Raw genomic sequence first — 66437 nt, 5'->3', positions numbered from 1 at the left:
TTCCTTTCAGTGCCCGACAAGTGTTTATTGTCAGGACAAGCTAGACAGGTGTTTCCAAGACACAGGAAATGGCTAACCCACCCTCAGGTTCTTGCCTGAAGTGCCAGAAACCACCCAGGATGTAACAACACCCTCTATTTGATTCCATGTCTCTAGTATAATGATGTCCATGTTGGACACTACTAGAAGCTTTCTGTACAATCCACAATTCTTTCACTTACACAATGCCTTCCTCTCCCCTGCTCTCAATCAAGTTCAGTTTTCATCTCTTTTTTTTTTCCTCCAGCAAGGCTTCTTTGACAAGTTTCGATACCTGCTTCACCAAACTTTGCATTTCCTGCATCAGTGAGAAAGAAATTGCATTCCTGGACTCACAATCTCTGAGGATTTCTGCCACAGATGGTGAAGTGTCAGGAGAGAATGCTTCTAGAATGTGGCCATGCAGTCCGAAAAACCTACAACAACCCAGTCATTCCTGTTGTACTTCTTTCTGAGAATGAATGGGTTTGCTCACAATTCCAGTCTGTAGCCACCTACTGGTTCTGTAATTTGAGATGAAACATTTCATTTTCATTGACTTTTTGCTCAGTTTCTACTCTGCCTACTGAGTAAGGTGAACTTCAGCTACACATGTCCAAAGAAGTCCCTTTGTTTCAAAAGACTTTTATATAATGTTGGAGCTGAGGCGGCACAATGGGGTTAAACCCTTCTGTTGGCAGAACAGCTGACCTGAAGGTTGGCAGTTCAAATCTGTGAGACGGGGTGAACTCCCATCTGTCAGCTACACCTTCCCATGTGGGGACATGAGAGACCTTCCACAGGATGGTAAAACATCCAGGCCTCCCCTGGGTAACGTCTCTGCAGACAGTCAATTCTCTCACACAAGAAGTGACTTGCAGTTTCTCAAGTCACTTCTGACATGATAAATAAATACTTGTGTGGAATCAATGAATTAATGTTACAGTGAAATAAGAAAAAGAGTTCCGTGGCACTGTCAAGATGAAACAATTTATTAAATAATATGCTTTGGGGGGCGGTCAGCCTATTTCTACAAAGCATGAAGTGTGGTCTTGATGCTTCAGAATCTAGGCAGTGAGGTGAATATAAATGCAGAATATTTAGCAGTGGCATCATCAGAAACTTCCAGGTACTTGGTACCATGATAAGAATCTGTGATCTAATACTGGACTATGAGGATTTGGGCACTATATGTTGGGTCCCATTGCTGACCTTTGTGATTGTCACCAGAGTTTTTGATTGATATAGACATTGGATTTTTCAGTCATAAAACACATGGCCTTCCATCATGGATGGGTAGTCTGCAGCGTACCAAATATTGCTAAAGTGCAGATCCCAGCATTTGTCACCTTGCATAGGTCTGATGGGAATTTCAATCTGATTATAGTAACATTATGACTCTTGCGTTACTTATCCAAATGCAAGAACATTTGAACCCCTTTCTGAATTGGGGCTGGTAGGCTACACTTTCACTAAACATTCAAATGTTAATGTATCATATTTATGAAGGTATGCTGTAGCCCCCACCCAGTGTCAGAACTTTAGCCATGCTAACTGGGGGATTCCTGAAGATGTATCCGAAAAAGTAAGTTTTAATCTCGGGTCCATTCTATGTGCATTCCAGTGTACAGAATCATAGATTGATAGGACTAGAAGGGGCCTTCCTCATGGCCCATTGAGTCTAGTCTCTTGTTTAATGTAGGAGGTCCAGGTAACGCATCACAAACATGTAGCAGTCCAGCCTCTTTCTGAAGATGTCCAGAGAAGGAGAAGCACTATTTTAATTTACTCACAGGGTAAAAGGCAGCAAAATATTACTTTAACACCTGAACTTACAGGAGATGGACATATCCTGCTTTCATAAGCTGTGCTCACTTTCAACCCTGCTTCCATCCACCTACACACTCAGAGGATGCAACCACATGGACAAGCCCAACTCTATCTGTATTTCACACAAAACTGGTCCTGGCCATGTGGTTGAGCCAATTAAATGTCCCAGCCCTGTGGGACAAAACCACTTCCATGTGTCTTCTAAAATATTCAGCACATTCTTACTGATTATCTTTGGTTGGGTTCTTTTGTTGGGTTCCCGTCAAAACCTGTTCCTAAAATCATGTGGCTCTTCTCCATAGATTGGAGAAATGAAACCTGTGAGTCCTTGAATCAGTAGGAACTAACTATTTAAAATCAATTAAGATGTGTTAAGAAAAAAGGGTGACCTATTTAACTCCATACTAATTATCTTATTAATTAAATGGAAGAAGATGCTAAAGAGCCAGCAAAGGCTGACACCCTGTAATTGATGTACATGACTTGAATACTGGTGGTATATCTCATCTGTGGGTAATACAAACATTGAAAGAGTTAAAAGATTTTCCATTTCTAACCCGAACCATACCACATGAGTTATAAAATGTGCTAGTTAGGCTTTCAGAGTGGGATAGACTGGAAATAGACACAAGCCCAGTCATTCATGTTGAAATGCATCTAGACTGGGGTAATCATGTTTTGTAGTACTTTACTACTGGCATAAAATCACGTGGCAACATGAAAATAGAATGATCATTTTAGTTTAGAAGGCACTATGTTTTCATTTTCTCATCATGGTGCAACCCAGATATTTTGGACTACAGATCCATAAGCTTTAGCCAGTCCGGCCTGTTATCATGGCTGATGGGACATGAGGTCATATACATCTGGAGATCAACACATTTACAAGGCTGTTCTAGCTTCTAGGTTATGTGCCTATCCAAAATTACATGCATAATCCATGCTTGATAGAATTGTAAATGTGCATTTCTTGACATGCCTGCTCAGAAAAAAAACTTCCTTCACTTCAAGGGTCTTAATTCCAGGGTGGGCTCCATAGGGTTACATCTCAAGAAGATATGTCTTACCACAATGGAGATTAGCTGCCAATATATTATTTCTATAATATTTTTTTGTTTATTTAAAACATGTATGTCCCACTCTTCAGCAAGACTGGCTCATTGGAACAAAAGTCATTAAAAAGAAGGCCTAATAAGCCTGATCTCATCTTGGAAATAAGTGGACAATACTCTCCCTATTAAGTGGACATAGGATTACATGTCTAATTTTCCACTGCAATAGTAAACCTGTGTTTGGCTTTTAGTACTTCATACTGCATTCAAATGATAGAATGATGTTACATGGACAGAAAATAAAACTAAAGCAAAGCATGCACAGAGAACCCTAGCATGTCAGGTGTTTCTCCTTGATCTCTTGACGTTTTTATTCATTTTACTTATGTATTTATGTAGGAGCTTTCAAAGGCATCCAGTCGACAGAGTCCTGTGTCTTCACTACCACCTACTGGCTGCATGAACATTTACACCCAGCAAACTCCCAAGTTTTTCTTAACTCGCATGCCCTCTCCCACTGCTGCAAAACAAGTATGAGAATCAGAGGAGTAGTGCCTGAGTTACTCCCAGAGGCTTTGCTACTACAGGTGAGTATATCATCAGCCCATAATGCAGAATATTTTCTCTGCACACCTTTGGTTGTGGAGGTAACAGTCCCACAGTTTCCTGTAATAAAACATGAGTTTGTGTATGTGGTGCTCTCGCTTAGCACATTTGAGAAGTGTGTGTGTATGCATAGGGGAGCCATATTCAGACAAAAAAGTTTTGTTTTGGGCCTTTTGTTGTTGTATGTCATCATAGACTTATGGCGATCCTAAGGCGAATCCTACTGGGGCTTTCTTGGTTTGAGTGTGTATGACTCACCCAAAATCACCCAGTGGCTTTTAGTGGCTGGGCAGGGCATTAAACTCTAATCTCTAAAGTTGTAGTCTAACACACACACCAATACACCATGCTGGCTCTTCATATAAGGTCTTACAGATAGCTAATTCCCTCCACCATTTGGGGACATGTATCCTTATTGACATATGACACAGAATACAAAAACTGGAAGGAATCTTAAAGGTCATGTAGTCTAACCCCCTGCAGGAATCCAAAGCTTTCAAATATTTATATATTTATATATTATTATAGATAATAATACTTTATTTATATTCCACTCTATTCCCCGGAGGGACTCGGGGCAGATTTCAGACATAAAAAGGCAAGCATTCAATGCCAAAATACAATAATAATACATCCATAGTAACAAGTTTTAAAAACCCAACATATAAACATGAATTATGACTTAACAACTTTTTTAAAAAAATGCAGCCTGTTATAACAGACATAAGACAAAACATCTAACAGAATCAACAATTTCCCAGTTCCTTGGGGCAAATAGATTGATCATTGCTCAAAATATCTATTGAGCTAGTGGGGCGAGCAGGGCACGGATATGGGTGGTAGATATTAATCAAAGGTATAATGGCAGTATTACCAACTACTACTCTTCCTTGTTAACCATTGAGCAAGGGTAGTTCTTCATCTGTTTATTTAAAGCAGTGAGGGAGGAGGCCAACTTTAACTTCTTAGGAAAGGAGTTCCAGAGTTGGGGGGCAGCCACGGAGAAGGCCCTTTCTCCCGTTCCCACCAGCTATGCTTGGGACTGGGGTGGAACTGAGAGGAAGGCCTCTGATGACTGCAGTGTCCAAGTTGGTCTATAGTGGGAAATGCGGTTTCTCAAATAGTCTGGACTCAAGCCATTTAGGGCTTTAAAGGTAAGAACCAGCACTGTGTATTTAGCTCGGAAGCAGACTGGCAACCAGTGGAGCAACCGCAGCATGGGAGTGGTTCTCTCCTTGAACAGTGCTCCAGTTAGTAACATGGCTGCTGATCTCTAGATCATTTGAAGCTAATGACCATCTAACCACTGTTTATGACTTCCAAAGAAAAAGAGACCACCAGGAGATTCTCCTCCACTGTTGAAAAGCTCTCGTCATCAGGAAAATGTTCCCAGTATTTACCTGAAATCTCTTTTCTCATAATTTGAACCCACTGGTTCAGGTCCTGTTATCTGGAACAAGGTAAAAAAGAGCTGCTCTGTTTTCTAGATAGATTAAAGTAGTAATTGATACTGATAATAAACCTAGTAATTTAAATTGGTAATAAACAACATATTGTGCCTCTAGTACTGTAGTACATGATGAGTAAAGTGACCCAGAAAAGGGTAACATAAATAGGTCTGGAAGCCCAGTCCTATGAGGAGAGGCTTAGGGATCTGGGTATGTTTAGCCTGCAGAAGGGAAGGTTGAGAGGAGACATGATCGCTATATATAAATATTTGAAAGGATGTCACTTTGAGGAAGGGGCAAGCTTGCTTTCTGCTGCTCTGGACACTAGGTCACAGAGGAAAAAAGATTCCACCTAAATATTAGGAAGAACTTCCTGATAGAGCTGTTCAGAAGTGGAATATGCTGCTTTGGACTGTTGTGGAGCCTACTCTGGAAGTTTGTAAACAGAGGGTGGATGACCACCTGTTAGGAGTGCTTTGATAATGTATTCTGCATGGCAGAGGGTTGGACTAGAAGAGCCTTGTAGTCACTTCTGACTCTATGTTTTATGATTCACTATGTGTTGCCACTACAACACAAAAGCAAATTTTGTTTAAAAAGTACTGCATTAGATATTTGGTTAAGTTTCCACTAGGTGGCATGAGCTTTCTAATTTTCCTTCAGCTCAGAAACAAAGCTCTCCATTCCCACAGATTCTGGATGCTTATATTCATCAATCCTTGGCTTGAAAAGATTTTTTAAAACTCCATGTAACGAAATATCTAATTATAATGTAAATTTAGAATGTGTTTATTACTGTTAGTATATGGCAAGTGCAGGACACCCTTAACTACAGCAATAACAACTCCTGTGCCACCTTAAAACATGATATGACATTGAGGGTAAAAGTCTGCATGACAAGAAGAGCTGCAACAATATGCTTTACGTATGAGAGTTATCTCCATATTTGTATGAGACAGCCAGTGTAAATGAATGAGTGCTAACACCCTGAAGGCACCAGATCCTACCTAATTTTGAAAGCCAAGCAGAGTCAGACTGGTTATTGGTTCATGGGATTTGAGTTATATTTCAGATGAAGTCAATAGCAACCCATTGCTTAGGATTCCCTTCTTAAGGAAATCTGATGAAATTCATGGGGTCACTGCAATTTGACATGTGACTTCAAGGCACATATGCACAGATAGTAAATAAAAACCTGCTAATACTGGTGGCTGGTAATTTGCTGGAGAATTTTACTTGGTTTGTATTTTTAAGTGAAACTATGTGATTTGCAATTCCTAGACTAATATGTGGCTAACAAGGGGGGGGGGGGAGACTGGAAATAGCCACAAATTTAATCATTCCATTTTGAAAATGAAATTAAGGTATTCTTTACACCTTTGAATTCTGAGATACGCTTCTCTACTCAATAACTGTAGAATAGAATACTATACAGAGCAAAATGCCTTGTGTGAAGAAGTGACAAGTCCTTCCATTCTTCAAATTAACTCGATTCCCTTTCCATTGAAGCGAATCAGTCAATGGAGGTGCATTGGTGGGGGTGGTGAAGCACAGCAATATGGCAAGAGCCCCGAAGAAGAGCACAAAATGGGCAGTGAAAGGCCTCTGGGTCAGGAGTGGAGTCCTGTTCAGGGGAGACCATGGACTGAAGTGAAATCCTAAGCTTAAAAAGTTATCTTATATAGATGTAAAATAAATTAGCCATAGGCTGGCAGGATTTATTATTGCTGGGATGCTAGTGGTGGCATATGCTTGTGTAACTTGAGGTTAAGCAAATGTATGAGCTTGTAAACATTTTGCATAAGGAAGCATTCAGTACCCCCTTACACAATGCTTCCCCTCAAATGCAAGGCAGCTACACAGTGTAGAATCACATCAGTTTGAAAGAATAATGCCCAAATATAACTGGGTTTTTGATAATATGGAGGGAAAGTGTAATCCTCCTGATTCTGCAATGCACTTGCTCCAGGAACTCGTCAGAGAGAGAGAGAGAGAGAGAGAGAGATACCCAGTGACTCAGGAAAAGCAACTGTTTCTTTCTCTGTCTCATGGATTCTGATTGCTAACTCACAGTAAGTGAATTACAGCTTCCAGGATTGCATGGTATCTACATATTAATCTTTAACATAAGGGCCTTGATGTTACAACAGTTTGTACCTTCCTTCTCTTGACGTGTATTCGGTATAATAGAGCAAAGGAGAAATCTCTTTCCAAATGAAAACATGTCATTAGGAGGTTGCAGTGCTGGAATGGGAATGTGTGTGTGTGTTCTGAGGAATACTCCTTCAGGATCTGTACTACTTGGTACTGGATCTGAAGAAGTAGGTTGATATCTAGAAATGGTCATGTGAAAACAAAAAACAGCTAACAAGACTTTAAAAAGTTTTATTATTTTGTGTGATAGATTATCACTGTGGATAAAGACAGAGGAAAATAACCAGTCTGAGGCTAGTAACTTCTTTCCTTTTCTTTAATGGGTTTCCGGTTTCACTTCACTAGAAGTTCAAAGGGTTAGCACTTGGTTGCAAGTTTGTTTTCCTTTCTAATGGAAACTTAAAGGTTTTCAGGTGTCTGAAAGATCAGCTGGACAAAGATCTTCTGTTGAAGTTCACATTTGAACCTATGCAATCAGGGGCAGGTACTCCTAAACTTAATTGAGCTTATACCTCCACACTTCCCAAAAAACCTACATGCAAGATTACAGACATAACTTGTAGTTTTAATGGTGACATTTTATTACTTATTTATCTATTTTTGATTTTTTGGATTTTTAGAGTTTAAACCAGAGTCTTCGCTGATTTGAATATCAGTACATACATAGGAATAAAATATAAATATTAAATACTCCCACTCATCTCAAAATGAGGGCATGATTCTCCTGGGAGGCAGGACTATGTAAGCTGTCATGCAGTAAATGGAAAAGTTAAAAGCAACTTTTCCTAGCTGTGTGCAAGAGTTAACATAGCCATACCTATGTGATTAACTTCCAGAATGCCTTAGGACTCCATTTTTTTTCCACTACACTATTGGAAGTCTCAGTCCAGATAAGGACCACTTACTGTGATAATTAGGATTCAGAAGATATATTTCATATTGACTTGTGCTGTATGTTTTGTCAGCATTGTATTAGTAATAAAAATGCAAAGTGGCCTTTAGCTTCTGTAGGAGGGTTGGAGAGCCTGAAGCTGTTTCACTACATGTGGCTCTTGGCCTAGTTTCAAAAGATCTTGCAAGAGATTTGTTCAAACCTCTGGCAAGGTACAATCATAAACATAATGTAATTGAGTTGTAGCTTATATGTGAGAGTGAGACTTCAAGTCACATATCAACTCACAAATTCCATGGGATTTTCTCAGGCAAGGAATGCTCAGTGGTTTTGCCTTCAGCTCTTGCTAATCAGTGGTGGTCTCCCATTCAAATACTAACCCTGTTAAGTTTCGATGGTTGGACAGATTTAGTGCCTTTAGGACAGTGGTTCCCAACTTGTGGGTTCCCAGATATTTTGGCCTTCAGCTCCCAGAAATCCTAATAGCTGGTAAACTGGCTGGGTTTTCTGGGAGTTGTAGGCCAAAACAACTGGGGACCCACAGGTTGGGAACCACTGCTTTAGGGTAAAGGTAAAAGTTTCCTCTGACGTTAAGTCTAGTTGTGTCTGACTGGGTGGTGGTGCTCATCTACATTTCTAAGCCAAAGAGCCGGCATTGTCTGTAGACACTTCCAAGGTCATGTGGCTGCATGGACTGCATGGAGTGCTGTTACCTTCCCGCAGAAGTGGTACCTACGGATCTACTCACACTTGCATGTTTTCAAACTGCTAGGTTGGCAGATGTTCTGTGGCGCGCTGGGCCTGTAACAGCTGTACTTTTCTATAGGACGTATACTTTAAGCCCAGCGGGAAGCCAGGGGGCCTCAAAGAGAGGTTCTCAGGGATTTTTCTGAAGTAATGGTTTTTAGAGTCAAGCAACACTTCAAGGCTTTCTTAGTCTAGTCCTCAATGGACTGGTACCTGACTTTGATTAACTAAACTTTCTCTGTAGGAAAAACCCCTTTTAGCCTCTCCCAGGCTGCTTTCTATCTATGCCTCATCGATGTGGGTGCTACTACCGATTCCAAATGCATCTAGTCATCGAGTAGACCTACCAGCCAAGGGTACCTTTCTCCTGGAATTTCTGCTTCTATATCCCTGGACATTATTGAGAAAGGAAGCTTTTCTACGGGACGAGCTGGCCTACGTCCTATAGCTTAGCTACCTTGTGTGTGACTGGCCAAAAATGGCTCCTTTTCCTCCAAGAACCCAGAACAATGGACAGAACCAAAGCTTAATTATGATGGACAGGAGCCCTGCCCTATGATTGCAAACTTTAACAGAAAGAAAATAAAGTTGGAGCTCCTGGTACAGCACAGCAGAAGTTTAGCCTAACAGCGGGAACTCACCCCGTTCCCTGGATTTGAACCGCCGACCTTTTGGTTAGCAAGTTCAGCAGCTCAGCGGTTTAACCCACTGTGCAACCAGGGTGCCCTGCTTTAAGGTATTTAGGTTTATTACTTAGTAGCTGAAAAGCAGGACTCATTACAATTAACTTTGCTTATTTGTACTTATTTTCAAGCTCTGAAAAAGGGATGTCCTCACACACTTTTGGCTCTGTTCCTATTCATCACTAGTGTAGCTCTGCTCAGCACCAGGATGTGACCTCAACTGATAATTTTCCTTAAAGGGATGTGATCCAGGCGATAAAAGTTTCTCAGTCTTATTTTATTTTAACTTTCGATTTTCTTGACACCAGCAGATGGCACTAGATGGCTACTAAGCAGATGGGTTTTATTACTAGATTCAGAATGACCTGTGAAGATTCTGTGTAGTTTTTTCTCACTTTTGAACTTCAAGGCACATCTGATTTTCTGTGTCTTCTCTAATTTACCATGATCAGTCTGTTCTACAGGTGAGAATCTAAAGATCTTTGCAGCCATTTGTGTACATGTTACCTGCCAACTGGAGTACTGATTTCAACACTGGAAATAGAAGAGAAACAATGGGATGTCTCTGAACCTTTCCTAAAACCTTAAAACAAAAGAAAACCTTTCTTTGCAATCACATACTGAAAGCCCCATCCTGCAAATCTCAATGAAGTGCATTATAGGCATTTTGAACATCTAGATTCTGGCTCGTGGGAGAAAATGGCATTACTTGCTTCAAGAATCAATACTTCTCTGGAGTTTTACATTCCCGATTCAGTGGATACCACCAAAAAAGTACTCATGTTTAGTTCAAATGTTCATATAATACCTTCTATGCCCCATAGAAATGCACTGGGTTAACCTGTCATAGGGAACTGGCACAGAATGTCAGATTCTTGGCAATGCCAGTAAAGTTTCCATTGCCTGGTAAGGAGGAAAGAAACACTCGATCATTTGGATAATATCCACACATAGTATCTGCTCCCAATCACATCTAAAAATTCTGTTTACACTGCAGTGTCTACATAAAGTAGTTGTTAGGTGTTCTCATGTACTCAATCCAATATACTAAATTCAGCATTGGTTAGCTGCTCCAGTGTATTAAGTCCTAAATCCAATTGTTAGTTTCAACTAGAGTGAACTCATCAAATGAATGGAATTTACATAAGTGTTGACTTGCCAAATTCTCATTAATACTAACAACTGGATTTATGTCCATGTGTGTAAAACATGCCCCAGTTCTTTTACTTGGGGATCACAGGGTGAAGCGGTAACCTTTGTGGATGTATACACAAGAAACACTGTCTTGGTTACATAAACATCTTTTGGCATTAGATACTCCCCTTCCCCCCTTTTTTAATGGAAACTATGTGGTCTGTGTGAAGCTGTCTAACATTTAATGAGTTGGTCATGAGCATTCCCACCAAATGAATGCTTTGAGTAATGTATAACAGTGACTGGTAGTTTCCCTGTCAGCTAGGTGGAATATCTGCTCTGGGTTTTACTCTAAATTTTAAAATATGTATCTAGAGTGTGGAATTATGTTCCCATAATAGGTTTACCACTTTGGATTTTAAGTTTATACTAAAATTCAGAGTCAATATACTACTTAATTGACATAAGAGCTACTGGCTCCCATGAATAATAATAATAATAATAATAATAATAATAATAATAATAATAACAACAACTACTACTACTACTACTTCTACTACTTTATTTTTATACCCCGCCATCATCTCCCCGAAGGGACTCAGGGCAGCTTACAAAGGGACAAACCCAAAAGTACAGATTAAAATAAACACAATGAAATAAAATCAACAACAACACATCAGAAAAAACATTTCACAGTCACAACAACATTTTAAAAACAGTATTATGGCTAAACGATTAAGTGCTGAATGGGGAGGGCTCAGGGTATGTGTGATGGTTCCTAAATAGAGCCAAGGGAAAGTGCAAGATTCAATTCAAATTCAATAAGGTCCAGCTAGGAGGGTAATGTCCTTAGCCATTTAAAATGCCAGGATTACAGGAGGGAGGGACAACTAAAGTGCAGGAGCTATGGTGAGACTGAAATATGTGCACATAGCATGGGAAGTATCTGTGGAAGTACACATTCACACAGATGCTCAAGTATCCTTTGTTTGTTTCATTCACAATGCAACTTAACTTATTTTAAGTATATGCCAATCACAACTGAAAGGATGTGGCCAATTAGTATTATTAGGTATGGAAAAGAGGAGAAGTGAAGTGTAAAGCTAATGACATACTAAAGATGCAGTCCCATAGAACTGGGGCATCAACAGACTAAGTTTAGTGGTTTCCAAATGGGAAATAATAGTATTCTATTTGTTTGGAAATCCAAATAAAACACCAGTGCAGAGAAGAATGGAGCAGTGCAAGGAGTTATGGCTTTTTCTGTTTCATCAGTCATGCTACCCCTCTATTCCGCTTTGGTTAGACCACACCTGGAATATTGTGTCCAATTCTGGGCACCACAATTCAAGAGAGATATTGACAAGCTGGAATGTGTCCAGAGGAGGGCGTCTAAAATGATCAAGGGCCCGGAGAACAAGCCCTATGAGGAGTGGCTTAAGGAGCTGGGCATGTTTAGCCTGAAGAAGAGAAGGCTGAGAGGAGATATGATAGCCATGTATAAATATGTAAGAGGAAGCCACAGGGAGGAGGGAGCAAGCTTGTTTTCTGCTTCCTTGGAGACTAGGACGCGGAACAATAGCTTCAAACTACAAGAGAGGAGATTCCATCTGAACATGAGGAAGAACTTTCTGACTGTGAGAGCCGTTCAGCAGTGGAACTCTCTGCCCCGGAGTGTGGTGGAGGCTCCTTCTTTGGAAGCTTTGAAACAGAGGCTGGATGGCCATCTGTCAGGGGTGATTTGAATGCAATATTCCTGCTTCTTGGCAGGGGGTTGGACTGGATGGCCCATGACAAGCCCGTAGCCAGGATTTCGTTTCGGGGGGGGGGCTGAATTTTTTTCAGGGGGGGTTTCAGCGGCGGGCTGAGTTTCGGGAGGGGGGGCTGAGTCTGAGTGAAAGAGGGTCTAGCCTAGCAAACCTTTTGTATCATTACCCCAATACCCCCATGCATATGGGATATATTGAGTATGGTGATCAGATCATGATATGAATAAACATAACAGTTTAAATAATGTAGCAGTAAGGCCTTTTCGCGAACCACCATGAGAATTTTGGGGGGGGGGGGCTGAAGCCCCTCAAGCCCCCCCCCCCCCCGGCTACATGCCTGGCCCATGTGGTCTCTTCCAACTCTTTGATTTTTTGATTCTATGATTCTAGCAATCAAAGAGTACTACTGTGTACTGTGTGCTACCTTTTTTGAATATCAGTCTTGTAGGAAAAAAGGGCCGACCAAGGGCAAAATGGATGGATGTTGTTATCCTTGAAGTGATTGACTTGATCTTGAAGGAGCTGGGGGTGGGATCTCTGGCGTGGGCTGGTCCATGAGGTCCTGAAGAGTTGGAAGCGACTGAATGAATAAACATTCAGTCGCTTGTAGGGCAATGATTTCTATAGATTTTAGTTCAGAGATATTTTGCTAAATGAGTCAAAGAGGAGATTGTTCTTTTGCATATGGGAAATAGCAGTGACGCCTTCTATACTGGTCATATATGAAAAGCTTTTGGAATACGGAGCAACACCTGAGTTTAAGAAATGTGGAATGTAATGGGACAGGCCAAGAAGAGGCAATGTAGGGTTTCTCTTGGCTGGCAGTACTCAAGTGCTCTTTACACAAGGAAATATAGTAGTATAGTAGTTTAGGGAAAGCTGCATGGCACGCAGGGCTGTGTGGAGGTTTGAGAGGAATGCCAACGCTCTGAATAGTTGTGCCAGTGCCTCTGCAGCCCTTCCCCAGTTTCTGCTCCCTGAAATAGCTTCCCCCTTTGATTTATGGTAGAGGCAGCCCTGCTTCATGTGCCAGTTTTTCCCCAGTAGCACTTGCAGCCCTACAGCATTACACTTGGTTGTCTGTTTACTAGAAAGCCCTGAAGAAATGTTTTACTGAATGTGTCTAGCGGGTTGGGGTCATGTTGATGTAAGGCTGCCATGTCTCCAGAGACTGAGGAGGTATCTATACTTCCATTTGACATCACTTTAACTACCATGGCTCAATGCTATGGAGAGTTTAGTTTTTGATTAGGAACTAGCACTCTTGACAGAAAAGGCGAAGGACCTTGTAAAACTAGACTCCATAACTCCACAGTATTGAGCCATGTCAGTTAAAGTGGTGTCAAACTAAGTTACTTCTACGGTGTGAATGCACCCTTACTTTTCAAACCAAAAGGCAAACCTGTATTTGGTTATGCTAGTTCAATGTTCTTTTCTCATCTAAACGAGGCCATAAATATACGTTCAGCCTTGCAAATAAATCCAGGAAAGTTACTAGTGGACCACATTTTCCACCTGATCCACCTGTCAATGCATGCAAATGTAAATTATTAGTGGGATTTTAATAGTTGTAAGAAAGCATGTTTTCTCCTAATTCAAGTATTGAAAAGATCCCAGTCTGCTCACCTAGAGGCACATCTTACCCGCCACAACAAGTAGTTAAAGGGGTATTTACAATATTGTAGCAGCTCAAGCCAGAGAAATAAATACCATTTGCACTTCTGGGTGAGTGGTTCCTATTGCTAACAAATTACCAATATCGCTCTTGTACTGTAGGTGGATTTGCAATTGTCTTTTTTGTGCTATTGTAGATATTGCATGGTTTATTCATATCTATCTTGCTACTTTCTAGCCAGTCTAGTCAATATGGGATAACTGCTATGGGAGAAAGCCATTTAAAATATATATCTTCAAGTTTTTTTTTGTTAAGCCAATATTTATTTAGTACTGATTGCCTATTTCTTTAAGCACCATTGCCCATTACAGCCCATTACTGGCAAAATACAAGCATTTAACGTTAAATTTGAACTGAAAACATAAGTAGCCAAATAAGAATGGAGTGGTGATGCCAAATTGATGATGATTAGAAAGGCCTTTTCTTTTACAATAGTATGAACAAATAAGTTCAATCAATAGATTTTAATTTAACAATATTTTAAAGGGCACATTCAAGTCTTCTCAAAACAACTTAATTAGCTACTATGTTGTCTTGAAGGCTGTGTCCAATTTACAGGGTGAATTTTTACCCACCCTTTTCCAACATGTGTAAATGGGTAAAGGAAAAGTTCATGGATTGATTAAAGTGCTGAAACTATTATGATACACTCTCTCTCACACACACACACAAGTAGGAATTTGAAGCTTCCTGTGAATTGGGTTGCTGTGAGTTTTCCAAGCTATATGACCATGTTCCAGAAGCATTCTCTCTTGATGTTTCACCCACATTTATGGCAGACATCCTCAGAGGTTGTGAGGTCTGTTGGAAACTAGGCAAGTGGGGTTTATATATCTGTGGAATGTCCAAAGTGAGAGAAAGAGCCCTTGTCTGTTGGGAGCAAGTGTGAATGTTTCAATTGGCCAGCTTGATTAGCATTTAATGGCCTTACAGCTTCAAAATCTGACTGGTTGCTGCCTGGGGAAAATCCTTTGTTAGGTGTTAGCTGGCCCTGATTGTTTCTTGTATGGAATTCCCCTGTTTTCTGAGTGTTGTTCTTTATTTACTGTGAATTTTGTAAATTTCTCCCTGAAATTGTAGCTGCCATTTAGAACTTCTTCAAGGCCAAGAAACACATGTGAAATTAAAAAAACACACACAAAGAGACCTAAGATGACACATTTAAGATGAACAACTATTATTGTGGTAGAAGCGATTGTGGAATTTAGCCTGTTTCACAATAAGTCTGTGTTGATGATTGGAAGCCATTATGCATTGGTCTGACTCTCCCACTCAACCATGGAAACTCACGGAGTGATCTTGGACAAGTCACATATTCTCATCTGCAGAAAAACATAACCTTAACATTATGAAAATTTGGAAAAAACTTAAAGCCCAATAGCAACAAGAATAACAACAACAACAACAACACTGTTGTTCCTTTCTTCCAGTGCAGAATTGTGGAGACTCATTATGACAACCATCATAGCTATTCAGTTAAGGAGAATAAATAGTTCCCTTTCCTCCAAGAGTTTATAGCAAATTAGTAGATTGCTAGATAAACTGAACTTTTAATTATTTATACTCAAATGATCTAAAATAACAACAGTAAAATCTCTATCCGAAAACAATAAAATATCTGAAACAAGCAAACTGCAGAGTATGTATTGTTAGTCCCAGTTAGAGGAGGCCCATTGAGCCAAAACAGCTTGTTAAGGTACATTTGTATAAATTTCATTGATTCAATGACTTAGTTTTATCAGGATTATCCATTAGATTTTTGACATGGGCTTTAATGCTAGTCATTGAATTCACTGGTCTTTACTTCTTATTGGATAGTTTAGCATGTAAAATACACAGCAGTTTTGACAAAAAACCTTCAGTCAACTCAAATGCAAAACTTAAGCTTTTAATTAGAAATGGAAGGAGTCCTACAGAGAGGAATTGTCATTGAAATGGCCAATGTGAAAAAAGAAAAGCAGAACTTGAAATATTCATTAAATCAGGTGTAAAAGAATGACAAAATCTCAGGATATGTGAAACATTTTTGTCAAGTAATGTCAACATCTTGTCGAAGGCTTTCATGGTTGGAATCACTGAGTTGTTGTAGGTTATAGAACATGGCCATATAGCCTGAAAAAAACCCTACAATAACCTAATGTCAACATGTTTCATCCTGGAATATTTATTTTTCATCAGAGAGGGTTAAAATATACAGGTAGAGAAGGTGGAGCCGTGATGAAATAATCATGAAATAATCATGTATGAGCTTGTATGCCATACATGTATGCAAACTTTATGGAAAACACATCCATTCAGAAATGTTTTATTAAACAGGACAAAATGTAATACATATAAAACAATATTTGCAAAACCATTTGAAAATTGCCCTACAGGAATTTCAAAAAGAAGGTCTCCTTCCATAGCTTATACCTGGCAATTGAAAATTCTTAAAGAAACCATTTTAATGTTCCACGCCCAGATCCACAGGGATGCATTCCAAAACTATCTGTGGATAACTGAAACTGTGAATAATGGAGAAATATTTCTAAGTATTGCATACCATCCAACAGCCCCCGGTGGTGCAATGGGTTAAATCCTTGTGTTGGCAGGACTGCTGACCAAAAGGTCGGTGGTCCTAATCTCGGGAGCGAGGTGAGCGCTCGCCTGTCAGCTCCAGCTTCTCATGTGGGGACATGAGGGAATCCTCCCACAGGATTGTAAAACATCTGGGCATCCTCTGGCAATGTCCTTGCAGACAACCAATTCTCTCACACCAGAAGTGATTTGCAGTTTCTCAAGTGACTCCTGACACGAAAAAAAAATCTGAATGGGCAAGAATCCCTGATTAATCCCTTGTCATCCCAGTTTCACAGTTGTTTTTAAATTCCCAGTTTCTCTCTCTTAGGGCCCTTCTACATTGCCCTTATATTTCAGGATCTTATCCCAGATTATTTGTTTATCCCAGGTTATCTAGTAGTGGGGACTCGTATATTCCAGTTTAAAGCAGATCATCTGGGATCAGATTCTGGGATAAAGGGCAGTGTGGAAGGGCTCTTAGTCCCATTTTCCCCTTTTATCCTCAGTTACTTTATCTATTCCACAAAACTAGTTAGTGCTCCATTTACTCAGCGAGAGGATAGGAGGGAGCTGAATCTTGTGCTTCCCATTAATTTCAAGCTTGTAGAAAATTAGAGGTCATGTTGCCAGCATTTTTCTCAAAAGTAACATTTTTACGAAAACAAATTGATTAATGAGTAAAATATTCCAAGCCCTAGGAAGAAAACCTTGCATCAGTTCAGAAATATAGCACATTCCTCTCTAGACTCTCATTAGACTGAAGCTTATATATTCTCAGTAGATTAGATTCTGAATGCATTTTGTGTAGTCCATATTCTTCACAGTCTATTCACAAAACACACCATTAATGAGTTGGATTCTGAACCTGTTTGTTTTCCATAGTTCTGCTCCAATGGGATGCTGGCCTCTTGCCCATTTGGAAGCAGCTTTAGTCTTGACATTAAATGAAGATAATCAGTGGTTCACAAATGCCACCTATGGAATAAATTCCCAGCTTTGTCCCACAAATTTCATATCTTTTCAGTTTCTGGAACAAATAGGTTCTTCTTTTACCAATACAAGAGACCATGGATAATTCCCCTTTGGACATCACACCTAAAATTATGCTGAAATGGTTTAAATAATAGCATCCTATTAGAAGATAAAAACTTTTTCCATCTGTAACTGCAGGTCAATACAGTTCCTCTCTAAACAGCAGAAGCCATATGCTGTGGGGATCATGCAGAATTGCAGTGACATTGAAGCAATGGCAGTGGACCACAGGTAATTATGCAAAGCTATGTGTATTTCCTAAAGAAATTCACTGTGCATGAGAAGCTTGTTGGCATAAATGTTTATGTCGGCATTACAACTGGGATTTAGTAAGTATCATTGTTTTTCGTTCTACTGTTCAAAATTAGAAGAGGACTCTTGAGAAAGGGGACTGGGGACAAGTAGAAGTATCTTAGCAATACTAGTCATTCTGGTAGATAATAATGCCTTTTTCAGCAATTGTGCAACTAAGTATGAAGCTTGCTTGTTGACGTAAAGTGCTCAAAAGGTAAAGAAGAAGATGCTTCCATAGGGAACTTCAAAATTACAACTCAAGAACTATACTTATGTGAAATAGAAGTGATAGTCCTACTGGGTGTATACTATAAAATAATGAAAAATTGTTAAAATTGAAATAACAACCACACATTGCACGCATTAAAATAATATCTAAGTAAACAATTGTGCAAACAAATAAGAAGCAATACTCACAAGGTGTTGTTGTTTAGTCATTCAGTTGCTTCTGACTCTTCGTGACCTCATGGACCAGCCCAGGCCAGAGCTCCCTGTTGGTCATTGCCACCCCCAGCTCTTTCGAGATCAAGACAGTCACTTCAAGGATACCGTTTATCCATCTTGCCCTTGGTTGGCCCCTTTTCCTTTTTCCTTCTATTTTCCCCAGCATCATTATCTTCTCCAAGCTTTCCTGTCTTTTCATTATGTGGTCAAAGTACTTTATCTTTGCCTCTAATATCCTTCCTTCCAATGAGCAGCCGGGCATTAGTTCCTGAAGTATGGACAGGTTTGATTTTCTTGCAGTCCAAGGCACTCTCAGAATTTTCCTCCAACACCACAGTTTGCTCAGCCTTCATTATGAACCAGCTCTCACATCCATAGGTTACTTTGGGGAATACTATTGTTTTAACTTGGATCTTTGTTGCCACTGTGATGTCTCTACTCTTCACTAAAAACATCCAGGTGTCCCCTGGGCAATGTCCTTGCAGACGACCAATTCGCTCATACCAGAAGCAACTTGCAGTTTCTCAAATTGCTCCTGACATGAAAAAACAAAAAAACAAAACCCCCTATTTTATCAAGATTGCTCATTGCTCTCCTCCCAAGAAGTAAATGTCTTCTGATTTCCTGGCTGCAGTCTGCATCTACAGTTATCTTTTCCACTAGAAATACAAAGTCTGTCACTGCCTCCATTTTTTCTCCTTCACAAGGTATCGTTATCAGTTAACAAGCTAATGGTTGTTCCCAAACAGATGTGTCCCAAAAAGTCATTGTGTTGTTCTTTGACATTACCTTATTAATTTTCTGTGGTAATGGAAAAAGTGCTGGAGGCATAGGAGATGAAAAAGGATTACAAATCTATATAAATAAAAATGTAATGTTTGTTTGTGGGATTAACAGAACTCAGAAACCACTGGACGAATTGACACCAAATTTGGACACAATACACCTCTCAGGCCAATGAGTGACCATCACTCATAAAAACACTGAAAAACACAGCGGAAGAAACTTAAAAAACCAATAAATAAAAAACTACATTACAACACATACACAAAACCATATGTATAATAATAATAATAATAATAATAATAATAATAATAATAATCTACTTTATTTATACCCTTCCACCATTTCCCCAACGGGGACTTGGGGCAGCTTACATGAGGCCAAACCCAGACAACATATTACAGCAAAATAAAACCAAAACAGAAGCAACAAGCAACAACATCATAATTACATAAAAACATATGAATACATAAACAATATAACATTACAATAAACACAATCACAGTGATAGTGGGCGGGCCACATGTGCAGGATAAAATGTTAAAAAACAAACACACATATATATACATATATATATACACATATACACACACACAACACATACACACCGACTGGGCCACAGCAACACGTGGCAGAGGACGCCTAGTGAAGGATATAAACGTTTGAATCCCAACCCAGTATAGCATGGATGGATGGATCATATGTTCTCTATTTCTGCACTGCTATTAACCCAAGAGGAAACAGGGGGTGTTTTGACCACTGCTTCTTAAACAGTGGGCTTGGACCCCAATGGGGTCCCTTTAGCTCAATGTTGGAGTTATGAAAAATTTGGCAACAGATAAAGGTTTCACCAAGTGGCTGTTTTAGACATTTACACAAATCTGTTGTGCAATGTTGACAATGGACTCTGCAGAAGGTACTTCAGCTGTACTTCATAGAAAGGGAAATCGGCTAGTTTAGCAAGTCTTGATTTTTATGCCTATATTATATACCTATATACCTAGGGTCACATAAAAGTTTATTGGACCGGAAGAGGTTGTGAATGGAAAAGTTTAAGAAGCCCTAGTTTCTTAAACACAAAAAGAAATCTCCACACAATTGTGCACACAATTGTGTGTAGAATTCTCAGAACTTGTGTTGCAACACAGTGAGATGTCAACTAATACAAGCTTGTTTTTTTAAAATCAAAATGAAATATTACAATCCCCACCCCCATATAATGAATTGAGAGAAATTCTCCCACACTTTGAACCTCTCCTAAAACTAAATGTGTTCTATGAACTGATGAACAGAAAGATATAATTCAAAATAGCAGCCATTTGAAGATCAGTTGTGTAAGGACTTCACTGTGTTTAGTAAAGTGCTTGTTTAAGCCTTAATGTTTTGGCATCAAATATTACACTAATATTCATTGTGTGATGGAAAGGAGAAGAAATGAACAATTTGGAAATCAAGTTTAATTACACTGAAGAAGTAAAAGGGAAGAGAGACTTTGATTTTTATGCACTGGCTTTTCTTTTCCAGTTTGCACCACTATGAAGATCTCAGTCTTTGACTAATCCTGCATGTTGCAGGTAAGAAATATCACTGTGGATTATCCCCCCCCCCCCCACAAAGGGCCACAATTTGTTTTAAAAAGGGAAAGGAAAAGCCTACAAATCACACGTGTTTACAAATGAAAGGCTGGACTCCAACTAGGCTAAGGTCAGGCAGGACCTTTCATTTAAATGTTCTGTGGAGCTGCAACAGGATCCAAAGGCCATGTTGTTTGACAAACTTAAAAGCTAGAGCAAAGTTCAATCAAATATCAGATATACACAGTTGGCAGCAACTGGACACAGAAATCTGTCAGTGTGTTCCAGTGATGATTGCCTGAGAAAAACATTACGAAGTACGAAGCACTGACCTACAGAAAAACAGGTTGCTTCTGATGATCTTCCACTTGCTCAGGCATTCCTGGACGTTCCTGGCCCCTGTGGACCAATTATATTAAACTTTGCTTATCATTGTCCAAACATTAAACATCATAAAGGTTGCACTAACAAGTTGTCCTTTGGAGTCTAACTCCCGCCCACCCAAGATGCCAGTGAGTCTTCCAGAGAGTTATGATCTAAACAGGTCTGGGATCCTTAGTGTCTGTTACAGAAATATGTGCATGAATTAGTAAAATTAATGAGTAGATATCAAAATAGAAAGAGGGCACACAAAAGAAAACATGTATTCATGATACATAAATCTCAATAATAAGTCTACACACTGAACTAAAATCAAACCAAATGATAACAAGAGCAGTCCAATTAAATATTAATCACTAGGCAATCTGATGACAAATTCAGCAACATTGGTGTGGCTTAATTTGTCAGCAGAATTGTTGTTCACAGCCATGCATTTATTTCCACTGTGAAGTAACCAATTCTGCAATTCGGTCTCTGTATCCATAGGGGATTTGTTCCTGAACTTATAGTACAAACAGGAAACTGTGGATAATAGCAATGGAGGACCTAGAAAGTCATAGGTTACATGGATACAGAGGTTATATTGTGTATTTTAATACTAGTTATGATAATGATGACAATGAGTATAAAAATGTTGTGATAAGTGGCATCAATCCCAGTGGGTTTAGATGGTGTCTGCACATTCTTACCGGAGTTAATGTGCTTTTCTCCCAAACAGCAAGAGGGTGTTATGTGATTTCAGCTCCGCTAAATCACAGATTCAGGGGGCCCTAGTGTCTAGCTTCTCAGAAGGCCAAATGAGACACAAATGGGTTGAAGGCAAAATCAGAGGCTTTCTTCTCAATGAACAGAGAGAATGACAGAAGAGATAGCCCTCCAAAGAACTGACATACTGCAATTGCAAAAACAGAGCATGTGTATTTCATTTGACAGCTATTCAAGAAACCTGTGCCAATTCCTGATTGGTCCAAAAACTGACCAGCTAGGATCCACATCCTGAGTAGCTCAGGACTTGAGTCACCTTTGGGTTCATGAAAAGCGGGATAGAAATATTGTAAATAATAAATAAATAGAGTCTTGTGGGTCAAAACACTGTTGTTTGGTAAACTGGTGGAATCAGGGATTCAAAGAGAAAGGGACTCTTGCTGCAGCAATTGGCATGTACAAGAATCTATTTCCTCATCTTCTCTGGATGGGCTGGGAAAAAGGGGGAAATGTAGTGGTACCTTTAAGATTAACTAGTTTTTATTTTAGCATGAGCTTTTGTGAATACAAATCCACTTCTTTAGATGGGTTGCATCTGAAGAACTGGATTTATATCCAGAAAAGCTCATGTTAATATGTATCTCTATACCTCTATATCTCTATCTCTATATCTACCAGTCTTAATTGTTTTTGCTTTCCTCCCCTTCTCCCTCCCTTCTTCCTTTTCATGCTGCAAGGGACAAACACGGCTACTTCTTGAAAATGCTCTTTCCTTTCTCTAGATGTGTGGAGAGATTATCACACTTTGTGGACTTTGGAGATGGGGTAAGCTTTCAATGCAATTCATCATCTTCTTATCACTACTTATACTTTCTCTCAGCCATTGATATCTTTCTGTTGCTTCCTCCATCTATTTCCATAAGAAAAACCCTAATTAAAACTAAACCGAGGTTCTAGAATGCACAAATGATGAAATCAGCATGAGGTCTAAGTCTATTTAAACATCAAAGGGATGGAGATCTAGCAAAATTGTGACAATCATTAATTGTGTCAGTACACTAGGGTGGCCAGTTCTGCATAACAACACAAAGAAAAAGAAAGATATTTCTCACCACAAAGAGGACAAAAGGAGAAACAGATTTGTACATGTTAATTCATATATGTGGGTGCAAATTTAGAGCAGCTATAATATAATTACAAATGCAACATTTCTAATTGATTTTTGAAATCTTCTGTGGAAGTTGTCTTCTCGGTCTTGGCTGCTCCCAGGCTCTGGCACTCCCTTCCCAAAGAAGTTATATTGACATCCTTCTTTGATATTTGGTCTTGGCTTTGTGCTTTAGCTGGCTATTGAAGACTGCTCGGGGAAAACAAGACATGAATATCATGCTGGCTTGTCTATTTCTTGTTTTCTTTTTAATTGCTAATGTTTTATAACTCTTTAATTACTTCACTGCAGCAGCAAGTAATTGCTTGGCTTCTAGTTGCAACCAACATTTGCTGTTAAAAGTTCTTTTTAAATTTTTGGATATTTTAGGTATATTTTTGTATGTATGCTGTGATCTTTTTGTTTTAACTCTTGTAAGCTGCTTGAATCTTAAAATGGGTAAAAGGTGGTATGTCTGTATGTGTGTCTATGTACCTATCAAACAAATTACAACATGTCTCTTTGCAGAAAACTGAAACTAGGTGAACTGTGGCCTTCTCCGGTTAGTTGTCTTTTTGAAAGGCAACTTCCAAAGAATCAATCTCTCACTGTTCTAACTCTATTTCTTTAAGTTGGAGATGTACTGACGGCCGTACAGCTAGAAGCCTGTACATAATGGCACATGCTTACTTGATAGGGAAGAGAGCTTTTTTGGAAATGTGTTTGACATAGAGGTGGTGATCATAGGGTCGTCCATATGTTATGGGCTGCAGGATTTCTTGACATTGGCCACTGGCTTGCCCTGCTGGGAGCTGTAGTCCAATTACATCTGGAGGATTAAATGATCCTCATCCTTATATTTGCACAATAACATGCCCCAAAGTAATGAGTTATTAGTAACACTTGCTAGTAGCAAGTTACTTGGGGGGGGGGGGTGAGGGCATAACAAAACTACATGCCACAAATAGTATTGTGCGTAAAGAACATTGTTTCATTGATATAGCAAAAATATGTTTAAAGGGCCTTTTTGCTGGTATTTTGCTGGAATGTTTCAAGTTTCAAGCCACTTTCTCATCAACCAATCAGAAATGCAAGAGAAGTAAACTAAAAAGCAATGAGCAGTTCAACAAGCAATGCAACAATGACATTGTTTTTGTTGTTTTAATGTGCAATTGTTAATCTGAGTATTATACTGAATTGTCGAAGGCTTTCATAGCCAGAATCACTGGGTTGCTGTGAGTTTTTCGGGCTGTATGGCCATGTTTCAGTAGCATTCCCTTCTGATGTTTCACCTGCACCCGTGGCTGGCATCTTCATAGGCATCTTCTGAAGATGGCAGCCACAGGTTCAGGTGAAACGTTAGGAGAGAATGCTCCTGGAACATGGCTATACAGTCTGAACAACTCACAACAACCCACTCTACCGAATTGCTTGTTAACAGTAACTAAGTAAATCCATGTAATCTAATGCTTTTGTAATTTTAAAAATGGTTGAAAAAATTAGATGGCATAGGCTTAATTAGGACATTCTCTGTCAGACTGGGACATCTATGTGAGAGTAGCAACCCTGCCTCTACCACTGAAGTCCCTCTGGCCTTGATCAGGTACAGTCCTGCTTTGAAACCATGAGGCTGCTGCATTCAGTGCCCACACTGACCTAATTCCTTTTGTCGGAAATGACTGTAACAATTTGAAGGTAACATACAAAAACACAGTAAGACAAAATTAGCTTCCTTTAATTTGGTGCTCTCGAGATGGTGTTTAACTCCTCTGGGAGTTGTCTTCAACTTCTCTGGGATGGTGATGCCAGATAAACAAAGGGAATGGGATTATGCCTTCTCTGCCCCTGGTCCAGAATAATCCCATATCTAGTGGGGATTCTAAGACTAATAGTCCAACATTATTATCTCTCCAAGTTGTCCTTGATGTCTTGCATCTTGTTGGTCCCACACATGGAACTCCATATATAGTTAATGTCCAGAATTGTGGGGCCGTATTCAGTGAATACCTCTCTACTCTGGCCCTGTAAATCTGGAGGCAACTCCTGAATGGGGCTTCTGAAACCATTCGAAAAGAATAAACCTGGAACAAATCAAAGATGCATTTTTCCTAGGAAGGGAGAGAAGAGTTGCTTTCAGTTTGTGTAAGTTGTGAAGATTTCTTTGGGAAAAGGGCTAATTTAAAAAGACAGCATGGAGTTCTGAATGAATCCAACCCTGGAGATTCCCACAAGAGCTGTGGATACCCTTATGCCCTAAGATATACTGTAGAGTCTATGAGCACATTTGGGTTACTGGTTTTGTGGCATCTGAGGACATTATCCAAGATACAGACACACAACAGATCATTCCTCAATGCTTCACCCGCCTCTATGTGCTTAGTTGGCACCATGTCCATGATACCTTTCAGGACCTGCCCTGGGATGAACCACAACAAAGTAGGCCTATTGTGCACCTTATGAGTATGTATGAGAGCATGAGGACGTGTGTGTGATCTGAAAGGGAAGCTGAGTCCAAGACATTATCTCCCATGGGGCTTTGTGGACCCCATCACTAATAATATCAGGGTGTCCTGCCAAGTTTTCTCCAATGAACCTGTGACATTATCCAAAATGACAAGGGGGACTGATTTATTCTACCAAAAAGGCCGCATTAAACAAACATGACCTGAGAGAATCCCAGCCCTACAATTCTAGGCCTGTTTGGGCCCTCGGAGGGAGATGAAAGCCTTCCCTATAATTCCTCAGTTTGACCCGGAATCCCCCCGACTTGATCTGCCAAAGCCTTTGGCTGCTGTAGATCCCTCCATTTGATTGCCTTGACAGAAGCGGCTTATTAATTGCGCTAATGAGGGGCTCAGCAATAAGGAAAAGGCAGAATGATGGAGAGAGTCCAGTGTGGCTAATAAAACGTTGAAAACCCGGCAGAGCACAAGGTCACTCTGTTGCCAGGCTACTAGCTTAACTGTGTGTCTCCCTAAATTGAGAACCAGTAGGTAATTTCTGAGGGAAAAATACAATTTCTCATAACTTGCATTGCTAATGTGATGAGTGACATTTTATTTTCTCAAAGTGGATGTACAGTAGAGCTCCTAGGGCTGACATGAGCCTGGCTTTTATCTCTAGTCTCTGAGTAGGGATGATCTCCTCACTGGAAAATGGTTTGGACTCCATTTGACATATTGCCAATCTAATTACGCTAGTCTCCTTCCTAAAGTCTAAAGCTTTGCTAGTAAAAGGAGCAAATAAACATACATACAGATTTTCAGAACTGGCCCAACTATTAGTTAAAGTGATTGATTTTTAAAGAAACCAATGTGAGCTTTGGCTGGCTCCCTCTGCTCTCTTTCCATTGTCAGGGAAAGACCTTTATATTGGGGTAGGCATTTGGTCCTTTAAACTCATGTGACAGGTATTCTTTGTTTTTAGTAAGATACGCTGTGCTTTGACCTTTTAAAATTACATTTTAAATGTGTGTTCAATTATTTTAATTATGCACTTTATTGCACAAACCCGCTATTCCATTATAGCAACATTATTATTGATAGCGGATACACACTGACATGAACATCTTCAACATTGTATCTCTGTTCAATAGAGCAATTGTGCTCATTTGTCAATTCATAACCCTGAAAATGTACTTCTGCACATCTTCATAACCCGGCCTGCCCACACTATCACTGTTCCATAATGTTTTATTTTTATTTTTTAGCACAACCACACAATTCCTACATTAAAAACAAAAAGGCAAATGTAACTATAATATAAAAGGAAAATGATCAGCTTGAACATAGTAAGAGTGACTGGGAGGAGGCTGGGAGTCCCACTCCCTGATGTCACTGTACTGCTCTAGACACTAGTCATGTGCATTCGAGGTAAACCTTGATCCATTTTGTGTCCTGGCTTTTGGTCAGGGCCCCAATCCATTTCGATTGAGCCTCCAGAAACCGGGAGGTCAGGTATTTGCTTTCTGTTTTCAGTGCCAAAAGATCAATTTTCTTTCGGCCCATTATTTGGGGGGGGGGGGTTAATCCGTAGCCCCAAAGCACCCGGGACCTATGTGCCCAGGCCTGGCAGGGCCTGCAGCTGAGCCCCAAGTAAGGAATGCTCCTTACTTGTTGCTTGGCTGCAGGCCCTGCTAGGTGCAGGCGTGTAGGTCCAAAGCCTGCTCCCATAGGCCCAAAGCACAGGAGTGCTTGTAGTCCAAAGTCTGCACCTGTAGACGCAAAGCACGGGGGTTCCTGTAACTGAGCGCCAAGTAAGGAGTGTTCCTTATTTGGCGCTTGGCTGTAGGCCCTGACAGGCCCAGGTGTGTAGGCCCAAAGCATGGACCTGTAAGTCTGGCCACTTTGGGCCTACGGGGGCACACACTTTTGTCCTAGGCACCTGTTCCCAACAGCCGAGCACCAAGTAAGGAGTGCTCCTTACAGAGAACTCAGCGGCAGGCCCTGCCAGGTCCGGATGCCTAGACCCAAAGCGCTGGGGTGCCTACAGCCAAGCACCGAATAAAGAGGGCTCCTTACTTGGCACTCAGTTGCAGACCCTGCCAGGCCCCGACACTTTGGGCCTATGCATGGGCAAAAAGCAGGCTTGGAACTGGTGCCTGCTCTCGCCTGCCTTTCATATCAATTTTATTTTTATTCCAAAAGGGGCCTTCCTGTTTTGGGGCATCTGAATGGATGGAATGAAATGGAAACACGAATCAAATGGATGAGACAGATTTCAGGCCCATGACTAGTAGACATGGAAATGAAAGGTGCAATTGCACCAAAATGACAGGAACATTGCAGAATTGAACACTATTGGTGAATTTTACCTATTAATAGCTAAGGACTGGAAAATCACAAGTAGATAAACTGGAAGTAAGGTGAATATGGTGTCATACAATTGGGACCCTCACCAAAGGTCTGCCTCAAGCAATAAAATCTGATGACTTTTTTGAAATAGGGTTGTTTTCTTCATTGTTATTTATGACTTATTTAAGATTTTAGCTAAACTGTGTTTTAAATTGTTGTAAACTACTGTACCAGTAGAAAGGTGGGATTAAAATAAAATTAAATTAAATCTATGCTTCCAGTAGCAGGAAGAAGGAGATGTGGGATTTATGAGATTATTGAGTTCAGGGGCCAAAGTAATTTGCCGACCTTGAACACTGTTATAAGCAAATTACATGGAGGCATTAGCACCTTTTGCTGCTTTGCTTTAGGAAGAAAATCTTAGATTGATCTCAAAATTTCCATTGTTTGAGTAGTGGAGGTCCATTCTCTGTGTTCTGGTGAGATGTACAACTACATAAGCATTTCCCTTCTAAAACAAAAAAGGTAAATTCTATAAACTGGTACTAGGAGAAGCGGTCTGACACACTGTTCTAGTTAATGTTGTCCAAATCACATTATGAAAAATCTTGCTGTATGAGTCTTGGTGGGAAAAGGGCACAATTCCTACAATTTTGGGAATTCTGAGAGCCATGTTTAAAAAGTAACATTTCTGAGGTTTCTTTCCGCTAACAATACTCAGAACACCTTTGTAAATTAAAAATAATATGTTGCTTTCTTTTCCTTTTAAAAAATAAGGTGGTGGATAAATATTTGATTAAAGGAAGGATTTCAAACATGAAAGAAATAGACTGTCCATCTATCACATGGGGCAAAAACAAGAATAATGATGTGATGGTATGCAGTTTGGCTACCTGTCTTTTAGGGAGGAGTAGAAAGACTCACAGGGAAACTCCCTAAAGAGATACCAGTCTATGTTGTTATTAATGTTTAAAAGTTATTTAGAGAAGTGAAAAAAAGATGGAAGAATGTGTTGTCACATATTTAAAATACATTTAAGCAGAAATGGACCCTTAGATGGAGTTGTGTTATTACTAGTCTTTGCATAAATGAACCAAAAAAAGGTTTAATGAATTTGCTGTTTTGATCTTGTTTTTAATGTATTTGTAAGGTAGTATTTTCACAATAAAATATTTAAAAGGTTGGCTTGTTTTTAATGACATATTGGTGAGTCTAATCTGAAGTAGACAGTGGTAGCTGAGCCTTATGGTAGTAGTATACTGCTTGTAAAATGCTGTCTTGAATATCATAATCATCATCCTCATTTACTTATATAGCACTACCACTGTAAATGGCACTTTAAAAGTAAAAGAAGAACAAAACAGCTGGAAAAACTGATCACTTGGCATTTATTCTTTTATTTTGTGGTGATTCAGTCCAATCCTTGGACTGTAGGGAAGGATATTAGAGCCAAAGATGAAGTACTTTGGCCACATAATGAGAAGACAGGAAAGCTTAGAGAAGACAATGATGCTGGGGAAAATTGAAGGAAAAATAAAGAGGGGCCTACCAAGGGCAAGATGGATGAATGGTATCCTTGAAGTGACTGGCTTGACTCTGAAGGAGCTGGGGGTGGTGATGGCTGACAGGGAACTCTGGCATGGTCCATGAGGCCACAAAGAGTCGGAAGCGACTGAATGAATAAACAACAACCTTTCATTTTGGCCACATTGTTTGATACTGCTACCCTCTTGCTATCTTAATTTCTTATTATTGTCTTGTGCTGTATTTTATTGTTTTATTCATAAGCTCTCTCTGTTAATAGTGTCATGTAAATTTTTCAAACATGAAGCAGAACTTATTTATTTGATATGATACAAATTGTTTCAATTAGAATGGCATCATGTTGCCTGTCCCATTAGCTCACAGGGACAAATGCCAAATGTGGAGATTGCCGGTCCAGTGATATCAGTATCAGCTGAAATTTCTCCCTGCCTCCCCCACAGACATAAAAAAAATATGGCTGGTGTTCATAAGCGCCCAGATCTTGCCCCTGGTGCATCATGGTGACACCAGCATCCATGAGACAGAAGAGATCTGCTATATCTGGATGCTAAATGGCATCAACCAATACAAACCAACTTTTAAAAGATTAATGTTAGAAGATTAATAATTTAAAGAATGACCTACTTTTTTCAGAGACTCTCTCACAGAGTCAGTAGACATCAACCATACTCTGGAAAGAATCCTGATGCAGTGTTGCCTTTTACAGTGATTTTATGTATAAGACTCTGTGGACAAACTCTTTAAGGATGAGATACTAACATTTGTAAGAAAATAACTGAAGTGATCAACTAATTTCCATCAGCTATAGCCAGTTAGGTCTATGGCAGTGGTTCCCAACCTTTTTTTTTTTTTTTTACCAGGGACCACTTGACCAGGTACCATTTTGACCAGGGGCCACTTGATCACTTGACCAGGGGCCACTTTGATCAGGGACCACTCTCCAACATTAGTCCCAATAGGGTTACAAATCAGTTTTTGGTCAACTTTAGATTTGGTTTGGGGTTAGGGTTAGGGGTGCTGATTCAGAAAATTGCATTGGATAGACCACATCAGCTGATACAGAACATATACTATGGTCAGCGACAGGGAAGGAATGGCAGGCTGCACGAAAGGAGAGGAAATAAAACAAATCAAATAAATCAATATATAAAGAAGAAGGAGGCTCGTAGACCAGATTTTCGACCTCACGGCCCACTGATGCTCCACGGCCCACAGGTTAAGAACCTCTGGTCTGTGGTAAAGAATTGTTTAAGTTGCAATCCATGATTATCTTTGCCCATATTTGAATTATTATTATTATTAGTAGTAGTTGTAGTATTAGTAGAATAGGATACCTGTGTGTCTGAACCAAACCACAGGGAAGAATGGGCAAAGTCTGGAAAAAACAACCATGGACAAAGAAATTGTTTCACGATCTAGAACCGATCAATGACAGCTTGCATGCTGCAATACTCTTGCATTACACAGATGGAGCTAGTAGTGTTCAAACAATTGTCTTCTTTGCATAACACATACTGTAGTTTAAAATATGTGTGTCTTTGTGTGTATATTGAATTGCCTTTCCTTATCTTGCCCTTCAAAGCTCTTGCTGTTCTTTCCAGGGCATTGTTCCCAGCCCTTTGGTCCCTCTCCGAAAAACATCTCACCCTTAATATTTACCTTATACAGACAGATCTCAAATCAGATGTTAAGGAACAGCAGTGTTTGCTTTGTCATTTAGATGATAGTGAAAAAAACACACTACAAGTTTTCCACACAATGCACATGTAATTCCTTGTCTTACTATTGTCTTCAGTTGTCTAACTCTTGGTGCCACTGTTAATGGTTACCAGCTTACCTTGCTGATACGCAGTAGATTAAGTTCCACTGTAAAGTACTGTCCAAGACAGTGCCTTGAGAAATTAGATGCATTCTCCAGGACCCTTCCACACAAACATATAACCCAGAATATCAAGGCAGAAAATCCCTCAATATCTGTTTAGAACTGGGTTATCTAAGTACACACTGCCATATATTCCAGTTCAAAGCATGAAGGAGTCTCAGTGCTTTCCTATGAAGAGCCCCTAAAGAGCTGCGTATGTTTAGCCTCAGAAGAGAAGGTTGAGAGGAGACATAATATCCATGTATAAATATTTGAAAGGATGCCATAAGGAAAAGGGAGCAAGCTTGTTTTTTGCTGTCCTGCAGACTACGACCCAGAGCAGTAGGTTCAAATTACAGGAAAGGAGATTCAACCTGAACATTAGAAGAACTTCCTGACCATAAGAGCTGTCCAAAAGTGGAATTTTCTGCCTTATAGTATAGTGGAGGTTCATTTGGAAGCTTTAAAACAGAGACTGGATGGCCATCTGTCGGAGATGTTTTGGCAGGGGATTGGACTAAATGGCCCATGTGGTCTCTTCCAACTCTATTATTGGATGATTCCACAATCACGCATAGGAGAGTAGATAAAAATGCACAATATTGAAGAAACCAATCTATTTTGCATTCAGACTTATGTCTCAATTTTCATGGAGATATCATATTAAGTTGTCTTCAACCTTTATCCCGGGGAATTGAAAGGGTATTGTGAGTGACTTTCCTATGAATTGTTAGAGAATGCCCACCCCAGGTGGTTTTCAATCTGTGGATCTCCAGATGTTTTGGCCTTCAACTCTCAGAAATCCTAACAGTTGGAAAACAGGCTGCGATTTCTTGGAATTGTAGGCCAAAACACCTGGGGACCCATATGTTGAGAACCACTGTTCTAGATGTTGCACACAGGGCTTTTTTCACCCTGTATTTCCATTTATTTATGGGGCCTGCCAAGTGTCATTAGATGATGCTGGCTTGGCCCTGCCCACATTCCTCCCAAAGTGGAGGGGAAGCGTTGCAAGATCCTTCCTCTTCCATGACACAGAGAAAAGTGTTTTTCAGTTAGCTCTGACAGAACTACCTGCACTTTCCTCTCCAAATCCCCATATGATGGGGGAAAGAGCAGTGGGACAATACGCGTTGCCACCCTTTCTCCCATATGATGTGGACAGGGAGAGTCTCCACCATTTGATGGGGAAGGAGGGAAGACATGTGGAGTGTCATGAGCTGCCCCATGCACCATGCCAGCAAAACAGCATACAAATGTCAGCAAAATGACACGGCCCCAGGGGTTGTGCGAAGAGGTCCCTAGATCGTATTTAAGTGTTCTAACTGTGCTCCTGAGAAGAGATAATCAGTTGCTACCACTACTAAATTAATGACCAGTAGGACACTTGCATATCTATCTATCTATCTATCTATCTATCTATCTATCTATCTAAGTTACATGAGATAATGTTTCTCAAAACAGTAGATGTACGTTAGCAAAAGATGCAGTATGGAATCCATCAAATATCACTTTGTCTATTGATCTCATCATATGGGGCTACATTTGGCAGCAAATGCCAATCTTGCCCCAGTTACCCACAGAGCCAGCCAGTTCTCATCAAACAATGTCGTGCCAGCTTTGTGGGTGCAGAAAGGTGGAACTGGCAAGCCACTGCCACTCTGGCAACATAGGAAGCTTCCCATGTTGCCCATCTATGGCGGGAAAGATGTTTCCCCGAATCCTGTGTATAATGCACATTTGGGTGGAGGGGAAGAAATTGTTTGTATGTGCTTGTTACACCTAGTGAAACTGTCCTCAATGAACTATTTGAGTGCTTCCCCCTATTTTGTATACTTCTGTAAAACCTAGAGTTCCTCAGAACCTACTGATACATCCCTCTTGTGGGTCAAGCCCTACAAAAATCACAATCTGACCTTTGGAGACTGAATGATAGGACTAATGATGGACATTCGAAGATCAACAGACCACCATTACAACTTGGGTTTTTTGACCACACTTATCCTACTATTTTTCTGCTTTATATGTACTCTGTCCAAATATTGCAAGAATGTTTTGATAGATAGGAAGGGAATTTGAATTGGATTTGACTTGATAAAGGTTTAGTTTTCTTTATAACCTTCAAAGGGTCATTTCAGGTTATTTGGATGGGTGAAATAACAACTTATGTATCAGAATATTTCCATCCCACCCTACATCCCAGGTTGGTGAATAGGTAAAGCAATAACAACTATCCAAAGAAACATCTTAAATACCTTAACAAGTTGAAACAGACTTAATAGAGTAAGACAGTTTTTAAACCCTGTGATAGAAAAATGGGGTGTAAAGAAAACTGTATAACAGAAACTATTCTTTCCTCACCTTATTATATTAATGACGGTGGGGCAAGTCAGATATACAATCAGAAGTAGTACAAATACCTATACTTAGAAGTCTTTAATTCTCCATGTGCATTTTTCTGTTAGCGTTCTGGAATTCTAGTTAGAAGATGAAGCCTCACAAACAAAGGCAATAACACAACACTGAAATCTTCCTATCCCATTGTAGTCACACGCACAAAGCAAAAATTTCCCAGGACCGTTATTCTGAATATCTCTGGAAATATTAAGTGGTCATGAAATGATGACTTTGGTTAGGGAACAGACAACAGAGTAAACTGAATGAAATGGCTGAAATGCCACATAGGGGGTACTTCACACAGCAGTGTTTTGCTGCAGACCCCACTTGTCTCTTGCATCATGAATTCAAGTGAATTTAGCAAGCATTTTCAGTTCCTTCAGAATAATGGTTTGGTTCTGGGGACAGTATTCAGTCAATGGACTAACCCTAACCTCTCAACAAAGGATTCTCCCAGGCAGTAACAAGCCACACCTACAAACTGTCAGGCCATCAAGGTGGCCAGTTTAAATATACACAGCTAGCTCCAACAGACAAGAGTTATTTCTTCCACCTTGGACTTTCCACAGATATATAAACCCAATTTTCCTAGTTTCCAACAGACCTCACAACCTCTGAGGATGCCTGCCATAGATGCAGGCGAAACGTCAGGAGATAATGCTTCTAGAACATGACCATATAGCCCGAAAAACCTTCAACAACCCAAAGGGGCTATTCTTATTTTCATATAGTCTTGTGGGGTTTATTGTCCCTAAAAGGGGAGAGGGTGAGCTTCATTTTCAAACTCCAACAGACAAGGTGAGCAGTTCTCTCCTCTAATTATCAGAAGTGAAAGGGAGCAGGAAACTGAATTCTCTGGGAGGTTTGAATGACTTCCATCATCCCAGGAATTAGGATGTCAGCCTCAGAGACTGGGCCATAAAGGGAAATTAGTTCCTAAGCTATAATGAAAAGGCGTGAGACTTTGATTACACAGGAAAAAGCTCTGTGTATTATCACACTTACATTCTGGCTTGTGCAAAGGCTGCTAGTATTGAGAGAGAGACATAGTGTTTTTTCTTGACTTTGTTTGCAAAACTGGAAATGAGCTTCTCCGGAGTTGTGACAATTCACACCTTATTTTATCAATACAGTTTGCAGCAAAAACACGTTGGATGGTTTCCTTGTTGTTTCTGGTCTTGGTGACCTTTTAGTCTCAGGTGAAAATGCAACTATTTTGGAAGGAATTTTCAGAGGGTGGACCAGGTGGTTTAAGCATTTTGGCACTAATTAATGGTTTATGGTTGCTTCTATGCTTTGTTCTTTGGAGTTTTTATTGCAACAATGCTAAAAACATCATGCTGTTTATGGCAGATAACATGGTTTAACATTGCCTCTTCCGCCTATTCATCTGAATAGTAAAAGCTTGTAAGCAATCATAGTCCTGAGATAACAAAGCAAAGGGAAAAGAGAACTCTGTTAATCTACAACAGGAGTAGGAATAATTCAGCCTTTTGGATATGGTTGGGCTGAGCTTTCAACATGCTTTTCCATTTGTGTGTTGGCTAGAGTTGGTGGAGTTTACAGTCCAGTAATGTTTAGGTGGCTGAATGATTCCAATCCCTTATTAACAGAAAAATATTCCCCTGACCTATTTTGAATATACTTTGTGAAATATGTAATGTATTTTTACATCTCATCACCAGACCTAAATCAATTCTTGCTTGTGTGCATATAGGCACATGACGGATTTGTGTCTTGAACATGGCATGCAGAGAGTGGAGGAAAGTCTTCCCCTGCATTGCTGCTCCCACCTTTGTTGAGCCACAGTTACAAAAGTTACAAAATGCCAAAGTTACAAAATGCCAAAGCTACTTGAGGCTCTGGGATGGACCTAGCAACAGCAGTACCCTAAACTTTATCAAACCTAACCCTTTAATAAAACGTATTAATTTGATGATTTATGTGTAACTTGTATCATTTATGTATTGTGTCAATACTTAGATATGTAAACTGTATCAAATGTATATATCAAACTATATCTTGAAGGCAACTATCTTTCTGAGCCCTCAGTTGCATAATCCCCTGGGAAAGGAGATTATCCCTACACTAGCCTGCCTCCCATTGTTTCCTATGTGGCCAAATCTCATGTAAACTGCCTCACAATGCCAGATGTTGGGATTGTCTCTGGAACCTTCTTATATGTCTACCTGCGAACCTAGTAGGAGGGGCAAGAGAGAAAACAGAAAGAATAACTGTGTCAAAGAAGAATTTCCATGAAATGGCTCCTCACAACTGTACACAAGCAAGAGCTAAAGGTATACACAGCATTAGAAACGTACAGCAAGGTTGAATACATAAAGGACTTTCATATGACTCCCGTGTGATACACTAGATTTACTAATTAAAACTGAAGTTTAACTATGCTTTAGCTGATTAAATGATTAGCATAGAATTAATTTTGGGCAAGTGCCTCTCACTGTGGTCATGCAAACCCTGTATATCACCAGAAGCTCTTACACAATTTTTGATGACAAATTCTCTACCCTTCATTCAGTGATTGATCTTGGTTGCAAGCAACCCATTTTTCTATACTTGTAAATCTTATTCACCATTAGCAGAAGGAAGCAAGGGAAGAAAGATGTAGGTGAATGACAAACTGAATAGCAGAGATTGTAAGATTAGATTCCATACTTTAGAAAGTCTCCAAACATCAAGTGTTAACAATAACAGATAACAATGCTATTGTATTCCAGGTGAGGGGAGAAAGCCAGGTCGGGGATAGGCAACTATAAGAGGACCAGAAACCAGAGAAGCTCTTCAGAAAAAGCATTCCCCAAAGGTACTTCTTTAATGTGACAAGTTCCATACCATTCTCTGTAAATCTTATGGGTTGACCCCAAACTGATGACTCAGTCAAGATAACTAATAACATCTCAGCTATGTTTAATATTATTGAATTCATTTTCAAATCTAATGTTTGGAACTTGGGGGAAGGAAGCTCTAGAACACAGACTGTATAAAGTCACTTGAAGCTAAGCTTAAATCTAGCAGGAGACAGTCTTTTGACAGCAGTTGCAGGGCATCCGCTGTTTTGCACCATATGGTGTAGTAACAAAGGCATTTGGTATGGGCAGCCTGTTTAATAGGAGGATGGTTGGGGTGGGGGCAACTGAAAGCTGCTTTAAGTATTGTTTGTAAGTAGCATCAAGGTATTATAAGGATTAGCATGTGTTTCCAGTACAGTTTCTAAGGTCCTGTTGTATCAATACAAGAATTACATTCAATACAAGAATTGCACTCAATTTAAATGTAATTCATTGATATGAATTAAGGGAGAATAAGGGGAAATATTACTACTTGGATGCAGAATTGCTAAGCAATACTGAGTGCTACATGCTATATTTCAGAAGAAGACAATGACAAACTAACTCTCGTATTCTCTGCCTAAGAAAACCCTATGAAATTTGTGGTGTCACCATAGGCTCACAAATTACTGGAATCAGTGTATCCATGAAATAAAGGCAAGATATACTGAAGGATGTGATTCCCATGATTCTCCCCATTGAAAGCAGAGAACAGTCTGATTGAGACTGGAGGACCTTCTGCGAGTTTCTAAATGGGTGCTGGGGAGGGGAGAATGTGCTGGATCTCAGCAAGACCTATAAAAGAGGTTGTATCTTCCCGATAACACTCCTGCCCTTGCAGTTCCAGTATACTACCACAGGAATGTCTCACTTTAACTGTTTTTTGAGAAACAGCCAATATTTCTGCTGGAATCTAGTTCTTCTTGCAATTCTGGCTGGGTTGTATGTGATGAATTGCTGACAGGTGCTGGCATACTTTTTGTTAGTGGAATTTTGTTCATATTTCATATTTTCCGGATATTAAAAGGAAAACAGAATTTTGGCATTCTCTAGTGATACTGAGAACAGAAGGCTGTGTTCTACATTCCCTATCTGGAGTAAAAATGTTGCTGAACAGGTTGGAAACATAATGATCAGATGGGAGGGCAAGTGATAAATGAATCCATCTTTTATTTTTTTGAACTGACCCCTACTAGGAATTCATCCTATCTTTATTAAATAGTTGTAATGGGTAAATGTTTGATATGATTTTATTAAATCTTGTACTTTCATGAAAAGTGCAGTTATCTAGTAATTAGTTATGCTAAATCCTGGTCTTCTTCCAGTGAGTCTTTTATTGTATGATAACCGTGGATCATGGATGGAATTTTTCAGTTGTTCAACACACTATTTGCTTTCATTTGTAAACCCTGTGCTTCCAGTTTTTGTAAAAGAAACAAAACTTCATGAAGGAGGGTGAGGTGGCTTTTGACTGGTTGCACTATGTGATGTCATCTTGAAATTGTAATTAGTAGAATAAACAATTGGCACTATGTCCACGGTTGTTAGGAAAGTTTAAAGATGTTCAAAGCAAAAGGAAATTAAACACTAAGATGAATCAGTATAACTTAAGAGCACAGTGGCATGATTCCATAAATGGTGACTGAGAAATAGAGACTTGCCCCTTTATTGGCCATATATATTCCTGGCCATGCATACATCCATTACTGCTCTTTCCAGCAGTTTATTAGGAAGGGCATGTGAGAATATAACACTACTTACACCCTATTAGCTATTTTATATAGGCATGAAAGTAAATATTACCTTACATTATAAAATGTACTGTGTTTAAAGCCTTTGGACAGTAAACTCAGTGCAATAAGTGATATGGAAGAAGCGCAATTATGACTGGAATGGCTCCTGGATTAGGATTTTGGATTGTGCGATTTTAATAATTGCTTTTAATGGTTATATGTTTTTAATTGTATGGTTTTTAATGTATATGTTTATTTTATTGCATGCTTGTATATGCGGCATTGAATTGTTGCCTACTTATAAGCAGCTCTGAGTCCCCTTTGGGGTGAGAAAGGCGGGGTATAAATACAGTAAATAATCATCATCATCATAATAATGCTTGTTTGTTGATGGACAGGGAGGAGAACCAAATGAGACTTTTTGCAAGAAGAAAGGGCAAAATTTGGGGGAACAGTTTTTGGACTGTCCACCATTCAGGGGGCTATGCCTTGAATGGCTTGAAGTAAATTCCAAACTCTAAAAGGTGGTGGCAGTGACATTTTTCAGATTCCTCCTTTCCCTGCAATCACAGCACATTTTATGCACTATATTTCTACAGCAGATTTTCTAGAGAGTCTAATTAATGAGAATCAGTAAAAATTACATTTTGGTCACATGATAATCCAGTTCACACCTCCAAATCCAACCCAAAGTGTTTTTCCAGAGGGAACAAAAAATCTAGCTTTCACATTTTCCTGCCTTAATCCAGATTTCAAAGATAGACTACTTTTAAGTACAATGTAGGATCTATATGTCTGCATCTTTAGCAAGACATTGACTAAATTTTGTGACCAATATATAATGTGTGCCCAAAGAAGAAAAAGGATATAATAAGAACAAAGTATCATCCTTTCTTTGATGGCTCGAAATCTTTATGGTTTAATAGTCAACTGTTCTAACTGACAGAAAACGTGGACTGGCATAAAATAGGCAAGGTTAAACTGGCAGTTGAATGTTTTAGTGCCCTGTTTTATTTGTTTGATACATTACTTTGTACATTTTGTTTAGCTCATCCAGAGCATAGCATGACACACAACTTTGTTTACTAAGTAATTGTGATGGCTCTGTCCTGAAAACACCCTAAAATGTGAAGGAAATTAGTCTGCCTTGAAACTGTCTTTTCCTCAAGGGACAACCACAAGAAGAATGATGTGAGCCGTATTAAAGCTGTGACTCTGCTCCATAATCAAAACATTGTGTTTTCCAAGTAAATATCCTTCCCTGAACATACTCCATCAATACAGCCACAACAACAGCTCCCCCACTTTTCTTAAGATGTTAACCTTAACAAACAGAAGGCACCTTGAAAGTCCATACCAAAGAAGCAAAGCTTCAAGCTACAGCTCTTCTTAACAACACACAGCAAATGATCGGGTCTAGACTTCATCTCATCCATGAGGTGTTCTATGCTCTAGATTAAAGTATACTCTGGTTCATATGTACTCCCCTTTCATCTTTCCTTCCAACTGATAAGCACATCAAACAAGAAGAAAAGTCCGATAATATCTGCACAAAGAAGCTCCCACCCCCAAGTTCCCAAGATCTCCGGAGGAATTTTAGGAAAGACCTTTGTATAAAGTTCTGGAGAGACATTTTCAGCCATTATTGATGGTACTGAAATTTATTAATCAAAAGCTTGGTTCAGGACAAGACAATACATCCTGTGATTCAAATTCAAGTGTGGGTATCACAAGCCTTCCATATGTTATTAGACTATAAGGTTCAGTTATTCCAGCTGGCATAACCAATAATGAGGAATGCTGGGAGTTTCAGTCCAACAACATTTGAAAAAGTTGTATGATTCTAATTTCTTTTCCTTTAAAAAACATTTTTCATTTAATGCAATTTACATATAGGAAAAATTAAACATAGATGTAATAAAAGTAAATTTAAACTACAGACTAAAAACTACAAAAATTTCATACACATTTATCACTCCACGTATACATGGGAGTGTGCAACATTCCAGAAGTCATTTTGGATTTTGGATAATTTTGGAGATTTGGGGATACAAACCGCCAAAATACAAAGCAGGAAGGGCTCTCTGAAGCATTAACAAATCAAAACACAAGCCACCAAATAAATTTGAAAAATATTTGTTGATTTGGACTTCTTTTTTCATCGTAACATTCAGCTGCCCCGGGGATGGGGACTGGCCTCTGGCATGATTGACAAAGGCTGTTGCATGCAGTTTTTTTTCTTGTCAGCCAATCAGAAGAAGAACACAGATCATGTGATTTCGGCAAAGCTGGTCTATTGCTGTGGATGTCATGCCATTGGAGAGAGAACATGTCCTTAGCTAATATCTCTGGTTTCTTTTCCTACAGCACCTGTTTTGGGAGCACTACTCTAGCTAGCTTTTTGAGAATTCTTTTTCCTTCGACATCTATCTTCCTTATTCAACTTTTGTTTTCCAAATGCTGCTAGGGAGGTGTGGGTTGGTGTGTGTTTTGGGGAGTAGGGTGGGTTTTAAAGGACATTTTAAATGTGTTTATTTTATTTTAACCTGCTAAAAACACTACTAGGTTTTTATTTGTAACTTTTGATTTTTAAACTTGACTAATTGAGGGGTAGATATTGTTACTTAACCGCAGTGAGTCCCCATGAAAAGAAAGGTGAGGTATTATTTATTTGTAGAAACTTAAAAAAAATACTAAAAATAAGCGGACAACCAAAATGTTCTGAAACTTGGCAGGCTTACAGTTGCAAATGTGTTTTATAAGTGTGGCAAATCCAAGTAGCCATAAAAATGGCAGTAAGGCGAGCCTCGTAAGTTTCCCCATTGATGCTAATGGACCGAATCTTACCGAAACAATAACAAAACTCTGGATTTCAAATTACAAATCGAAACAACCCCCCCTCTGAATCTTCCTGAAACAAAATGGGGAGGTGGATCCGAAATTTGAAACAAAACCAAAACGGATTTCTGCCCAGTATTATTAATTTAATATTTTTAATAATTTTTTTTTACAAAACCAACATTTTTATTATTGTGATAATTCATACCAATCCACCTTGTCTATTGTGATTCTTGTCATTTCTCTGTTGTTCAGAATGTCCCCCATAGATTGCTGTAGTCATTGGTAGCATGTCAACTGCAGATCTCTGGAAAAGAACCGCAAGATGACATTTTAATTTTGTGGATGGACTCTGACAGTTCCATTATCTTTGGAATCCTTCCTGTGAATCTTTTCCTTAAATAAAATTTTGACAGAAGACTCAATAAGAATTTTTCCTGAAAGAAGCCTGAAAAAAGACACAAAAAAAGTGAAGAAAGGAGCCTGAATAAGACACATAAGAAGTAAGGTATAATTGAAGATGGGAAAAATCATGGGTAACCTGTCTGATTCAGAGAAAGCTTGTGTGGTGTAGTTGTGTGAGCAGTGGAATAAGACTCTGGCCTTGGGCAAGTCATATCCTTTTAGCCTCAGAGGAAGGCAAAGATTGTGCCAAGAAAACCCCAAAACAGGTTTGCCTTAGGGTTGCTGTAAGAAATGACTTGAAGGCAAACAGCAATGAGATATCAGATCAAAATCAATAAACCCCACAGTGACTAAATAATATTTTATAACTGAAAGAGATAACAAATGTAGAGTGTAATGAAATGTTCTCCAACCAATTTAGGAAACACAGGATGATGTCAGAAGAACACAAGATACTGTTACTGTATAAAACGGTCTCTCCATCAGAGATAGTTTACATTACTTGTTAGCACTGATGTGGTACTTCTGCTATTAAATTCCACGGAAATAGATTCTTCAACATAATTTTAAAGTTATCCTGTCTTACAAATAGAATGTCCGTATGACTCATTGACTGCAGATGCAAAGTGTTCATAATTTTAAAGTGGTGCACAAAAAGTGTTTTTCTCAATTTGGGTGGGGGGCACTTCTCTAGTGTTGACTGCTCTAGCCCAGTCTGATGAATACTGGAATTGCTTAAAATTTCTGGTAGTATAACACTGTCACGAAAGGCAGCATGGATTAAGGCAATGTTTCTCAACCTTCCTAATGCTGTGCCCCTTAATACTGTTCCTCATGTTGTGGTGACCCCCAAGCATAAAATTTTTTTCGTTGCTACTTCCAAACTGTAATTTTTCTGCTGTAATAAATTATAATGTAAACATCTGATATGCAGGGAATATTTCATTCACTGGACCAAATTTGGCACAAATACCTGATACACCCAAATTTGAATATTTGTGGGGTTGGGGGGGATTGATTTTGCCATTTTGCCAGTTGTAGTTGCTGAATTTATAGTTAACCTACAATCAAAGAGCATTCTGAACTCCACCGATGGAATCATACCAAACTTAGCACACAGAACTCCCATGACCAACAGAAAATACTGGAAGGGTTTGTTGGCCTTCACCTTGAGTTTTGGAGTTGTAGTTTACCTACATCCAGAGAGCACTCAAACAATGTGGGCTCAAGCAATGATGGATCTGGACCAAACTTGGTACAAATACTCAGTATTTCCAAATATGAACACTGGTGGAGTTTGGGGAAACTAGACCTTGACATTTGGGAGTTGTAGTTGCAGGGATTTATAGTTCACCTACAACCAATAAGCATTCTGAACCCCACCAATGATAGAATTGGGCCAAACTTCCCACACAGAACCCCCATGACCAACAGAAAATACTGGAAGGGTTTGTTGGCCTTCACCTTGAGTTTTGGAATTGTAGTTTACCTACATCCAGAGAGCACTCAAACAATGTGGGCTCAAGCAATGATGGATCTGGACCAAACTTGGTACAAATACTCAGTATTTCCAAATATGAACACTGGTGGAGTTTGGGGAAACTAGACCTTGACATTTGGGAGTTGTAGTTGCAGGGATTTATAGTTCACCTACAACCAATAAGCATTCTGAACCCCACCAATGATAGAATTGGGCCAAACTTCCCACACAGAACCCCCATGACCAACAGAAAATACTGTGTTTTCTTATGGTCTTTGGCAACCCCTCAGACACATCCCCATGACTCCCCCCCCCCCCAGAAGTCCCAACCCCCAGGTTGAGAAACACTGGCCTAAGAAAACACTGGTGTTTTCTGCTGGTCTTTGGCGACCCTGCAGACACCCCCCTCGTGACACCCCCCAGGGGTCCCAACGTTGGTTCAGGGGTTTGACCTTAGAATTTCTCTGGACTGTGGGTTTTGAAATACCAATCAGCCCTGAACATCCTTTGATTTGACCTTGTGCAAGGTATCGGAAAAAGCCAATGATGATCCCCCCCACTCCGAACAAAGCTTAACGAACTACGTCATAGGTTTGTTTTAAGGTCTCCATGAGTCAGATACAACTTGAAGGCACACAGCAGCATTCTATAGTTACAGCGAATCTGTTCCAGTATTAACTTTGAAAGTGGCTTACATAGGTTGCTACTGGTTTTAATATTGCATGTAGAAGATATCTAGCTCATCAGCCCTGACATATACATTATGTCTCTGGAGCCTCAGGCCGTGCATTACTAAGACACTAGTCTGGTGGCTGTATTCCCACTACACATGACACTTTATTAATTCTTATTCATGCCATGCTTCTGGGAATCAGGATGTCCCAAAAGCACCAAGAAATATCAGATTTCTCCTGGCTTCAGCAGACCACTGACCTCATGTCAGGAAATCCCAACTCCCTGTTGCACAAAACACCAGCTGTTAAGCATACTTTACAAAAGCTGTCCAACTGCATCCAGGCAAATAAACAAATGTCTCTACTTTAGGGCAAAGTATGTGCTCAGTTTATTTAAGAGATCATAAATTTGATGCTAGGAACTAATGAAAAATACATTTTCCTACAGGTAAAACAGAAACATTTATGAGTATCCAAGTCTAACTATAAGTTCAGTTGTTTAGTTATGGAATGGAGAAACTCTGTATTATTAGCTCAAATGTTTAAAAGACCCAAATAGACTACACAATTTGAATTCTGTCATCCCTGTGGCTTTTGGCAATTTGCTCTACTTCATTCTGTTGCTTAATTCCCATGGTATGAGGCTGCACCAGATCTTACTGGGATGGGCAAAATACTACCCCTCCTTCTCCCTCCCTCCCACCATTAATTAATCGACCACAAACTACATTTGCACATTGAATTCAGTTTGCAACCATGGAAATAAACTGAAGACAAAGTGGGAGGGGGAGAGAAAAAGTGGGACAGGTTAAAAGCAGTGGCTGAATGGAATAACAGAGGACTAGTTGGGATTGTCCCTACCAAATTGGAATAGTTGTAGGGTATGTTTTCTGCACATTTCAAATAACACATCCATGGCAATAATATCTTCAGGAAATATTTGGAATTATCTTCCATATTTTCTCCCATATTTGGAAATATCTTCAGTCACGCTACACAAAAAGCTTCACAGAAAAAATGTTAACGTATTTGTTGTGTGATTTTTTTCTGTGTAAGGAGCAACTTGAGAAACTGCAAGTTGCTTCTGGTGTGAGAGAATGAGCCGTCTGCAAGGATATTGCCCAGAGGATGCCCGAAAATTTTGATACTTTACCATATTTGTGGGAGGCTTCTCCCATGTCCCTGTATATGGAGCTGGACCTGACAGAGGGAGCTCATCCGCACTCAAATTTCTGACCTGTCAGTCTTCAGTCCTGCCAGGGGCCCCTATGTGATATATGGAAGATAAATATTTTTACCATTTTCAGGTAGGCTTCAACTTAGCAACCTGAGCTTCAGGAACCAATGGATTGAAATATTTCACTTTATGAATGTTTACCTAATAGCATGAACGTCATTGACACCTCACATGGTAAGATCTTCAGAGTAAAAAATGTGAAATGGGAAATGTGTGTATCTCTTCTTTTGTTATTCATAACTTGAAAACAATGATATTTACAAAGCTGCAAAATATTCGTTGTTAGACAAGCAGCTATTGTTTTTAATAAACAAATGGGTCTTTGTAGTTTAACAACCACGTGCATTAGAAGCAGTAGACCTTGGGCTCATGCACTTTCTCATTCCCAGTCCTTCTCTGGTGTCACTGCAAGGAGTCTGGAAGTCTTTGCTTCTGATTTACAACCAAGGGGAATGCTTTGTTATATCTCAAATGGGGCAAATTCTGATGGCAGGCTCAAACATGGCAAGAACGGATTTTGATTAAAAATAATGTAAGAATTATAGCTTGTTAACAAAACATATTTGAACAAGAATTGGGTGAATTCCCAGAGCCAAGGATGGAGTGGTAAGAAGGGAAGGCCATAGAGTGGTGATCTTGATTTCAGACAGGGCAGTGCTGCTAATTCTGTGGATGTGAGTATAACATTAAAAGTCACTAACCAGAAGTGCATGTAGCTCAAGTTTTGCATTCTGTGTATTGCTTTATTATCTGAGATAATGTTTCTCTTGTTTTTCCAGCAATAAACAAAAACATGAATGAATGCAGAGAACTGGAAATATACTGATTTATCCCTGCTTACCTCACTTTGCAGGGCGCCCCCGGTGGCACAGTGGGTTAAACCGCTGAGCTGCTGAACTTGCTGACTGAAAGGTGAGTGGTTCCAATCCAGGGAGCGGAGTGAGCTCCTGCTGTTCGCCCCAGCTTCTGCCAACCTACTAGTTTGAAAACATGCAATGGGTACTGCTCCAACGGGAAGGTAATGGTGCTCCATGCAGTCATTCCAGCCACATGACCTTGGAGGTGTCTACGGACAATCCCGGCTCTTCGGTTAAGAAATGGAGATGAGCATCAACCCCCAGAGTTGGACACAACCAGACTTAATGTCAGAAAACCTTTACCTTTTATCTCACTTTGCAGTTGGTCTGGGAGGTATTGAAGATGGTTTAGGAACATGGCACGGGGAAAGGTTTGTTCTTTTCACTGCCACCAAGTCAGATTCCTTGCACCTCACTGCAATGGAAGACAGTGCATCTCTTTGCAATTGGATGTGTTTCTCCAGTTGGAGACATGGCAGGGTCAACCCCCTTTTCACAAGGCAGTGGTTCCACTCTGCTGCAACTGCATCCATCCTGCCTGTGGTATTTATTGAAAAAGCCAACAACAAACAGCTATGCAAGGACAGACTATTGGACCAATGTCATGCTTCATTTAGCTCCCATCTATCTTTTGCTACTCTCACCAGAGCCTTATACATTTTCCTTCCTTATTCATTCAGTTTATTCTTGATAAGCATTCAATAACTGTAGCAAATATATTTCCTTGCAGTAGTGGGAATCATTCATTAAATTGATCTCTTTGTTATAATGGCCTCTGGTCTTCAATAAGCAATTCCCCAGCAAATTGCCAAAAATATTCTCAGAAGAACAACATAACATTGCAATGATTTATTACTGTTTTTGATGAAACAGGTGTACCAGAACCATTTCAGAGTCATTTTTTCATCCTACCCTATCTTCATCTTTGCAAAACAAACAAACAAAAAGTCAGGGAGTGTGTCTGCAGTGGAAGAGGGAGGAAGAAATGTGCCTAAAGCCTCTTCTGGATCCACTACACTTCCCATCTAGCTTCAGGGGCAGGGAAGGATATATTGGTCCTGTCAGATTAATTGACCAGCAATTTCAGTTGTTAGTCCAGTTCATTTCTGAGCATACAGTAAAGGCAAGGGCCATTTTCTCTTTGCCTCAGGCAAAAAAACAAAACATTTAGGTTTGTACTGATTTTACTACCTTCAGTATATTTGTTCTTTGATTTCCTGAATCCTCCAATTCAACCCTAAATTTGGAAAGTCATGGACCCTGTTTTGTACATATCATCTAATTCTTAGTTAATGTAACAGCAACAAAACCAGCCTCAATATTAAATCTATTTCAGTTTTACTTAATACCATTTAGGAAAGTTTTTACCAAATTTCCCATCTGAACATAAGTTACTTATGCTTATGACAGAGCTTACTCCTGCCCCAAAAGTAAACTCAATAATTTATGATAAAATTCTAAACAGTCTCTGTAAGTAACAGTGCTTTAGTCATTTTATATGTTAAATTGCTCTTGGTTTTGGTTACCCTTTTCTTAAAGGATCTCTCAGGGAATTGTCATGCCAAGTGATCCAGATTGGCTGAATTTAGCACTTCAATAGTCAGATCTATTGTTGTTGCAGAACACAGAAAATAATAAGCCACATGCAAAAAGGAAGGTTCTTTGAAGTGCATAGTTAAGTACTTCAGAATAGGTGTTGTTATGGCAATACATATCTGAACAAGTGTACATGTTTTGCAGGCTGACTCCAGTACCCTGATAACCCTTTCTGGTCTGGCAAAGTATCCATGAAGCATAACTGTTTCACACTTCAGACTACTGCACAAGGTGATTTGTGTACATCCTATATATGTGCCATAATGGTTTGAATATCTGTGCTTGGTCACAGAAACCAACTAGGTGACCTTGGATATATCACACTCTCTCATCCTCCACAGCACTGGAGAAATTATACGGTTTAGCCAATATTGCACCACTGACATCCATGAGGAAGTAGCAGCCAATAATGAAAAGACCAAGGCAGTGACATCTCAAGCCCATCCCTTGTTCGGAAGTCATCCAGCACACCAATAAATCAAGAAATAGCTTTCTAAGATCTATATAGATACTCAGCAAGTGAGAGTTCAAAGTGGCAGGCTAAAACCTGGAACCTCAATCCATGGTTGATACTGAATGAGATACTCCCTCCTGGAAACACAGAAGACTGGGAAACTTGGAAGGTGCTGAACAGAATGTGCTCTGGCACCACGAGATGCAGAGCCAAGCTTAAGAAATGGGGCCACAAAGTGAGTCCACAACACGCCAGTGTGGAGAAGAGCAAACCACAGATCACCTATTACAATGCAGTCTGAGCCCTGCCACATGCACAATGGAGGGACTTCTTATAGCAACACCAGAGGCACTCCAAGTGGCCAGCTACTGGTCAAAGGACATTTCGTATAATGACAAGTTCTTAATTTTGTTTGTGTTTTTAAATACATTGCAACTGAATCATAACTACTGACATGATAAATAAATAAATCCTCCCAAGGAAATCAAAAGCATCCCCCTAAACAAATTTTACCACGAAAACGCTGTAACCTTAGGACTGCAATAAATTGAACATTACTTGAAGGGACATGGCACCAAAAAATCTGCTTCAAAGTTTGGCCATCCAATGAAAATGTTCTGAATTTTGAGCAATTAAGTTGTAATGGAAAGCAGAGCAATTCTTAACAACACATGAAGTGTTGGGAGATGCCTAGCAAGCCTGATAGTATCCCTCTGCAGCCTGTAGTTTACCATACTTAACCTTTTTTAGCCAATAAAATATTTTTTTCCAAAAATGCCTGCAAATCCTGTACATTAAAATTAATAGGAGCTGTGCCTTTTTATAGATCAAAGGAAATGCGGCCTCAATTTATCTCATGCTGAGCTTCGAAACCATTTAGTAGTAATGGTTCATAATGATACTAAGCTCCAAGGTAAGAAGACAGTAATTTAAACAAGGCTGTTGACCAGTTTGATTCTGGATAAAGAGCTTTGCTCTGAGCCTGGTATACTGTTCAGAGGTTTTGTTTGAAAGGTTATAGAGCAGATCAGATTTTGGGGGGGAGGGGCAATAAGCTTAGGCGTGTGGTTTTCTTTTAGCCTGCAAATAAATATTTTCTGATCCTTACTTCCTTTCTTTCCTGTCTACCAGAATCCCAGTGGAGAAGAGCAAACCACAAACCACCTATTACAATGCAGTCTGCCACATGCACAGTGGAGGACCATCTTACACCAGAGGCACTCCAAGTGGCCAGCTTCTGGTCAAAGGACATTTAATATAATGCCAAGTTTTTTAAAAACTTTGTGTTTTTAAAATACATTACAACTGTATCCTTGGTACATTTTCAATACAATAAATAAGTAAAATTGAAACATATACAGCGGACAGTTTTCAAGGCAGCACTCTTACTCTGAGATTACTTCCTCTGAGGACCAGAAAAACCAGGGCCACAGGTCTGGAAAAGATATTTGAATGTTAATGTTATTGATTACTATAATGATTATTAAACTCTAAACATCTCCCTTCAAGTTAATATACATGGATTAGATATGTGAGCTCACTCACAAAATATTGTAAGCTTCTTCTAGCAGTGCTCTGTATTTTATGCAATATGGGCTCAGTGCTTTCACCTCTGGAGCAGCAGTGTTTGATGCTGACCGGAGAGTCCTTGAGTCTCTTCTGGCTCTAGTAGAGCTATTTGAATTTTTCACATTCAACCACTCATGCATAGTGTTGATAGGCGAGGACAAGTCAATGCAAACATGCTGTGCTGCACGTAACAATCCAATGCAGTAGCTGCTGTTTGCTTGGCTACAAAAGGAAGAATTAGCCAAAAGAGGAGTCTGGCTTTGTGTTTTATCAAACAGGATGAGTCTGGGTAATGAATATCTACATGGTTCGTCTAGAGGGCGAAAAGAGCAGACCAAGGCCCCTTCCACACAGCTGAATAAACTCCCACATTATCTGCTTTGAGTTGGAATATATAGCAGTGTGGACTCAGATAATCCAGTTCAAAGCAGATATTGCGGGATTTTCTGCCATGATATTCTGGGTTATATGGCTGTGAAGAAGGGTCCTAAAACAGCTTTCCTGTACTGAAAGGATAAGGCAGTAAAGGGTTTCAAGCAGCAAGGAGAAAACCTTACCTGCTAAGCAGTGCTTTCTTCACAGCATGGATAAAGCAGTTTTTGAAAACACACTGAAATTTAAAAAAAACCCCACAAATAATAGTACTATAGTAGTAAAATGTCAAACAGAATAAAGCTCTTTGGTGACATAGCACACAATGAGGACCTGGTTCAGTGAAGGCAGGCAAATGTTAGTAAGCATTGGCCAAGAGCGCTAGTGATGCTTTGTTGAGTATTAAATAATATTTCAAAATTGCTAGTGTTGAAAGTAGTTGAATTCACCTTAAGTTTCTATTCATTTCAAAACATTGTCTTCATTCATTCATTCTTACTACATTACTGTCCCTTTTAGAAAACCCGAACACAACTTTGGGAAACAAAGGGAAAGACCAAACTCAGGCCTGTTGTGTTTCTCTACCACACCCCCTCTTACCCCCTGCCAAGCTGTTTAGTACCTCAATACAGCTGAGTTTCCTTGAATGTTTTTGGACTACAATGTAGCAGCAAGATATTTGATGCAAAATAAAGACAATAATGTCACCAGGGCTGGGATTGCTTAAGAAATGTCAGAAACTTTCAGCCAAATCTGATCATTGCATTTATATATAGCCTGCTTTTTCTCTAAATTTTGGATTTAGAGTGGCCCACACCATGCCCCTTCCCTTTAACTCTCCTGATTTTGCAGGAACAGTCCTGATTAACCAATCCTCTGTCAGCCCACATACTCAGCTGCTTTAAAAAGGTTCCGTATTCTCTCTCCTTCCTCTACTTTTCCCCTTTCATACTTCAATTGTTGTAAATTGAGCCACCTTCCATACAGCTGAATAAAATCCCAAATATTCTGCTTTCAACTGGAATATATGGCAGTGGATTCAGATAACCAAGTTCAAAGCAGATATTGTGGGATTTTCTGCCTTGATATTCTGAGTTATATGGCTGTGTGGAAGGGCCCTGAGTTCAAAGTGCAGAAGTCTTTCACTCCAGGTGTTGGTGGAATTGTGAGCTTCCCATTCAAATAATAATAATAATAATAATAATAATAATAATAATCTTTATTTGTACCCTGCCACCATCTCCCCGGTGGGGACTTGAATCCCAGGATTTCATAGGATGTTGCCATAGCAGTTGAAGTGGGCTCATACAACTATAACTCTGTAGTTTGAAAAGGCCCCTAAAATGTATTACACACAGGCTCTGTGAGGCGCTGCTGCCATCTTGTTCCAAAAATTTCAAACTTCCCTCCTCAGTGTCACTGAGACATCTCAATGGTTGGCTACAAGGTAGGCATTTGATTGGCAGCCAGGTCAGCCAGTGATGAGGATGAATGGGATAAATGAAGCATATGAAGTTTCCACCCCTCTGTCTCGACCACACCCTATGCTTCTTTGGCCACATGTGGATTGATTGACAGGCCAGCCAATGAGGAAGACACATGGTGTAAGTGGTGTAAGTTTCCAACAGACCTCACAACCCCTGAGGATGCCTGCCATAGATGCAGATGAAAGGTCAGGAGCGAATGCTTCTAGAACATGGCCATACAGCCCGAAAAACCTACAACAATCTGTAGGAAGTGTTTGTGGATTTCTCTAGAGCCCCCAATCAATTCTATGCTATGTTTCTGGCCTAAATATAGTCAAAATATAGGTTTTGCTATTATGCACAGTTTCAGGTATCCACAGGTAGGTGTCTATGTGTCTTGGAATGTATCTTCCCATTAATACAGTGGTCTTATGTAGTACTTTCTTGGGGACAATACTAGTTCTATAAGCCGGACAACACTAAATATTGAAAATACTGAAGAAGTTGGGTTTTACGCTAGTTGGGTAAAATTACGTTCCTCAAGGTGCGGTTTCATATCTAGGACAAATGTTACAAAGAAATAGGAAAGGCAGAAGCACTGGTGACATGCTTCCTTAGCTTCTCTGGTAATAAGTGAGGTGGGGCTCACTTATTATGAAAGATTTATCCAACAATGGGATTTGGAAATGCAAACCAATTATAGAATTCAGCAGTGCAGAGTATGAATTTTACTTCAGCTTTTCTAGTAGCTGAATAGAAAGAACTGTGAGTAATATATGGATTGTATAAAAACTCTTCATCATTATATGTATGCTAATCTAATCCATTTATATCATGATGTCTTTGCTACCATCAGCAAATAAAAAAGGCAATGAAGGTCATTGTTATGCGGTTACTTTTTGCATTTCTTTCTTTCCTCCTACTTCCAGGATGTGTGTAAGTATCTGCCAAGTGAGTCTACATCGTGCAAGAGATGAGGTGTGCTAGAAACCGCAAAAACGTGTATATAAAAAAAATCTTAGTCTCTGCCAACAGATTTTTGTGGCTTTTGTTGCAACAGACTACCAGTAATAAGGTAACCTCTCTGGCCACCCCATCTCATTGTTCTCCCTCCCTTGGTATTGTGTGTAGCCAATGCAATTATTTGGCTATGGACAAAATAAGCAAATTAACCAATGCAATGATTTGGCTTTGGACGAAAGAAGCAAATTCATGACTAAATGTGGAGGAGTAGCTCTTATCAGAAGCACTACCTTGTCTCTTCCCAGTTCTCTGAACTTGGCAGTGAACAAGAGCCAGCTTCTGGTTACAAAATATGGAGTTAAGAGTCCAAAAAAGACCACTGGCCTACTTTGCAGGAGAGGATCTGTGAAGTTAATGTTGCAAGACAGCAGAAGGGATGTTGGGGCTGAAGGCTTTCCCTTTCGAGTTGAGTTGCAGCAGAAAGAGAGGCTGTTATCCAAGACCTGTTTAGCAGTCTCTGAAGACTTTCCTGGCTGACAAATTTGGGAGAGTACATACAAGAGAACTGTAGTCAGGAGACTGAGAGGAAACTGGGAGATGAGATCCTCTTTTTTTTTTAAAAAAAGGAAAACTAGACAAGTTGGCAAAGTAAAGAGATGTCAAGAGATGGAATAGTAGGAAGCACCCTTTTCCATCTCCTCAGACACTTTGTCTTCAGTGGTTTGTATTTTGCTTGCTCCTTGGAACTCTAAATCTTCAAGTCTATCTCTTCCTAGATTCTGTATCTTTCATTTACTTCTCAGAGGCCTACCTTAACCTGAGGTTTCTTACCTGTGGGCCTCAGCTATTCCTTTAGTTATTTTGAATGGCCCAATTAGCTATCTTGAGGAGCTTTTGAGTGTAAAAAAAATCTATATTAGTGTCGCTGAGTGTGAGTGAACAAGTATACAAACTGGCAAGTTTAATTTTTTAATTTCCTGTTGATACTACGTAGTTGATTATGCTGGAGCCCCTGGTGGAGCAGTGGGTTAAAGCCCTGTGCCGGCAGGACTGAAGACCGACAGATCGCAGGTTCGAATCCGGGGAGAGGCGGATGAGCTCCCTCTATCAGCTCCAGCTCCTCATGCGGGGACATGAGAGAAGCCTCCCACATCAAAAATCATCCGGGTGTCCCCTGGGCAACGTCCTTGCAGACGGCCAATTCTCTCACAACAGGATGCTCCTGACACAACAAAAAAAAAGTTGATTATGCTATCTTGATGGACAGTACAGATCTCGCATGCCCATGTGATATATATTAGCTTTCTGTAGGAAGTGGGAAAGACAAATAGGGAAGACTTAAGGAAGAAACACTTAAAATAACAACCAAATAGATCAAGGCCCAGATAGATCTGTACCACAGCCACTATTTACTATGTGGCTTCTACTATTGTTTTTCTTATTAATGTTGTTGTTGTGTGCATTCAAGTTATTTGTGAGTTATGGCAATTTTAAGGCAAATCTCTCATGGGGTTTTCTTTGCAAGATCTGTTCAGAGAGGTTTGCCATGACCTTCCTCTGCCCAAAGGCACCAGCAGGTTTCCATTGCCAAGTGTGGATTCAAGCACTGATCTCCAGAACCTCAGCCCAGTGCTCAAACCATTGTACCATGCTGGCTTGTTTCCACTCAGAGGCAGCCCTAGGTAATTTTCAACGGTAAGCAAACAGTATTTTGCCCCCCTCCCCCACCCCCCAACCAATCACTGATATATATTTTCTGTTTGTCGTGGGAGTTCTGTGTGCCATATTTGGTTCAATTCCATCATTGGTGGAGTTCAGAATGCTCTTTGATTGTAGGTGAACTATACATCCCAGTAACTACAACTCACATATGTCAAGGTCTATTTTCCCCCAAGAGCGCCTCAAGAGCACCCCTCGGCAAAATCAACTATACTGCAAATGCTTACTTTGCGTAATGGGTTGAGCCACCCCTGTTTCTATTATTATTATTATTATTATTATTATTGTACATGTGTTTCTCTGCCACCACACTCCGGGGCAGAGAGTTCCACTGAGAGCCGTTCAGCAGTGGAACTCTCTGCCCCGGAGTGTGGTGGAGGCTCCTTCTTTAGAAGCTTTTAAACAGAGGCTGGATGGCCATCTGTCAGGGGTGATTTGAATGCAATATTCCTGCTTCTTGGCAGGGGGTTGGACTGGATGGCCCATGAGGTCTCTTCCAACTCTTTGATTCTATGATTCTATGTGGGGAAAGTCTGTAACCTTGACATTAGGGGAACAAAGCAGTCTAAAATGCCAGAATAGTTGGGATGAGAATGACAGTGTGAAGAGAAGCACACTATTTTACCTATGGTATTAAATACATTTGAAGTAAATCTTGATCATGGGATGTTAAGAGGCAAGGGAGCAAAGATAACCTTCACACAGGAAGACCACCAAGTCTGGAATAACCTATAGATGTCACTGCAATAAAATACATGAAGAAATTATATTCTAGAGCAGGGAGACCAAGTTAGACTGCAACTCCTATCACCAGGTAGCCAATAGTATAGGACAATGAGAGTTGAACACTAACAACATCTGTAAGGCACTGTGCTCACGTCACACTTTACAGCTAAACTTCAGCCTAATTCTTGATGTCTTTCAAACCACTGCAAAATCTTGTCAAAGCTACAGCTTCATAGCAAAATTCCTTGGTCTTGCTCAATCAACAAAACGTTTTTTTAATTCTTGCACGTCTATTGCAGTCTTCTAGCGCTGACCTCACAGCCAGCTATATTGCAACATGCGTATGAGGAACAACTATACCAAATAGAAAGGTATGTAAGATGTGTAATATTTTTTATTTTTTAAATATTTTTTTTATTCGATTTTCAAACGTTATACATTAAAACGAGTATCCGTGTAGACATCAAGTAAACACCTAATATCTAACCCGGAAGAGAAGAGAAGAAAGAAGAGAAAAAGAAAAGAGAAAGAAAAAAAGTGTATGTATGTGTAAAGGTAAATAGATAAGTTCCCCCCAAGAAACCCTACACCCTGTAGTGACCTCCATTCTTCTTACTTTGTTCTAATCACTAGATTACTACTCTTTCACAGTCTATTATTTCATAGTCCTTAATGTCTGTATGTGCCTTGTATAAGGCCTTTCACTATAAAGTTTCTAACTCTCCTTCTTTCTCTTCTGTAAGATGTGTAATTTAAACTAGTCACATGATTACTTATACTGTTTATGTGTAGCTTTTTTCCAGTGGAAAAAGGGGGAAACTACCACTGCTCCTGAAATAACAAAAGAATTTGACTTCCAGAAAAAATGCTATAGTATTTCTCTTAAGAAACAATTAAAATCATTATCCTGCTCATTAAGTGCAGTGTGCTATTTAGCAGGTCTAGTACATTATTTTACCCTCAAAGAAGGTATTTACAAAAATTGAGTGTTGACTCTGATGTAAAACCTCTGATAAGGAATAAAGGAAGTTAATAAGGCATGAACAATGTATATACACTGGAAAAAAACAAATGTCTAATTTTGGAATAATACTGTACATTACATTTCATCATTTCTTACATTCAGCTGGTGAAATAAAAAATTAGATGTGTTTCTTTCTTCTTTGGAACAGATGCAATACTACGATATGAAATAAAATGATGTACCCGTTTTCTTTATTCTTATGCAGGGTTAAAACTATTAAAATTCAAACTGAAACAAGAGTTAGTTGATATACACTGGATGGTAAAAGAAAAACGATCCTCCATTTGAGTTAACTGCAATCTGAGATCAGTGCAATCAATACCCATGGATTGCCTTGTGCAGCTATTACTTGGTTTCCTAGTCTGCAAATAGTTCTTCAGGCTGTGAGAGGCTATGTTTTACTCACAGAGTCCATTTAAAAAAAAAAGAAAATAGAACTCAAGGCAAGAAGTGAGCTGCAATAAATCTGGATTGCAAAGGCCCTTCAGCATGCTGCTTGACTATTCACAAGAGACTTCATTCACATTTGGTACCAAAGTAAGGACAGGTAAGTTGTTATTATGGAAATTTTCTAGTTGCCACTTTTGAAAGGACTATTAAAAGACCTGAAGAAATGCACAATGGAAAGTCAACCCAATGACTTGCTTAAAATCTGCCCGTAGGTGATTGCCTAAAATCTGCAACCAGATGATTTCCACTAAGGAAATCAGTGGTGGAACTCCAGACTGATAAAGCCCCCAAATGAAGCAATGATTCTCACTCAAGCACAGTAATTGGTTATTTGCTGGCTGTCGATCATGCATGTCCTCCACCTGCTAGCTCCAATTTTTCTAGTTGTAAATCCTCGGCTAGTTCTCTTGTGTGGTTGCTACTGACAGAAAGCCTGAATGCCCTTTTTGGCTAGTCTCCCTGTATGTGCGGCATAGTGCCCATGGTGCCAGTCACAAAACCCCTACTTCAGAGTTTATCCAAGCAGTCATTCCAAACCGGTCTTGGAATGAATCCCAAGAAGGGCCACATGTGGATGAAATGATGGCAGAAATAATAATGCATGGCTATTCATTAAAGGTTTTGAGTATATAGCACATGTATATCGATTTTTAGTTATGATCCATCACATCCAACATCTGACACTTCTTCTTTTCTGGGAACAATATCAGTATCATTCACAGGAAGAAAGCTGTGGTGACATGTTTTGAAAATTATTATTATTGATACAAAAACACAGTATGTATATGCTGGATTTCGTATCACAAAATCATAAGTCGAACACTTCCCAAGCGTTTAGGACTGTATGATGTATTTTTGAATGATATGTGCAGATCCACATAAGGTGGCCTTTTGTTGTTATTTCATTTGTATCCTGCTTTTCCCCTGCAAACTGGATCTCACAGCTACTTTATTGTTGTTATTAAACTGCCATAAGTTGACTTTGACTTATGGTGACTCCATGAAGGAGATATCCAAGTAACCCTGGCCCCATCTATACTGACCATTAACTGCAGCTTCACGGTGATCTCCAAAATGTGGCAGCTAGACTGTGCATGTCATGAAAATTCACTGCAATGTGCTTTAAGCCCAGTAATCAAATACAAGCAAAATAGAAGGAAGTTCTAGATAAAGCCTTTAACGAACACTAGCACATTTGTGATTTTGCCAGCTCCGTCTTCCCACTCAAAATTTGCATCTCCCCCCCCCCCCCCCCACACACACACACATTACTAGCACTAGTATAAACTACACTGTATAACAAAATTGGTTCCATTGAATGGGAATCACTCTGCGGGTAGCCAAAGTACTGTAATAATGTGCATATGTGTATTCCAGAGCAAGGAGTTGAACTCTTCTTGCCCCCCCCCCCCCACACACACACATTATCTGCATTTGTCAACCCACAAATACTGGGGATCCTGGTACCAGTTTAAGGCCAGCCTTTGTATGTGTGAAATCACTATCAAGGCCTTAAACTGGTTCTAGAGTTGACAATCTAACCACTCACAGCAAAACTGCATTCTTCAATACCAGTTTCAAACTGATCTAAATGGTCAGTGTAGATGTGCCCCCTATGTCAACAGCCCTGCTCAGGTTTTACCTATGATGAGTTTGGAGTCCCACAGAAGCTATCAGAAGACGTAAGGGCACTTCTGGTGAGACTCCATAAGGCTCTGTTTCTGCAATGCACAGAAACAGAGCCCAGACAGCCCAGAGAAATGAATTAGTTTAGTGTTTACACTTTATTTTATTTTTTGGTTATGTAACATTTAATGTTTCTTGAACTTTCGTGATATTTATCGCTACTGTTCTAATGTAGCACAAATCCTATGTAAAATCATACTACATATTTTTGACATTAATCTTGAAATCTGAAGTATATATAGAAAGTCTTTACTTTGCAAACTAAAAAAAATAGTGGGAGAAAACAGGGAAGGATGGGGAAAGAACATGGGATGGCTGGCCATACCAGAAGATGGATCTCGGTGATAGGGAACAAAGTAAGATGGTTTCCTCCACTTTCCCCTGTCCCTCCCCAAACTAATGGGATGAAATCCCAAGGAGGCTTTTCAGTCACTTTCTAAAGGGCTATAGGAAATGTTATTTGCTGATAGAAGTACAGGAAAGATGGAGCCCTTCATGCTTTGGGAGAAGCAGCTGAGTAGGTCTCTTGTTTCTATCAAAGTACTTACGAAGGTGGTAAGAATATGAGTAGAGCAGTATTATACATTATCTATGCCAACTCAGTCATCTTCAAACCTGCAGCAATATGTGCTTCTCTGTTCTTTAAATGGGGGGGGGGGAGATGCAAATTTTGAGTGGGAAGACGGAGCTGGCAAAATCACAAAGTCTTAGTCAGTATGCCAGTTCTTTGTAACGCACCCGGAAAGGAGGTGGCGGAAAGAGTTGTAACATTGGGGCATATGAGGTGAATTATTATTTACTCACTCCAGTGTGTTTAAACAACAGAAACAACAAGGGAGGCTACTTACATAGTTAATACTTATTTATGGAGATGCCAAAACATAACACAATTGATTACAGTGATCTATAGTGAAATGACTAATGGATCATAGGGAACTATGTTGCCCTTCAGTTAAAATGGGATCTGAAGAAATTTCCAGCATTATGTGTTTAGGTAAGTTGGAAAACATCATTAGGATAATTACTACTATTTTTCAGTGTTAACACATAGAATTCCCAAATGGCTTCCTATTCAAGTCTAGGTGGCAAGAATCTCATTTACTGAAACCCATGTCATAAAATATCAAGTATTTTGAAATCACCCCTCGTAACCATGCATGTGTAGAAGTGATACGACCTTACTTCCTACGTTCACTCAGTAAGCTGAAAATAGGAAACAGAAAACGCTAATGTCAACATAATAAGCATCAGGCTTGAATTAAGCCTTCATTGTGAGGATTTGGACAAAAGGCATTATCTACTTTTAAAATTTGAGACCAAAGGCATGAGTCTTCAAATCTGAGGTAATTGTTTAAAGGAAAAATCTCTCATTAGAAATTTCCTGAAGTTCATAAAAACATGGAATGTATGTTTTAAAAACATGACTATAAGCATTATGCAGTTTGGTATTTTATTTTATTTATCATGTCAGAAGCGAATTGAAGGTACAGTTGTAATGCATTTAAAAACACAAAGTCAAAAACTTGTCATTATACGAAATGTCCTTTGACCAGTAGCTGGCCACTTGGAGTGCCTCTGGTGTTGCTAAAAGAAGGACCTCCATTGTGCATGTGGCAGGGCTCAGACTGCATTGTAATAGGTGGTCTGTGGTTTGCTTCTCTCCACACTGGCATGTCGTGGACTCCACTTTGTAGCCCCATTTCTTAAGGTTGGCTTCGCATCTCGTGGTGCCAGAGTGAAGCCTGTTCAGTGCCTTCCAAGTCGCCCAGTCTTCTGTGTGTCCAGGTGAGAGTATCTCATTTGGCATCAGCCTGCCACTTTTGGACTCTCACTTACTGAGGTGTTCCTGTGAGTATTTCTGTAGATCTTAGAAAGCTATTTCATGATTTAAGGGGTTGGCAGGGAGCTTTGAAATGGTTGAACAGATGCTATCTGAAGCTTAGGTGCTCTTACAACCTATTACAGGGAAAACCAGCTGATTCCTGATCCATCTAAAATGCAGACATGTGCTTTTCACCTTAAGAACAGACAAGTATCTCAAGCTCTGAGGATTACCTGGGAAGGAATCCCACTGGAGCATTGCAGGACACCAAAATACCTGGGAGTTACCCTGGACAGTGTTCTAATTTACAAGAAGCACTGCTTGACTATCAAGTAAAAAGTGGGCACTAGAAATAATATCATACGAAAGCTAACTGGCACAACCTGGGGATCACAACCAGACAAAGTGAAGAGATCTACCCTTTCTCTTTACTACTCTGCTACTGAATACACATGCCTTATGCATTTTGTAATTTGTATAGAATAGATAGATGCATGACTATGTTAAAATACATATAAAGTAGTCCTGTAGTTCTCATGATAGAGGTGGACAGCTTCAGTTAAGGATGCCATGTCCTTAGTTTGCAAGACCTGAACTAGGCTGTCAAGAACAAGTTGCCTTGGAGGTTTTTCATTAAAAGAGTTACCACAATTCAAAGCTAACTTTTGATGGCAATTAACAACAGCAGCAATTTCTCATAAAGTTATCTAACAGATAGTAAAACTAGATTTATTTCAACTTCAGTCTGTAGTGAGGACAAATTAATTGAAGCAAGCAAGGTCATAGCTATCAGGTGATAAACTTGTTGATCAATACATTTGATGAATATATTGTATTGTGAGAAGGTGTCTATCTATCCAATAATTTATCTGTGACAATCTATGATAATTTTACAAACTTGTTGTTCTTATTTCTTAAGCACTCCAAATAATAAACACTGAACAATGAGCAGCTGAAACCATGTCGTAATGGTTTCCCTTCACACAATATATGCCAACAAACCCCCTGAAAAAGTATATAGGGATAGTAGCGCCTGTACCTTTGAGCTATCAAAATCACCTTCCACCAGTATAATACAATCCAAGCCCAAATACAGTGATCACAAAAAAAGCATAATGTGTGCCTGATATGCATATTTGCTCATAACTTAAGTGTCACTCTGCTCAGTGGGGTTTCTTCATTAATAAATATGATGAGACTTGCAGACATAATTACAGAGATAAATTCAGTCTAATGACCTGTCTTTAATATAATAATAAATGGTAAACGTGTTGGGGTTTTTTCAACATCAGAGATGTCACTGATAAATATAGCTGTGTCAGTATATGTGTTGCAAGAGGCGTACAGTAATAAATTGTCTTGATAACAACAAGTTTCATTGCCTGCCAACACCCTGTGTGAGGGCTTACAACTGATCTAGTTTCACATGATTAGGAAGAAGTATCATATTGAAAGTAGTGCAATCCCAGCTCTGGTGAGAAGGCAGAATAAAAATGAACAGGACAAGAGAATGGATGGCATCTGCATCTGGATGTGCCACTATTGTCCTTCTAAAACTGGCCATCATTAATCTGCCCTGTGTTACTCTCAATCTGAATATTAATACTGCCCCAACTAGGAAACAAATTACAACTGGGACAAAGGAGCATATTGGCTCAGTTCCCTTGGCCAAATGGGTACAATCCATTTTTCATATGTAGCATGGAGAAGAGAAGACTGGGATTTTGTATTGTATTTGAGTGTATTTTAATATGTTAGAAGCCACTTTGGGTCCTTCATGGGAGGAAAGCGGGATATAAATAAAGATTTTTTATTATTATAATTATTATTAATATTATATTGAAATATATACAAAAAGTGGGGTTTGGAAGTTTCCTTTCAAATGGGACATGTGGATTTTACTGTTATGGGAAATTGTAAAATTACTACTATCCTAAACACTTATTTGTTAAGATGTAATTTTAGCTATGTGGTGTCTAATTTGGTGTACAATCACACTATGATATTATGTTCTTGTTTATTATGTTTTATTTGGTGCACTTTTCGGCATTGAATGGTTGCTGCTATTTGTTGTGAGCCGTCCTGAGTCCCCCAAGGGGAGATAGGGCGTGATATAAATAAAGTGTATTATTTATTATTAAGTGACATGAAAATAATATCAGCAAGACTATCATATAAAAAATAGCTTGTTTTTTAGTGCTCCCGAGATTAGGGATCCTTTCACACTGCACATTATATTCCATCTTAATTGCCATGGCAACAGCTTATGGCAGTCTGGGTATTTTGTAGTTTAGAGAGGCATTAGAACTCTCTGGGTAATAATTTTACAGGTTCTTACTAAACTGCAAATCCCAGTATTTTATGAGGCAGAACTATGGGAGTTAAAGTGGAATTATTGGTTACAATTATGTAGTGTAAAAGGGAAATAGAATATGGATCCGAGGATTCAAACTAGAAGAAAAACAGAATCTAGCTAAACCTTAGGAAGAATTTCTTCACTGTGAGAGCTGTTTGATAATGTAATATAATGTTTCAGACTTTCTTTGGAGGTCCTTCTTTGGTAAGTCATCTCTTAGGAGTGCTTTAGTCATCTACAGAATGACCCCATATTTATAGGCCTGGTACCTAGAGTTTTGCTTACTGGTACTACCTCTTAGGCGTGCCTTAATCATGTACAGCATTACCCCTATATCCATAAGTCTCTTACCTACTGTTTCACTTACTAGCATACAAAAAAATATGTCTTTTCTAGGAATTTTCTCTGTCCTCCAGGGAAACTCTATGTTCGCCTCCAGTGGAAGGAATTTATTTCAATAGGGTTCACTGTTATCCATGGTTTTCTTTTTCTCTGATAAATTCAGGAATATATTGTTGTGCATGGCAGGAGGCTGGAATAGATGGATTGCGCAATCCCTTCCAACTTTATGATTCCCTCTTCCTCATTCTCTGGCATCCTTTTGCCAAGAGGCATGAAAATTATCAAAAGAAAGCATTCACAGGAGGCAGAAATGTGCACAGAACATGCTTGCTTCAACTCGGCACTTACAGTATGCTATGGATTACTCTTCTTTGGTGTAGGGACATCTGAAAGAAGAGGAATTCCATTGGTCTGGATGAACTTGCCATTTCTCACGTAGTTCTTTTGCTTCTATCCTAATTTTAGTTGGTCCAGCTATCTGCAAAGAATTTGAATTATGAATTAACTGTCCAATGGATACAAAATCTTATCTGCTTGGAAGGATGGCAAATGCTGCTTTGTGTCTAACTGACAGGCACCAGCAGAAAGTTTGCTGATAAAACCTGGAGACATCTCTATAGAACCTTAAGGGCCATTTGGTGATAAGATCTCAATGAGGACGGGTTTCCTCTTGAACAAGGAAATGTTTGTTGAACTGATAATAGGTAGAAAGAACAATAGAGTAAGAGGACAGGCCTTTAGCTATAATTTAACCAGTTAAGGCGGCATTTGGGAGCACTAACTGCTCATAAAGGGTTTGGAGCTTTCTTTTAATCATTAAAGAACACTTTATTCTGATAGTGTGCACCTAAACAATCAAGCAAGTTAATTACCAGTTAACAGCTTAGAACAGGGAATCTTCATGAGCCTTTGTGAAAAGAAGGAAAACAATCCACATGATCTACTGTACTGGAACTCTGCAATTTGAAATAAAACAATAATTTTGAACACAGAAATATTGTTTTATTATTTAGAAATTCAAGAACAGTAATTTTCTTGGTTTCTTATTTTATTTTAAACTTATATTTCATACTGACTTAATTGTCTTCTACTGGGAGACTGATGTTGCATCTACACCAAATACAAAAGTCAGCATAGTGATCTTGTTTGCTGTATACTAATCTTGTTATGTTAATAATAATAATAATAATAATAATAATAATAATAATAAATTTATTGCCCAACTTCTCTCCCTGTAGCTCGACAACATCATTAAAACATGAAATAAAACACTATTAAAAGACATACAACAAAATATACAGAATTAAAATACAAGTTAAAATCCATTTTAAAGTATAGATTAAAATTCACAATTTATGGATGGATCTGACATTTTAAAAATGTTAAACTAGGCTAGGAAGCCCAATAATAAAGCAATCAGGAATCACAATAGTAGAGAGTCGACTCATATTGAAATTGCTACTTTTAGTGATTGATGATTTCAAGTGATCTCAATACATGTAGACAGTTAGATGGAATTGCTTTAGGCAATGTAATTGTCTGTACTAGATACAATATGTACATTATGGAATGTTGTGACATATTTATTTACCAAAAAGATTAGGCCGGTGAATTTTTGAAGTCTTATTACATAGTAGCTATAAGTTATTTGTTAACTTATTCTTCCATCAAAAATATGAAGGTCATAATACATAATAACCAATGATCTAAAGATAGGACAGTAACACCAGTCAATAAAATGAAGTTGTTGTCAACCATTAACTAAACCTTCTGACCTGCTCTTTCCCTCAAATTTAAAACACTGCGATAATAACCCTGAATTATAGGCTATACAACAAGGACTAATTGTTGTAAACTATTCCTTTTCAGGGAGCTCCTGGTGGGGTGGTGCAGGGGGTTAAACTACTGAGCTGCTGAACTTGCTGACTGAAAGTTGGCAGTTAGAATCCGGGGATTGGAGTGTGCTCCTGCTTGTTAGCCCCAGCTTCTGCCAACCTAGCAGTTTGAAAACATGCAAATGTGAATAGAATAATAGGTACACCTTCTGTGGGAAGGTAACAGCGCTCCATGTAGTTATGCCGTCCACATGATCTTGGAGCCATCTATGGATAATGCCAGCTCTTCGGCTTAGAAATGGAAATGAGTACCATCCCCCAGAGTCGGACATGACTAGACTTAATGTCAAGGGAAAATCTTTGCCTTTATCTTTATTCCTTTTCAGATTTGAAATATGAGGATAATTTCTCTAGACCAGAGATGGGCAACTGTGGTCCTATGGATGTTGCTTGACTGCAACTACCATCGGTCCTAGCCACTATAAGCAATGGTGAAAGAAACTGGGATACAATATTCGGAGGGCCCCAGTTGCCCACCCTTACTATGCCTATTTCGCATGATGGGAAAAAAATGGTGTCAGACTGTTTCTAGTTTCTATGCTCTCTTCCTAAGAACAGTAAGGGAGAAGTTTAGTGAAGAGATTAACCCCATTCATACCTCAAACACATACGTTTGAGGAATGAGTTTGAAACAGCATGAACTTTTGTCTTGGCTACTATTTTTGGAGGTGTGGTAAATACATGCTAGTGCCAAGTCAAAGGAACAATAAAGTTCTGCATTTCTCCATTGTCTTCTTGGAATTGCTGACAAGAGGTCAAAATCATAAAGGAAGTCCTGTCTGTAAATAAGGAATTGTACTACAGCTTCTTTTTATGTTTATGATTATGCTAAATTGGGTGTATTGTTCTTCGAGGTGAAAAAATTATCTTTGCTTTTGCCCTCTCTCTCTTAATTATTTTTTCAAGTCCTCCAAGACTTTCAAAGTAATGTACAAGTTTTTTTGTCTTGCTTTTCACGTTTTGTCCTAATCTTTATATTAGTGAGGTAAGCTGTTCATGGTTTTACCAAGGTTATAGAGAAATAGTTCTTGTCCTGGCTGTGAAAGTTTTCCATACCCTACACGTGATTGTAAAATGTGACAGTGCAAGTTGTAAAATTGGTTTTTGAGACACATGCACTCCGTATTTAAGAATGTATTTCAGCTTTTCCCTGCTTAGAAATATGCTATGCAGGGTGCTGGTATATCACCTGTATATTCACAACATAAACAATTACAAGTTGCCAAGGGATTTCTTGTAGATAGAGCATGGATCAACAACTTGGTGTACTTCCGGTTCATACTTGTTACCTCATCACCATACCTACAAGTTTTGCATTATTATTACATACAATTTGCCTATAAGGATCTGCTCCTAGGCACTTACGCTCATGCATCTAAGGAAATAGATTTAGGGTGTATCTTCAGTGCAGAATTAATGCAATTTGACACCACTTCAACTGTCATGACTCAGTGCTCTGGAATCATTGAAGTTATAATTTGGTAAAGTACCAGCACTCTTTGACAGGAAAGGCTAAAGACCTTGTAAAGCTGTGCAATAAAGGTAAACTGGATATACTGTTTTCCCTTGAGAGAGAAAAAAGGAAAACACCATCAAGTGCTTAAATTAAATTTACAATGGAAGTATTGTGGAGGAAGGAAAACTTCAACTGAGGAAATCATATGCTAGGAAAAGGAAATCAGTTTGTGTATCTGGACACAGTTCTGGAAAAGACAGGCTGGTGTTATATTTTTTGCAATTCAAGGAGTAGTTGTTCTTCAGTGCAGCAAGCTGTATGTGGTTTTTAATAATTATTCAGCCTACATTTTCTAGAGATGGCAGATGAATCTGCATGCTGGTCTTTTCCATTTCTATCCTACGTGTTTTTACATTCAGGTACATTGGTTACTATCTCATGTTAGCAGGGGATGGAGATGAAGTGGAAAGTCAAACAAATTAGAGACTTCACTCAAGAGTGTCAATAAACAATTAAGAGATGACATAGCTTTCTTTACTTGTTGCAATCTCAGCCTATGGATGCATCTACACTGTAGAATTAATGCAGTTTTTCACCATGTTAATTGCAATGATTCAATGCTACAAAATCCTGGAATTTGGTGAGGCGTCAGCAGTCTTTTGGCAGAGAAGGCTAAAGATTTTGTAAAACTACCGCTCCCATGATTTCGTAGCACTGATCTATGGGAGATCAAGTGACATCAAACTGCATTCATCCTACAGTGTGGATGCACCTTGTTACATGCTTCCCCATAGAAAAGCCAAGATCTTTACTTCTGTCACTTTCCCATTGTTCTATTATTCATCACCAGACAGTATAACCCTCTCTCAATAACATAAATGGTATGACATAAAAGATGCATTTGTGAAAAGGGGCCACCGAACCAGATATGTACATTAAAGACCCGAA

At 39.3% G+C, this 66437-nt stretch overlaps 1 long non-coding RNA gene across 5 annotated transcripts; it reads left to right on the top strand.

Moving 5' to 3' along the window:
* The first annotated feature begins 6963 nt into the window (after positions 1-6963).
* On the top strand, positions 6964-48999 carry LOC132773371 (uncharacterized). Of its 5 annotated transcripts, none has more exons than XR_009631311.2 (7): positions 6964-7026; positions 20645-20694; positions 22518-22605; positions 36259-36344; positions 45516-45648; positions 47334-47420; positions 48775-48999. It is a non-coding gene; the product is annotated as an uncharacterized lncRNA (long non-coding RNA). The 5 variants fall into 5 exon arrangements; XR_009631313.2 differs by lacking the exon at positions 6964-7026 and adding an exon at positions 17746-17928 and having other exon boundaries at positions 45590-45648; XR_009631309.2 differs by lacking the exon at positions 6964-7026 and adding an exon at positions 17746-17928.
* Positions 49000-66437: the final 17438 nt, after the last annotated feature.

The sequence above is a fragment of the Anolis sagrei genome, chromosome 4 (assembly GCF_037176765.1).
Source record: "Anolis sagrei isolate rAnoSag1 chromosome 4, rAnoSag1.mat, whole genome shotgun sequence".
Taxonomy (NCBI): Eukaryota; Metazoa; Chordata; class Lepidosauria; order Squamata; family Dactyloidae; genus Anolis; species Anolis sagrei.
The sequence above is the reverse complement of the archived record's forward strand: the minus strand, read 5'-3'. Positions and strand labels throughout refer to the sequence as shown.